This window comes from Misgurnus anguillicaudatus, chromosome 14, assembly GCF_027580225.2.
Source record: "Misgurnus anguillicaudatus chromosome 14, ASM2758022v2, whole genome shotgun sequence".
Taxonomy (NCBI): domain Eukaryota; kingdom Metazoa; phylum Chordata; class Actinopteri; order Cypriniformes; family Cobitidae; genus Misgurnus; species Misgurnus anguillicaudatus.
Window position 1 is genome coordinate 21,133,814 of NC_073350.2, and position 71,350 is coordinate 21,205,163.

The window sequence follows — 71,350 nt, forward strand, 5'->3', positions numbered from 1 at the left end:
TTACCAATTAATGAAACAGGTCTGTAATATCTCCATATTTATATAAATGTGTACAGTTGAAACATTTGAACTTTTCATTTTATTTAAAGCATTGAGGTATTTCATACACAATGACATCATATTCAGGTTTATTGTAATTTAGGTGTTTTCTGTTTCTCTTCTACTGTACTGTGCATTCCTGCTTTTATATTTAACACAAATATTATCAGTTACAACCAACCAGTGATAAGATATGAAGTAAAATAACACTGATAATCTCCTCGTGTACATTGGCTTTCTTTCAACATCTCCACCTTATGGCTTTTTTCTTATTACTAAAATTTACAAAATGATTTACCTTTTAATTTGATGATAGGATTCAATAAAGTCTGTGCATTTCTATTTGTGACTAAATAAGGATATTACTGTCACAGTGTGGCCACATCTTTGGTTTTTGAAACATGAAACATGAATGATTTGAATTAATGTATAATTTAGCATAAATTAAAGGTTCTAGATTGATCCATGTCAGCGTGTTGTACCACCAGGTCATGTGATGTTTCAATTGTACATGGGTTCTAGTTCATACATTTATCTAAAGAAATACCTCTGCGCATATCTTTGACACCATAAACGTTTCGTGCCATGCATGTATGTCTTCTATTTAGATACCAAGCTATTTATAGCAACTACATGATAATAGCTGAAAGTTAAAGTAGCCTTTGTTTAAATGTTTTTTTATTAACCCTTAAATGCATACCTCAGGTCTTTAGAGCGCTTTGTTGAGTTTTTTAAATATAGACCTCCAGCTTTTCCTAGCGGGGCACAAACTAATAGTAGCCTATATATACAGAATTTTATGGAATTATTGCTGTTTAAACAAACATTTCTAGCAGATGTTACAACATACCCTCTTTTTGTTACAATTAACCCAATCTATGGGGTAAATTGTAACATTTGCACTCCTGTTACTTTCAGTGCAATTGTACGGTAATAGTAGGTCCCAAAAACAAACTTTAAACGGGTTTATTTGTAGCAGAGAGATGTATGTGTGTAAAAGAATCTAACTTCAATATTTTTTGAACGATAGAGCCAAAGCCAAAAGTGTTAGGTTGTGCCCCGCTCTCCAATGTATTATCTACAATTTAACAAGAGAAAATCACAAAAATTTCACATTTTATAATTAATTTAAGGTAAAAAATCATATAGGGTCACTAAAGAAACAATGTTTGTAAAAGTGTAAGTTAATTAAGCAAAATGCTTTTTTGTTATGTTGACTAAATTAACACAGTGGTTGGCACTGTTGTCTCACAGCAAAAGGGTTCCTGGGTTGTGCCTGGCTAAGTCAGTGAGCCTTTCTATATGATGTTTGCATGTTGTCCCTGTGTTAGCGTGGATGTCCTTCTAGTACATCAGTTTCCACCGCAGTCTAAAAACATCCAGTTAAGGTAAATCAAAGTCATTAAATCACCCTTAGGTGTGTGGGTGTATGTATCTGCGAATACTGGAACTGACCAGCTGTAGCTTTCCTGTGATCCAATATGCTAGGCTTCAACACTCCCCTGACTATAGGATAAGTGGGTTTGGAAATGCACAAATAGAGGGATGTATTATAGACTTTTATTTGATACAAATGTTGCAGTGTTCCGACTATTATAGTGACTGAACTATTATTGTGAAATTTAACCCTGTACATTTTTTAACATCTGTTTAATGACAAAGGTCAAATGATGAAAAATAATGTTTAATGTATTATTAGGTAACAATTAAATATTGCTAATATTAATGAAATATTAGGACAATTTTGTATTATTTGGGCAGTTTAGAGATCTAATCATGTTAGATAAATATTCAATAAAAAACAGAAAATAATGATTAAACACTCATGCATTTAAGAGTTAAGAATGGGTGTATTTATGAATTATTAAAATATTGTATGCACTAAATTTGAAGAAACATTTATCACCATTTTAACTGCACTTATTTCACACTGGCTTTATTTGAATTTGAACATGAACTGTAAAAATAAGCAGCATTCTTGTAAAATCAACATATATTTTTGTTACTTTTCCTAAAAAATGTTGTTAAACAATTTCAACTTGATTTCATAAGTTATGTCAACTTTATACAGTCCAAGTTGTTTTAACTTTATGCTGCATTTTTTTTTTAGTGTAGAGAACATTAAGAAATATACATTCTTAAAAATCATTTCAACTTGTTTTTATAAGTTGTGTCAACTTATCACAGGTCTAAACTTAAAAAGAAAGAAAACAAAAACTTGTTTTAAGTTTAATTTTCTTCATTATTTTTAAACTGAAAAAAAACTTGCAAAATTTACTCGAAAAAATCCTCGAAATTTGCAAATACTTTTTAAGTAGCCTACAACTTACCTACCAAAATCAAATAAAATCTACTTAATAATAGGCTACATGATACATTTGTTAAATAGTAGATGTCACTTAATTATTTTTATTTTAGAAGTAAGATTTATTTGAATGTTTTTTGTAAATATTGAAGCATTGGTGTCCTAAAAATATTATATTTCCTTTCTATGGAAGATTGTATTTACTATTTCTTATTTTCTTTAACATAGTTATATGGACTTAGTTACTCTTAGTGTTATAAATGTTATAACAAATTCATGACTGACTATAATTCAGTCATTGAATAAACTTGATTCTCCACATAAAACTTACACAAAACTGTATTTTTGACATGCATTGTCAGTAGAGAAATACAATCATGGTCCGAGCAGGATTCATGTAAGTAAACACTGATTACCTGAACATTCATTGAATTCACAAAGTTATCATTTACAACAAAACTACATCAATAATATAAGAGCTTAAACCTTTATGATTTTTTATTAACAAATATTTAAGTAGTTAAACTTCTTATTAGTTTTGTATTCTGTGAAAAAGCTTAAATAATCAAAATAATCAGGTATAAAGGATTGTGGGTATTCTTTAAACATGTGATGATAATTTTAAGTTCATTTCACAGTTTTATACATTTTATATGCTTAAGTTAAATGAACTCATGCTTTAAATTACCTGAACCTGAACCTGAAAGCTTTAAATTACTTTTTTAATTAAAATGTACTTGTAATATGTAGTTATTTTAGGACTATGTGCAGTGACAATAAAACAGTTTAATAATACAAGAAAATATATAATACGACTTACTATTCCCACACAGTTCATTTTGTACATGAATTAATTGTGTATCTATTATCATTTTACTTTGGAGAATCTAGTTCTCAGTAAATGTTAATATTACTATGTAGAAATTATGAGGGTTAATTTAATATATTTTACAGCACCAAAAAGTTAGTTTTTTTCAGTGTACAGTGTGGCATTGCTGACGTGACTCATGATGTATATACTTTATAAAAAAATGCAGCATGTAGTTAAAACAACTTGGTTTTGAAAGTCAATTCAACCTACTTAAGTTAAAGTAGCATAAAATATATGTTAATTTGAAAAATTGCAAAACAAATGTAAAATATTTCTGCATTTTTTACAGTGTACATTTTATGACAGCTTTTTTTTCATCTTATCTGTGATTTAAGCTTTACATGCCAAAAAGTACAAAGGTTTTTTTTACACACTAATGTCTTTTAGTCCATAGTTTACATGAGATACCATATCTTAGTTGTCTCAATAAATCATCCCAACTCTGATCTAAACCTATTTAAACTCCAGAGTCATTATGCACTTTTCACTTCTATACGTGCCTGAGGAACCCCAGGTATGTCATAAACATCTGAAAACATCAGTTTTGAGGAAGAAACTTTATATATTTCTTCTATAAGCCTAAATGTAATTACAAAAATTCTTTGTTACAGTAAAGTTGTCAAAAAAATTGGAGATCAGATGGGGAAATTTACACTCTTAGCAGGTAAACATTGTTTAACTTTAATATTAATATTTAACATTTTTTATTGTATTCACGTATCTACTTTATTTTCTTGCATATTCTAGGCTTTGCCTTGGCACTTTGCCACTGTGGTAAGTCTTTTAATATTTATTGCAAAATTATTGTTCAAATAAGAAAGAATTTAACTGAATTAATTTAATAAATCTAGAGAATTGTACTCATTAGACAACCAAGTTTTTTTAAGCAGATAATCTAATCTTAAAACAATGACTTTTTCACCAATTGAACTATTGTGTATTCATGACCAGCATTCTCCATGGAAATGGGCTGCTACTTCACAAACTGGTCCCAATACAGACCTGGAATTGGAAAATATACGCCCGCAAATGTCGACCCCTTCCTGTGCACACATCTTTTTTATGCTTTTGCAATGATTAACCATGCCAATGAGCTTGTCACCTATGAGTGGAACGATGAGACCCTCTACAAGTCCTTCAATGACCTTAAAAATAGGTATGTCTTATTAAAGCCTAAGCACTGCTTTGAAGCTCCTATTGTACGTTTAAAGCTCAAGTTAAAGTTGTTGGCCTTTAAGTGTTGACAAAGGTTGACACACGGGGAACCCTGCATCACCTACTTTTACATGGGACATACCCTTGATGCATGTATTATACATATTGTATTGCTCATCAATACAACAAATCCAAAAAATAACCCAAAAATGTTTATATTTGACCCAACAATGTGTTAGAACAACCCAGCACATTGGGTTAAAACAATCCAGCATAAGTTATATTCAACCCAAGTCGTGTTAAAGTCATGAAATATTTGATTAATTTATTTTTGTTCATGGCACGAAAATCTGCATTTTTTCCTGCCACTGAGCACGAATGTCTTTTTTGTGTCACTCAGCACAAAGTTCTATAAATAGTTTTTCGTGACAATGAACAATGAGAAAACAATACATAAAATGACACGAAAAAGAAAGTCGTGCCACGGACACGAAAAAACTAGTTATAGAAATTCCTGCTGAGTGACATGAAAAAAAACATTAATGCTCAGTGGTACGGAAAAAAAATAATTTTGTGCCATGAACACGATAAAATATTTTGTGACGATAACACAACTTGCTGTGAGATAGTAACATTACAACCCAAAAGGTTATAACCACGCATTTTTTAGACTGTATAAAAAATATAAACTGTAAGTCTGACGTTTTTGTGTTCAAGTCTTTGCATTGAGTAATTTAAATCAAACTTGAGCTGTCAGTTTGGTAATGGAGTCTAATTGAGATAGATGTGTCAATTGTTAGTCATAAAGTGTTGGCTGCAGGAAATTCATGCTAACATGAATGCTAATATTTTATTAATGATGATGGCATGCTATATAAAATGACTCGCACTACTTTTTTACAGAAATCCAAGTCTTAAGACCCTTTTAGCGATTGGTGGATGGAACTTTGGTTCAACACAGTAAGTATTAGCATACATTTTTTTTCTATTCATTATCTAGATTAGAACCACATTGAAGCTTTATCTGGTGTATTGTATGTCAATTGAAATGCAAAAAGATTGTTTCCGAAATTCTTCTTAGGTTCTCCATCATGGTGTCCACTCCTGGAAACCGTCAAAAGTTTATCCAGTCTTCCATCAGCTTTCTAAGAACTCATGGATTTGATGGTATGGACTTGGATTGGGAATATCCAGGATCAAGAGGAAGTCCACCTGAAGACAAACAAAGATTCACACTGCTGTGCAAAGTAGGCAATCAAACTCCAATATTGCAGAAATGTTTTTGTTTAATGTCTTAATACGTTTAATTATTTACTTTCCTGTTTTGCAGGAACTTATTGAAGCCTATGAGGCTGAGGGCAGAGCTACTGGCAGACCAAGACTACTTCTGAGTGCTGCGGTGGCAGCTGGCAAGGGGACAATCGATGCTGGATATGAGATTGCAGAGATTGCCAAGTGAGCACAATTATTGGTTAATAATCACATTAAAAGTCGACAGAACATTGTGCTAAAAATAGGCAATACATGCAAGATGTTTAACCATCCTGATTTGTCCTTCATCGCAGATACCTGGACTTTATCAATGTGATGACATATGACTTCCATGGAACTTGGGAAAGATTCACAGGGCACAACAGCCCTCTGTATCAAGGGTCTGCGGATGATGGAGAGCTGATATATTTCAATACCGTACGTGACACTATATCAAATATTGATTTAAATCTGTTAAACTTTCTCCCTGTGATGTTGTGATGACTCCAAAATCAGATTTCAAAGACTCATTTGAAAATGTAACTACACAGTCTTAGTTTAGTCTCAAAACAACAATCCTCCTCCATCTTTAGGATTTTGCCATGAACTACTGGAAGGACCAGGGTACCCCTGTGGAGAAACTCAGAATGGGTTTCGCAACATACGGTCGTACCTTCCGTCTGACGACTTCGGAAACTGGAGTTGGAGCTCCAGCTAGTGGACCTGCTTCAGCTGGAACCTACACCCGTGAGGCTGGATTCTGGGCTTATTATGAGGTGAGAGCTTTGAAATAGCCGGGATGTATTAAGACTATAAAGCCACAAAATTTTTCCCAAAAGTATTTTCTTTCCCATCTAATGCTGTTAATAAATATCCTTCATGTCTCTATAGATCTGTGGCTTCCTACAAGGAGCAACCATTAATTGGATTAATGATCAAAAGGTGCCATATGCCACAAAGAACAGCGAGTGGGTTGGATTTGACAGCAAAGACAGCTATGAAATTAAGGTACGCTTAACACCAATGTGGATTTTTATTTTCACTATATATCAGCAAGACTGTCATCTCGTTTGCTCTCAATTCACAGGTCAGTTATCTAAAAGACAAAAAGTTTGGAGGAGCCTTCGTGTGGGCACTTGATCTGGATGATTTTGCCGGACAGTTCTGTGGACAGGGAAATCATCCTCTAATGGGCCATCTGCGCAATCTTCTGAATATTCGTAAGCATTGTTGTCAATGCAAATCTGTTTTATATTATCTAAACAAAACACACAAACAAACTAACTAATGCAAATATTTGGTCTATGTAGCAATACCACCAACGCCCTCAACCACCACCCGTGATCCCAACCAGACAACCATCACTACTAAACCAACAACCACAACTACCACTCATGCACCAGGACCAGGATTCTGTAATGGAAAGCCAGATGGACTCTATGGTAACCCTGAAAATCCAGCCCAATTTTACAACTGTGCAGGAGGTAACACATACCTGAGTCAATGTGCTTCGGGCACTGTGTTTAATGACAGCTGTAAGTGCTGTTCTTGGCCCTAACCACGAAGGGATTGTGAATGTTCAATCTTATGAAGAGATTATGACACTTAAAGAAACCTCCATGAACTATGAAATGGAAAAATGTAACTATGTCATATAAAAGAATGCTGGTGTAAAGACTCCCTCTTGAGTAGTCTATTGTGAAGGTGTTTTTGAATTCTGTGTAAGCTCCTTTTTCATTTTTTGGTAAAAATATATAAATAAAATAAAAACATAAACTGCCATCTATTAAAACTTATATGGAAATATGCAATGTATGTAAATGTAATGTATGCAAATACAATCAGCTCTAAAGCATCTCTAAAAAGCATCAATTTCCATGTTTTTTTAAATATCAAACAATCATTGTCATCAGGTGTTACAAGATCTGCCATGACTGAAAGTGAGATAAAGTTAAACCCAAGTTCAATTTATTAACTTGTTAAATAAAATAAAATAAAAAATATAGAAATACATATTTATTTAAATATATAAACAGAAACAGGTTTATTTGAAAAATGGTTGAATATATATTTGTTCTGTGTTGAGTACTATTTATTGACTGTGTTGTTGTGACAGTAATTCACATCACATTTCAACAGTCATTATTTAAACTTTTAGTGTATGCATGACAGCACTACAGTCTACAAATACCATTGCTGTCAGACGCTGTTGCCATTTCTCTTGGTACATACAGTATTGCATATTGGCTCCAGAAGAGCTATACCTTGTTCATAATATGCACTTAAACCATAATGAGAAATCTAAAAATAAATTTGAAGAGTTTCGTTGCAAAACGAGATAAATCCATGTTTTACACATTTTTGTCAAAACATTTTTATTATTATGTTATCATGTTATTATTTTGTTTTGCTACGGGTAGATTTTTTAAGTTATGAAGGTTTAAATCAAAACAAACCAACTGCAGTTGCATTGGAATGCACAACCAAAAAACAAGATTTCTGAACAATTAAAAAAACGGTGGTTATCTCGTTTTGCAACGAAACTCTTCATTTATCATTACATAAACAAATTGACTGATATGGATACTTGATACTGCATTATGTAATCTGCCTGGGGCATTATAACATGCACACTTTACATAAGATATTTCCATCTTTGGTCATATGGTTCAAAGTACTTTGACTTTGGTACTTAGACTTTGTCAGTGATATAATGAATACCACTTTGCTTGGCAGAGAGTCAAACGCAATGGCTCTCACACTGAGGAAAAGGATTCATTGAATTTAATCAAGTTTTTTGGGGTGGGCGGATGCAATCAATTTATTTAAGCTACATTTAAACAAAAAAGATTAGTAACGTAAAAAAATATAAAACTTTTGTTTGAATGTAGCTTAAATGGATTGATTGCAACCGCTCGCCTTGAGAAAATTGATTGAATTCAGTGAATAATTTTTTTCAGTGCACAAGGATGTTTCACTTATGATGACGTCCTAAAAGACTGCAGATTTTTAAACCTTACAAACAAAGAAGGGAAAACTAAACAAAAACTCTTTCTTTTTTCACAACTGATGATGTCAGAATGCACCTCATCCCCTCCTGTCATCTGTAAAATTATATGATTTGTTCTTGCCAAAAATAGTTTTTGTTGCACAAATACATTTATTTTCACATTTAAAGCTGAGAGGTTGCAATGTAAAGCATGGTAAATATAACGCTCACATTTGGATAAATTATTTGGATGGTGACTCATTTATTTCTGCCTATGTAACTTTTCAACTTGAACTTTTTCACTCTTTAATTTAACTTTTTGTTGATGTTAGTTTGTATTTTTTATGGCTTTGTTTCAAGATGAAGTTGCAGAGATGTCTTAAGGGCAGTTCATTGTGTTACACCTGCTGGCTCTACAGGCTTTCTAATGGACGTCACTAAAGGAAACCAATGCATCGCTTTTTGTATCACATTTCTGTCTTATGTGTTTTAACAAGGGCATCAAACTAAAGACCATGTCTGTCATCAAACCCATCTCTAACCCTAACGCCAGGCGACACTGTTTTAAAATGTAGAAAATATAAAAAAATAAATCAGAAAAAATATAAACCAATACTTCAAGTAACATCCTAATGCAAACACCAAATCTAACCCTAAACCGAAGCGAAAATGGTTTGAAAATAGGAAAAAGCAGGTGAGTGACCAATACGTGACAATGACACATAAACAGAGATTCGTGAATTTGTGACAGTATCACGAAAAATAATAAAAAAATTAAGTGACTATAGGTACATAATTTTGTGAGACTGGCTATAGGGGAGAGCTACATAGCTAATATTTTATTAAACTATATTGCTCAGCAATATTCGTATACATCTGTAAGAAAATAAACAAAACACTCTAATTTATATATTCACTGATTTAAAGGACTGATGTTTGTTTTTAATTACAAAGGGTTATTATGGTACTGGATATGGTACTATAAAACAATACAACAAGATAATAACCAAACTACCTCTATATCTATATTTCTGGCTACTGACCCATAGTTTATTCTTATGGCTATTGTGTATAGCATGACTTTATCTTGTGACCATCCCCACATGCCTCAAGCCACTAAAACATATTATGTTTGCGATGAGATTTGGTAAATACTGCAGTCTAGTTACAGTATAGTTTCAAGTTTCAGTTAAAAGAACAGAGCTTAAGGTGAAACTGAAACCCTTTTGACAGGTTATTTATCATTTGTATTAAATGTTAAAGTTAAAATTTTGAAATAACAGCACAACATTTTACTGTTTTCAAGATTATCAACTTTTTGTCTTTTTTCGAAATTTTGGGTGAATAAGCTGAGATTTGCATTGTATTCTTAAGCGTTTACAATAGCATTTTATTTCATTCCATTGTGAGCAACCTCAGGGGAGTTGTCATCCACACTTCTGTTTTCATCATAAAAGATATACAGACTGCTCATTGTGTCTAAGAAAAAAATCTTAAATAATAAAAAACCACATAAGGAAACACATAAATCTTGGGTTGTATATTGCCAAAACTGGCAAAATCTTTTGAAATTTTTCAAAAATTTTGATTAATCTTGATTTGTCAATAAACAAGGTAGAATTTGAAGTTTTTTGTCATGTTATTGCTATACCCCTCCCTGAGTCTTTCCCCACCCCTCACTTTACTGCAGTGTTCTCAAGACACATGAACAGAAACAAAATGAACAGGGGAATAACATATTTAACAGGTATTTAAACAATATGTCTTTTTACTTTTTAAATTTTGATTTAATTAAAAAACATCTAAAATGAATATACACTGCATCTTATTTTTAGGATTGAACTTGCTTATCCAGTTTGGTAAGATGATCATGCACTAGTAGTATATAGAAGATGATGTGATACATTTTTTAAGAAATTCCTAGAAATCCATGTAATGTATCGTTATTCATTTTTATCCTTAGTCGCTTGTTCAAAACTGGTGTGTTACTTCACAAACTGGTCTCAGTATAGACAAGGACCTGCTAAATATCTTCCTGAGAATGTGGACCCAAACTTGTGTACCCATTTAGTCTATGCGTTTGCCATTGTGAACTATGCCAATAAGATAACTGGCAGTGAGTGGAATGATGTGGCCCACTACTCAACATTCAATGCACTTAAGATGCGGTAAGTGACTTAGGCTTACAGTTAGGTCAAGTTTTAGTGTTTATTCATATTGCATACTGTGTGACAAACAGTTGATAATCATGTATGTTTAATTTCTAAAGAAATCCGCAGCTAAAAACTTTGCTCTCCGTTAGAGACCAAGACACAGGACAGTAAGTGTTCTGTTCACTTGTGCTTTTTATTGGCATGTTTTTTCTTTATAATATATATGACAGATAGTATATTTAATAATATGATTTTTATTTGGTCTCAGCAGATTTTCTATTATGTTGTCTAACTGGACAAATCGTCAGACATTCATAAAGTCTTCTATAGAATTTCTAAGGAAGAATAACTTTCATGGCCTTGATTTGGATTGGGAGGACAAAGGTACTTTAGGAACGCCGCCTGAAGATAAGCTAAAATTTACTCTACTGTGCAAGGTTAAAACCATTTATCAAAAAAAACTTGTAAAAAATCATTTAGGGGCGGTTTCCTGGACCAGGATTAGCTTAATCCAGGACTAGGCCTTAGTTTAATTAGTAAATATAACTAGTTTTAACAAACATGCCTTACTAAAAACATTACCTGTGTGCATTTTGAGGCAAAACAAAGGGCACTGATGTATTTTAAGATATGTAAGTGCAAGATGTTTTCAGTTTGGAGAGCTCTTAAAAGTGTTTAAGTCTAGGACTAGTCTAATCCCTGTCCGGGAAACCACCCCATAGTGTTCATATAACAAATTACACAAACCACTTTTAAACTTCTAGGAACTTTTGGAAGCGTTTCTAACTGAAGGCTGGCCAAGCAAAGATTCAAGACTAATTCTTACAGCAACAGTGTCAGCAAAGAAAGAAGTTATTGAAAGGAGCTACGATATACCAGAGATCTCGAAGTAAGAGCAAAATTTCCATTGCACATCAAGGTGCACATCAATTATATAAGTGTTACTATAAGACATTCTCAAATATATTTTATTTTCTGTAGATATCTGGACCTTATTAATGTCAAGACATTTGATTTTCAAACGTTTGAAAATGGAATTGTGAGACATCACAGTCCTTTGTACACCGATATCCATGATGAGGAGCATATTTACTCAAATGCTGTAAGAGGATTGACATCAGCACAGGCTTTAAATCTGTGAATAATTTTCAATTTGTTACAGACATGTTTGCATGCACTTACAATAAAATATCATTTTTATATATCACCTTTCATACAGGATTTTGCATTACGTTATTGGAGAGTTCACGGAGCTCCTCCTGAGAAGTTATTAATGGGCTTTGCCACTTATGGTCGCTCCTTCATCCTCACCTCAACTCAGACTGGTGTCGGTGCCCCAGCCAGTAACTTTGCTTCCCCCGGACCTTATACTCAAGAAATGGGCTTTTGGTCTTATTTTGAAGTAAACTTCAGGGGAATTTTTTGTGCAAAATTATTGTTTGATACTTGTGTTGTAATTCTGGCATATTTTATAGCATCAAATTAAGTGTAAAGGAATCATTTATTTTTTTTAAGGTGTGCCTTTTCTTAAACGGGGGTGAGGTCCAGTGGATAGAAGACCAAAAGGTCCCATTTTCTGTTAAAGGCAATGAATGGGTGGGTTTCGACAATCAAAGAAGCTTTGAGATTAAGGTACATTTCATGTCATTTGATACCATATTACCATTACGTCTGACTTTACAGGTAATGTAACATAAATGATAACATTTCTGACATATATTGTTAAGATAAAATATTTACTGGAGCAAAGTCTGGGAGGTGCATTTGTATGGACTCTGGACCTGGATGATTTTTCCGGACATTTCTGTGGACAAGGCAAATATCCTTTAGTCAGCTACCTGAAGAAACAGTTAATATTTGGTAAGATTAACATAAGTTAGTTTGTCATGAGTAGTCTGATATTTCATTAGGACGTTTAAATTATGAATTTCTATATTTCTTTGCAACAGGAGCAAACGAAGGTCCTTCATCACCACCAACGTGTGTGAAACCTTTCACATCTCTACTGGTACTAACAAGTCAGTTCTGTGCAGACAGACCAGATGGACTTTATCACAGAATTGATAACGTTAACTCATTTTATGAATGCAGTGGAGGCAAGACAAATATCACCTGGTGTACACCTGGTGCCATTTTGAACCATTCTGGAAAAACACAGCCATCACAGATATTTTTCATTATTTTAGGCTTTGCAAGTTTTCTAATTTAATGGCATTGCCTATTTTAGAATAAAGCAAATGATTCAAATATAAAACAAATATGAAAAGACTGGACTGGACTTCAACAAGTTTTATATATCATCTTCGCATATCACAGGATAGGTATAGCTTGCCTATAAATGCATGTGGTGATGTGATTTTCATTCTGTGACAATAAAATGTGTTAAACAATTAATTTATAATAAAAAGTGATAAAATTACCTCAACACAATTAATAAAAACACAAGAGATGTATTGTTGTTATACTGTAAAATAGTTATATAGGCCTAATAATTATTAAATTGTTGTTTAAATAATAAATGTAAAAGTAAACAAGCAAAATGTCTGTCTTTAGTTGCACTTTTGTTCAGTAAGTTGCCTAATGTAACTAATTAGTTATACTGTATCATTGAATATGTAACAGTCGACAGTCCTAGCTGTATTTGACTTCATGCGGGCCTGGGCAAACTAAAAAACCATCAAAGTACCGCGAGAGCTACGCGAAAGCAAAGATCTGAAAGTGCTCTCGCGGTATTGTGATGTCATATCGCACAATCGAACGAATCTGTTTAACGTCTACAGCTGCATTTCGCTGCCTGGTGTTGTGGCTAGAAGGGTTACAGCTACTATCAAAATCTCGTGAAATCTCGCCGGATACGCGTTGTTTTCCTCCAAATCCTACCCCAAACCTAACTCTAAACACTAGGATTTAGGCCGTAGTTGTATACTTTCTAGCCAGAACCAGTGTTTTTGATCCCAATCCTACCTCCAAACCTAACTCTAAACCCAGATCTCGCGAGATTTGTCCGTAGCTGTATCCCTTCTAGCCAGAACCGTCAAGCAGCCAGTCCAGCCGCCATTTTGTTGGCTTATGCAAAGAAGAAGAAGCGGAGAGCAGGAGCGAGCGACGTCCAGTCTCCAGTCATCAAATCGAGCATACTTTAGTCCAGTCGGTATAAACTGGTAACGTTAATTTTGAACGCTTTATTTGAACTGATTGAAATTATATACATATTGGTTAATTTATGTCAGAATAGTTATATTAATAGTCATGTTAAAGTCACGGAGTTAGCAACATGCTATCCGGACAGCCATTTAACGTTTCGGTTTCAAGTACACAACTTATAAGCTGGAAACACATAAATAATGGGTCTTTGCGCTTGTAACAATTTATGTATGTTTTATTAATCGGGCCTATATAAAACGAAAAGTGAGTACAATCAAAATTGTTGGTTAGGGTCTAACTTAGGCCTTACACTAACATTAACTGTGCTAACGTTAAGTAAGTTAGCTAATGTTATAATACAATTCTTTGAAGTTGCTATGTTGAAAAATAGATTTAAGTCATCTTTATTTGTAATTGGTTTTTGTTTGTGTGTTGGCTTTTTGTTTTGACTCGTTGATAAAAATGTCTCTTAATAATTATTTTATATTACCTCATGCCTTCAAAGATTTTGTAAATGTAACAAAATACCTTTCGGCTATCTGCGTCATACATTTACATGTGCTGACAGAAAATTGGCAAAAATTTGATTCAAAGAATACAAATTTTAAAACGTGATGGGGGGATAATTGAACCATTATTTACAAAATGGGGACTAAAATCAAAATTTAAAGTTGGCTTCAAAATATGAACAGATTTGTGTATAACCATCTATTTCTGTCAATCAAAAACTTGTCCTGTCTCCCATGAGAATACTATAATACACATTTGTTGTATTTTTTTAAATAACTTTGTGTTCAGGATATGGGGAGTGTTTTTGTTTCCCTTTGAAATGTAGGTTATGCAAGAGCTTATTCTTCATTCCAGAGGATAACCTGGATTTGGATATCCGCTGAATTAGCTTCCCCGAAGATTGCCACTTTTTTTAATCGCACCACTTTTCCCTCATTGGGCATTTTTCCCCCTAAAGTTCCGGCCCATTTTAAAAATTCAACCCAAGTACCACCTGGCTTCAGGAGACACTGAAGACTTCCTTTTCCCACAATCCTCTCCAAGATACGCAGCCCCGTTTTTTTGTCCTTTTCTCTCTTCTTTTTGACGACATCTAATTTGAGGATTTTTTTTAACTCCCCAAACCCCCACACCCCTTGCTCAGCATTACTGGAGAAAAAGAAAAAATATAAGGACATTTTCCAGCAACTACCAATTTTAACAAAGCAGTCTGATGGGAGCAGGTCTCGAAGAGAGGCAGATTAGGCCACAGCTTGCCTCTCTCACCCTGTTCAGTCTTTACTCATCAGTCAAGTGTTCCTTCAGGATCCACACAGCACGGAGTGACCCTTCAAGAGCTTGAGATCCCCAGGAAACATCTCAGCCACTGCAGGTGAACCAAGTTCTTGCAACAAATTTTCTCTCCAGTATTTAAATATCGGCCACCAATTTGCTTCATTCAGGACAGAATGTTATGAGAAAATATAAAGGGATCAACAGGAGCATGAATAGGCTTGTAACACTCTAAATAGGGAGATTCACCCGGATCCTTATTGCGTCCCGGACGAGATCCAGGCGTCACTGTGAAGATCCTGAGAATTGTGCCGGAATGACCATGCAAGGAGATGACTGCTACTTCTACTATTATTCAACTTGTACTAAGGTAAAATAAAGACTAGAAAACATAATGAAACTAGAAAGACTAGTGCTCACAAACATATAGATTGCATATGTATGCTATGCTTAGGTCTGAAATGTCTTTGTTAGTAAGTTCTTTAATATGATTAATGTATTTTCTTTACAGAGATTATGATTACACAAAGGTCATACATTCATGTTAATTTGTTCTTGTTTGCCTTTTTAAGGGAGACAGCTGCCCTTTTCGACACTGTGAGGCCGCCATGGGCAGCGAGACTACTTGCACCCTATGGAAAGAGCAAAGGTGCTTCCGCAACATCTGCAAATTTCGCCATATGGAGATAGACGTAAGGGCTCACTTGATTCATACTCCTCGTTTTTGCCATAAATTGGATCTAATCAATGATCCACTTTGTTTCTATAGAAAAACCGCAAGGAAATCCCATGCTATTGGGAGAACCAGCCTGCCGGCTGCCAGAAACCACACTGTGCTTTCCATCACAAGAAGCCACGTGTCATCGACGGCTCTTGTATCCCCCCAGACAAAGGTACAGTATTTTTACGTACACAAAATGGTTTGTATGTACATGTAGTCCTAACATCTCTACTAAACATATGCATTACAGGACATGCTTTGAAGAAGGATAAGGAAGAGCCACATGAAGACCAAGTCAACCAAGTCTCAGCCCCCACTTCAAATCACACTAACCCACAAATAAGAGGAGTCATCAGAACTGAGACCCAAGAGAATGTCCCCAGTCCCACCCATCCACCAGTGGTTATCAACCCTGTGGATGATGATGATGAGGATGGTAAAAACACGGTTCTGTGATGCAATTTTGAAGATGTGTTGGATACACTGCTTTAACTACAAATACTTATTATTCTTTTACCTTACATTTTACAGACCAATTCTCAGAGGAAGGAGATGAATCTATCGGAGGCTCACCCAGGAAATTGATCATAAGCAAAAGTAAATATTTTTTCATTTTATTACTGTGATGTTTTCTATTATGCGGTGGGAGCTTGGTTTAATCATTGGCCTGTCATGCAGATGATTCTCTAAACTTTGGTATCCAGACACTAGAGGAGATCAGGTTGAGGAAGTCACTCATGGCAAATTTAAAGAAAGCTGGTAAATTCATACTTTTGTTATAATTGACATTTGTTGTTCAGATGTTCAAAGATCATTTTTCATTTTCTGTTTTTTGTTTGTTCACAGGGCTGCCCAACATGCACGGCTCTGCTCAAAACAGCGGAAATGCTATTGAAAAAGAAAACATTCAGGCTTTCCTACAATCAGAAATTAAAAATGCCAGAAATGGTATGTACCCCAAGTGTTTGAACTTTTTAGTTATTTACTCCTCTAATACCTTATGGCAGTGTTGCCTAACTCCAGTCCTTGGGCCTCCTCCCACAACGTTTTAGATGCCTTCTAATATAAAACACCTGATTTAGCTCATCAGCTTGTTTGTGTGTTAATTAGGAAAGGTTCTGGTAGGAGGCTGATGAGTTAAATCAGGTGTTTTTATAGGTAGACATAGTAGGGTGGGGCGAGTGGAGTTGAGAAACACCATGCTTATGGTATCAAACGTGTTATTTCATTTCAAAACCTTATTAAATTCCCCGTTTCAGATTCTTCTAGTAGTGAACAAGGAAAAATAAAAATTGCAGACAGGCTTGGAAAAAGAATTTTGAAAAAAGGTAATTTTAACATTTTACAGTGGAAATGTGTTGTCATGTTTTTAAAATACTTGCCAAAAATGACACACGATTTAAATTCTTTGCTAAGATGCTGCTGTGGAGGAAGATATCCCTTTAAAGCGATGCATTGCTGAACGTCTCGGTGGATTTATTGAATCTTCCACAGACATGCCTCCACAGAAGGGTAAGAGATCATGCTTGATCAAAGATATTTGATATTTTTAATATTAAGTTATTCTTATATCTATTCATATGTATAATTTCAGCTCAAAAACCGGTGCGCGAAAGACTCGGATTGACCAATGACCTCGCTACCACTAATACGGAGCCAAAGTCCTCTGGAGACATTCGTATAAAAACTCTTGAGGAGATTCGGCAAGAAAAGGCTGCCAGGACCCTTAACGTAAGCAAAGTTGTTAAAGAAAGGCCAGTGAAGGAGCCCAGCCCATCCAAAAAAACTGGCAAACCCAGTGGTGCACCTCAAGTGAAGACATTCTCTGAAATCCTTTATGAAAAGAAAAAAATGAGGGAGGAAAAAGCTGGGGAAACAAACTCGGCTGCTGGAAGCCCAGAGAGGAATGAGGGGCACTCCACTGCTGGAGCTGCGGTCAAAGCCCCTGCCACAGCTGGAGAAGTACGAGTGAAGACACTTGAGGAGATACGCAGAGAGAAGGCTGCACGAATGCAGGCACAGCTTCAGGAGACAACAAATAAGAGCACAACCTCTTGTGAAGTGGAGTCTAGTGGAGCTCCAAAGAGGCGAATTCTGCGCATTAATAAAACTTCACGTAAGTCGCAGAAAATCATATGTTGCAGTTCTTGCTTGAACAGGTGCTTGTTTGAAAATTTTTACGAATTGTCACATGCCTTTGAGAATGTGATTACATAGCTGCTTCATTTATTTTTTGTGAACAGCAGCTACAAACACTGTGGGTCAGACAAAACAAGATACAGCTGATAAGAAACCCGAACCTGTTACGGAGGTAAGACTTGTTTTATCAAATGTAGTTTTCTAATGTTCTATATATGTAGTATAGCAGTGTTGAAAGTCACACTTTCTCTTTAACATGCTTTTAATCAGGCAAATGGAAAACCGGGTAGCTCGAGTGAGCCCATAAAAGTTAAAACGTTTGAGGAGATCATGCGAGAGAAGAGACTTCGCAAGCAACAGGAGGAGCAGGGCACCTCCGCCATCCAGAAAGAAGCCGAATCATCTGTATCTGCTGCCTCGTCACCCGCTGCCTCGTCACCCGCCTCTGAACCCTCCATTCAGCCACAGACCTCAGTGAGACAACGCATTACACTCAAACCCAAAACCCCACCGGTCCCTGCTGCAGTAGCACCCCAGAAAAAATCCCCAGAGCGGTCTGAGGACAGTGCTCCATCTTTAGATACGCCAAAGCCCTCAACCCCTCCAGTGATACCAGTCCAACTGGCTGAGGGAACTATTCACACAGTGGAGACCAAAGGTACTACCCATATCTTTATTATTCAGTTTTTTTAACTTAAGACAGTTTTCTCTAATTGCTGTTATGTTTGCTTTTCAGTGAAGCCCAAGGTAAATGTGAAACCATCAGTAGTGAAGCCAGCAGTTCAGCCTGCCCAGAAGAGGAAAGTTTCCAAAGTTCATCACTCAGCCATTGCTGAAGTAAAACCTCTTAACGCTGGCTGTCAGACACCTTCAGCGCCGGTTATGCCCAACAAGCGGCAGAAGGTGATATTTTGATTTTAATTTTTACACAAGGGGTTGGTATGTCATTGTTAGCAATAGAGTTAAAAGATTCTTGTTTTTCTTATTCAGTTGCCCACGCTACCTATAGAGACAGACACTCAGCAAGTGCCCTCCAACACAGAGGATGTTAATATGGTGCCTACAGAGGATGTTAAAATGGAGCCTATAGTTGAGCCCAGCAGTACTACGTCAAAAGTATCCGAGTCTGTCGCTGTCCTCAAAAGGTATGGGAAATATTTTTATTAAACTACAATGTTTAAGATTAGAAGGTTGGATAAATAATATCAACCGTGAAAGTGTGTCATACTTGATGTGGTGGTGGCTTTCTGTTTATTTTCTTAAATCTGTGCATTTTGTTTTGTAGCCCGGTGACCAGAACACCTAGTTTGCGTTTTCGACGGTCCAGCAGCACAACTGTTCGTTCCACAACTGTTGCCGTTACCAGTTCATCATCAATGGATGATTTTGAAGACCTGTTAGATGAGTTTACTGATGATCGACTTGAGGATGAATTAGAATTGGACTCGGGAAAGGGAGAGGACGACCTTCTTTTGGAACTATCAGAGATGATTGACAGTTAGATATTCCAAGTGCCCTCTGCTATATACAAAACACTTTTGGATAGGTTAAGGATAGAAAGGCGCTTTTTTTATTAAAATTGTTTTATTTGCAAACCCAGATACTTGTCTGTTTTAATGTTCCTTTTAATTTTTTTGTCAATGTAAATACGATTTCTTTATTGTCCAGTAGTGCTTCAGAAACACTAGTGTCTTTTTTCCCCCCGGTTCCCTTTATTTTGACTACTTATAGTCGTCAAAAAGTAAAAAAAAATCTGTTCACATATGTTTAGCAAGACAGCCTCAGGTATATTTGATTATGTTGAAAGTGATGTATAGCACTAGCACATAAATCATGTATTGCAGTGATAAAAAGTTTTCTATTGTGTACTGTGTATGCTAAAATTTGCTTTTTGTTAGAGGCACAGCAAAGCAACACTTCTTTATTCATTTATGTTCTCATGCAAAAAGATTATTTCAACAAGTGATTTCCCTCACATTTGATAGAAAAACATTTTATTCAGTTTCATTCATCTTATATCATTTTTAATGCTATGAAACCTTTTATTAATGATTAAACTTTGAAATTTGTTTTAATTTTTTTCTTTCATTTGTGCAGGAGAAATTGTACCACCAATTATTTTCATTTAAAATTTCCTTGGGGCCGTCCATAAATGTTTTCCATTTATTTTAATAGTGAATCATTCTTGGACTTTTGACTTCATTTAAAATGTGAAAATGGAAAGCCGTGTGCTCAGGGAAAATGTTTCAGCTTTGCATATCTTTGCTTACGTAAATACTTTGTTTGTTTGTCTGCTTGGAACCATTTAGCTCATTCTGTTAATTGGTTCCTTTTATTTTAGTTAAACTTGACATGGCACCCATTGCATTAGAAAATGGGACATAAAAGTCATGTTTTGTGCTGCTGACGCCTGCCTTCAGTTGTGTTGCTCCTACAAAGTCATATTTGTAAATAAAATGTTTTAGCTCAAATATGTATTAGTGTTTGAAAGACTTTTTTGTAAACCATTTGGGTGTTTGTCACATAAAGCGTTGTTTACAGTTACATCTAGGTTATAACAAATGCAACATTACAGTGTACTTTACATGAATATCTATAATATCTGAACCCCCACTAAAAATCAACCTAAACTGACTTTGTTTCTGGACTGGTCAAGTCAGTAAATGTCATTAAAGTAATATGTTTAAAAGTATGTGATGTCATATATTTGTAGTTTACATCTATATTCAAGTATATTTGTTTTTATGTGTTCCTGTTTCTCAATTGATAAAGAATTGAATAATAAAAATACATCGGTCTGATTCCCTCTGGACACACAAAGTGATAAAATACTTTCTGAATGTACTGAAAGACGTTTGGATAAACGCGTCCAACAAATACAAATGTGGTGTTTGAGTTTTAAATACACAACATACCAGTACCAAAAGCTTTTGCTTTTTTAATACTCTGGGGAAACTATGCAAGTTTGTAAAATAATAACTACAGTATAAAAATAAAGCATAAACAAATCATTTAATAATGTTTATTGCTTAATTATTGTATGGAGGTTCTGGTTTCTGGGGTTCTGGTTTAGCTACGGCCAAATCTCGCGAGATGTTAGATTTGGGGTAGGATTAGGATGAAAACAGCGGCGAGATTTCATTAGATTTTGTATCCCTTCTAGCCACAACCGTATTTTTTATTGAACAAAAGCCACAGGGGATACATTATTAAGCACACAAATTAAAAGGCAGCAAACTCAAAATAAAGCAAGGTATGGATAAGGGATAGTCCACAAAAAGCAAAGGGAAAAAGAAACAATTCACAAAACATTCATAGACACTAAGTGCAAAAAAGAATACAAATAATTAGAAATAAATAACATTGGCAATACATAAAAAATAATCTTCAGAAAGTCAGGAAGTAAATTATAATGAAACCATAATTTCTTTGAGCAACAAAGAAGTTTTAGCAGCTTTCTTATTGGCTGATAAACAAAGAGAGTCACACAATAATTCTAAATCAACACAAAAAAGTCTAAAATTGGGCTTTGAAACAGTTACTTTACATTTATGAAGATAAAACATGCCACATAAAGTAAGCAGTTTTAATCTGTCGCCACAACCGTATAGATTTTACGTTGGTGTAAACTCCACAACAGTAGGTGGCAGTAACACTGTAAATACTATGGTTTCACTGTGACGTCATAACATAAAAAACAGGAGATACAACTGCGTATTACTGCGACTGAAAACTGCAAAACAAAACGCTCATCTTCTGGTGTTGTTTTTTCTGTGAAGCCATAAATCGAAGATTAAGGCTTTTCTAAGCCTTGGGCTTCTCTTCGAGTTCTGATTCAATAGCTGGGATGCATAATTTCCCTCTAAATTTTAGCTTGTTTAATGGCAGGTATTGGAAATTTCACAGTAAAAAGGAAGAGATATTTATTAGACATAGAAGTGCATTAAGCAACCGACGAAGATTATTCACGCGATCGTAAGAAGCTGCACGAGGAGTTTGTGTTTACATTTTGAGTTCATAGAGCCGTTTGTTCTCGAAACAGAGAAGATATTTTAAAGGAGCTTTTGTTGGAGACATCGAGGTTGGTTAATGTTAAACTAGTACTGACTATCTGTTCCGTAATTGTAATTTTAGTCTACGGCTCGTATTTGCCAAACTAACGTTAGTTTGGGTTGTTTTAACGGCGTAGTAACTGCACTACTGCCCGATTGTTGTTTATCAAAAAGATTGACATCTAGCGGTAGTAAAGCGTCATTGCAGTGCTGTCCTTATACTCAGTAAACCATGAAGCTCCTGGAAAACTCAAGTTTTGAGGCTGTAAACAGTCAGCTTACAATTGAGATGGGCGACTGTAAGATTATTGGACGGTACGTTATGTGTATTTATGCACTTTTTTGTGTGTCACAGTTATTTTTACTATACACCTCTTTGTTTTATCTATCTCTGTATTGTGGTCATCATTGGATTTGTCTCCACTAGAATTGAGAGTTATTCCTGTAAGATGGCAGGTGATGACAAGCAGATGTTTAAGCAGTTTTGTCAGGAGGGACAGCCACACGTACTGGAAGCTTTGTCTCCTCCGCAGAGCTCTGGGATCAGTCCTAACAAGTAAGTATTTCACAGTTATCTGCCCCCTACTACAAACAACTTGCTGAACACTCATTGCGTCGTCTTTAAAATATGTTGCTTTCAGAATGAGTCAGAGTTTGGATGAGGGAGAAGGTCCGCTGTCAGACAAATGCAGCAGAAAGACACTGTTTTACCTGATCGCAACGCTCAATGAATCCTTCCGGCCGGACTACGACTTCAGTCGTACCAAAGGCCACGATTTCAGCAGAGAGCCCAGTGTCAACTGGGTAAGAGGACGTTTGGATTATTAAATTGACACATATTAACATATATTACTCTTTTTAATTACCATAAAAATGATAAAAACACTGATAAAAGGTTTATTTCTTTTTCCGCAGGTGTTTAACGCAGTAAACAGCAGTTTGTCTGCTGCTGCCGGGGAATCGTATAGTCACCTGCAGCCTCAGTTATGGGAGGCTATAGACAAGGAGATCATCCTTGCTGAATGTGACATATACAGGTAGATACATAGCATTTAAAACCCAATTCATTGTTTGACTAATCCAATTGCATTATCAGTCAAAATTTGATTGCATTCTGTGACAGTTACAATCCAGATCTGGATTCAGACCCGTATGGGGAAGAAGGCAACCTGTGGTCCTTCAATTACTTCTTTTATAACAAAAGACTGAAGAGGATTGTGTTCTTTACATGTCGTTCTGTCAGGTGAGGATCTGTAGGTCAGAGAAAGCAAACGCATCAGAGTATGATTCTGTGTGGAGTTCAATGAGATTGAGGCTAATGACTGTATTTTTGATACATTGTGGTGGTATTTAGTCTTTTCATGGCTCCAAGAGATTCTGGTATCGGCACTGAACTGGATCTGGAGCTGGATGAGGGCAGCTTTGAGGAAGAGGAGAACATGGATGAAGAGAGGTGAGAAATCATTGTATAGCACTATGAATAGTTCCTTTATTCACTCACTTATTTAATCATTTACTCATCGTTGTGCCATCCGAAACCCATATGACTTTCTTTCATTAAACCAAAAGAAGAATTTTTAAACAGGGTAATTTCCAATTACGACTATTGCAAGAACATATTGGAGTAATTTATGACAAATTTGTCATGTGATTTTTTTTTTTTTTTTGCTGTGCCAAAAATATGATTTCCATGTATTTGCTAGTAAAGGGCAAGCAGCCAAAAGTAACATTGCAGTGTAATTACACACAGTGTTATTTTAATATAACCAGCCTGACAAGCAGTAGCTTGTTTTATAACAAGTGTTCTTTTCAAAAGGTATGGTGCACTGTGTGCCTGATAATGGGATCTCTCAGTCCTGTCCCCCGAAACCAGCAACTTCTTGCCTAAGTTTAAATTTTTGGTATTTTCCCTCCATTCATTTTTTAATTGTGGGTCATTTTCTGAAAAAAAAGAAAGAAAAACAGAAGCGGTGTGGCAATCCAGACATTTTTTAAGTGCTACTCATAGCAATTGAACCATTACCGATACCACATGGCTATTTTGTGTACTTTCCTTTAAGACTTTCCCGATGATGTTTTCTTTACTGGCCTTCGAGGAAACAAAAGTAATGTGATATTTTTAGAGGCATCATCTTTTTAGGTTTTTACTTAGCTTGTTGGATATGCAAGTTGAACTTCACGCTTCTTTTGTGTTCAAGCTTTATAAAAGGCACAAAAAGTATTTCCACTAGATGGCATCTTCCAACTTTCCATGTCATTTGTCTCAGGTTACTCTTTGCAGATGTATTCAGTTTTTATTTTTTAAGTTAAAAGGCATTTCAGGCATTAAACAGGAATGACATTTCAAACAGATGCATGTTTTGATTTATAAAAATTTTATTCATATTCTGAAACAACACTCAGCAACACTATTTCCATACCATTTTAAATTGCCGTCATTTATAGATATTTTACCTTCTTTTTATTTCTTTAAATTGTAATAGTAAGTGTTTCACATCTCTTCCACAACCTGCAAATTTGTTTTGAAGATATATATATAAAAAAACATTTGCCTGGCTACAATGTTATTTTCTCAAAAAGAATAGAAATGTGAGTGGAACGTTAGTAGATTTATTATTATGGACATGATGGGTCTGCTTTTGTTAGCGCTTTGTACTTTGTTACTGTTTTTTCCACTATCATTGGATTTTGTAACATTTGTGAGGTGTATAACATGTGAAGTAAACATTGTAACTCGGGTTTATTTTGAAAAGACTTGCTCGTCTCACAGTTACAAGGGCAAAATTGTCCATCATTAAGAAATTGTTATTTGCGTTAAGTGACTTTGCCGCCTGTGTAACAAAGTTATTTGGAATAGTACCGGGTGTGATCGGATTAACTAGAAATAAGGTGTGAAGAATGAGTACATAGTATTACAAAACTTACCATTCGATGTTCAAATGGGACTTTCAACATCATCCTTTCACATTCAGGCCTGTAGTTGAATCTTTCTACTGAGGATTAAAATACATTGTGTCATGGTAAACGTAGTTCTTATTGTCCAATGTTATTTGATGGGATCAGTTGTTGAAATCTCTTTAAATTCCTTGTCTGTTTTAGATTTGACTGAGACCCTTCAATGTTTGTCATTTTGAGCACTGATGGTATGACAAAAATGTATTTGGATCAGTATAAGAACAGGATATTCAGATTGCTTTGAGTGTTTTTTCTTTCTTTTTTTGTACTATTGATAAACCCCAATTGATTTTAATTTTAACTTTTTTTCTGTTTTTTTAATTCTTTACGAATATACTTTTAATGAATGTTTTTATTATTTCCCCAATGCTGTTAAATAAATCTACCGACTTGAGTGTTCAATGATTGCTATTTTTATTTGGAAATACAATAAGAGCTTGCAGGGATTAAAAAGTACTCTGCATCATTTCTGCATCTCTTTTTGTTTTGTTTTTTTTCACACTTTGCAACTACTGACCCGAACGATGCATTATTGGGTATCATTGTTCAGGTTAACCATTGTCAGGGTTTCCACAGATCCTTGAAATCCTTGAAAGTTTGTGAATCTGGGGAAAAATTCAAGGCCCTGGGAATTTTTTGAAAATATACATGCATAGATACTGTTCATTGAAAGTGTTTAAATCTATTTTATTCAAGAAGTTCTGAAAAAAAATCCATATTATTCCCTGTGTAGTGTAGGATAATATCATATCAAATTCTAGACTTTTTAAGAAAACGTGCTAAACTGTTTGCTTTAAATGCTTATATCTTCTCTATGCGAATGTTGATTCATACCAAAATGCTTTTTTGCATAGTTGTGTTTGAAACATGAAAACGTCTCTGGTTACGTATGTAACTGTTGTTCCCTGAGAAGGGAACGAGACGCTGCGTCTCCCTTGCCATACTTCCTGCGTCCTTGTAACGCCGTCTTTGGCAATATCTCAGATAGCGATATACTTCCTGGCTCCTGCGTCACCCTGTCTTTGTTGTTAACCCTCACCATAGGATGAATTTGATATATACATTGACGCACTTACCACTGTAGGCGTCCCAAAGTGTCACCGCAGTGACGCAGCGCGAGTTCCCTCAAAAGGGAACTGTAACAATGTAACTTGATTTCACTTGAAATGTGTCCCCACAGTCAGTCCTTGAATTTAAGGGTATTGGACCTGGAAAGTCCTTGAAAGGTCCTAAAATTTGAAGTTGACTAAAGTGTGGGAACCCTGCATTGTGAGTCATTAATATGCATTATAGTCTTGTTGATTTTTTTATTTGTACTGGCAACAACAAAATACTTTTATTTTTTAGGTACGACAACCTTTGAACAACAAATGTAGTGTCCACTTCTCGCTAGTAACAAAAAGATATCTACAAATCGACAAGTACTTCAACAAAAAAGGGTCAAAGCATTGCATGCAGGCATCACAAACTAACGTATGTAAGCCTTTGTTTTGCTTGACAGGCACACTGCTAAACCATTATATGGACATTTCTTGTGGTGCATGTCAACATGTTCTGCACCTCCCTGTACAGCACAAATACATAGTTTAACAGATGAAGAGACATTTACAAAAGAGAAATCCAACTGGTGGAAAAACAGAACCCTTTAGAATTCTTCACATGAAAAGGAAACATGAGCACTTTTGCTAACCCGTTGCAGATCCACACAGGCAGACTGGGGAAAAACTCAAATCTTTGGTACTTCAACATGTTCGACAACAGATGTTTAACTGGAAAAGGCACTTTAAATAGTCAAATCTGTATTTTCCACTGCAAAAAAATATGTAAACAGTACATAAAGGCACAAAGTGTGCATCAAGTATCCCAGGATTCAAGTTAGAGGTATAAGAATTTAAATTACACGACAAGGGTTTACATTTACATGGGTGAAATCCATGCATCGACAATACTGTTGAATCTATGGTGTGTGCACAAGCCTTATAAGTTCTTTCTGGACCGAATCCAGTCTTGCCGTGACGAACGTCCACTGAAATGCGAGTAGCTTGTGTACAGCACAAGCCTATCATGCTTTTGTTCACTCACCGTGTGACGTTTTTGGAGCGACCACAACAAATAGAAGTGACACAAAACAGTTACTTCTGCTTAAATGACAGTTCAGCAAGGTCATTTTTCTCCTGTCCCGAACAGCTTAGCAGTTTTTGCCTGGTGAAACACAGCACTGCTATGAATCTGCCACACACTGTGGTGTCGATGCCCTTGAAGCCTGCATACCTTATGAGGCAATCTCTCGATAAAGTCCACTCCCCCGATTGGGGAGTAAGGGAGGTAAACCGAATGAAAGTCTTATTCATTCCTCCTTTTGGATTTATTAACAATCTCCATTCTCACTCGGTTCAAAATCAGGGACCACCTGATCTGTCGAGTGTCTGGTGCTCGAGTGCTGGCTAAGGGATATGTTGTTATTACAATGCAGCCAAGGGTGCAGAAGTATATCTCCAGCTTCTAGCCTCTCGGAGGGAGATTTCCTTAACATGCAGCACACCAAAGACTTAGCCCTGTGCGAAAGAGTTTCTGGGATGGTGAACGCACCCCTGCGAATTTTGCTGAACAGTGCTGTGGGTTCCACGTCCTGAAACGGGTAACGTCCCACTAACATGGTGTAGAGAACAACACCGAGGCTCCACACGTCGGCAGCCTTCCCTGAGTACGAGTGACGCGAGTTTAAGATCTCCGGACCGACGTATGCCGGGCATCCGTGTTTGTCTGTCAGTGAGTCATCATTGCCGTTGAGAAGACAGGAATCCTCCAAGTTTTGCAAGACCAGCTTTGTTCTGGGAAATCAGAGAGAACATTTATCAGTCATCGAGTTCATGTGCTTATGAATTTTAAATATTTGCTTGATGAGCAAGATCTAGTTACACCTATGAGAGTCATGCAACCTACCCAAGTGTTAAATGTACAAGTTGTTACTAACCTCTGTGAGTCGGTGAACACAAACTTGCGCAGTTTGAGGTCTCGTAAAACGACGCCGTTTTCGTGACAATGCGCGACCGCGGCTGCCATCTGGCCGAACAGCCTCACGGCTTCGTCCTCCTGCAGCCGCTTGCAACTGCGCACGTACGAGTGCATGTCACCGTAGTTTCGCTCGAAGAATATGTACACGTTGCTCTCCCCCAGAATCACCTCCGATATTTTACAGATGTTGTTGTGGGGAAGGAGGCGCGTGTAAGGTGCGATGAACTCATGGTACTTCTTCATTGAAAACACCTGTTGGGTACATACAAAAATTGTTATAATATGTAAAAAAATATTCAAGAAATTCTTTAAATCAATCATGATGCTCACCTTGCATGTGTACTCCTGTTCTGTAACCTGATGAATGGCCCTGAATGTCTGAGCTCCTTCTATGGCCTCCAGTAGTATGTAGGGTCCAATACGCGAGACGTCGTGCTTCTCTGACTCTGGTTGTTCCAGGCTTTGGGACAGGGGTCGAAGACAGGGTGCAAGACCCGGAGAGGGAGGCTGGCTAAGTCTGCGGCGCTTACATTTGAAGGTATCATGGTGAGAGTCCTCGAAGTCTACTCGCTTTAGTCGCAGTGAAGGTGTAGCAGATGACAAGTTCATACTCATCTGTGACAAAGACAGTGCAGGTGAGTTCATGTCCACCATAAATACAGATTAGGAAAGTGAATGTAACAAAGGTGAGATTGCAAATAAACTGCACTTGACAACATACTAAAATGCACCGTAACCATGGATCAATACCACGCACAAAACTAAACAAAGATGGGATGGGTTCATTGATGTTGTGTAATGAAACGAAGTAATATAAAAGTGAATGACTATATGCTTGATCAGACTGACTCAAGTTGCTGTTGGCTTTCGTAATGCAGCTCGGCGCCTGTGAGTCATACAGTGTTTAAGTTATTACACATTCAAGTGCACGTCACACAATGACGTAGCTCAGTTTCTTCCACATCACCCTCTTTTACACTCCTCAAGCGCATTTATCCCAAAAATGTATCTTATTTTCTTAAAAAAGCGCTTTCGTGGAGGTTTGGTGTGCGCTTAATAAATAGGATGCCAAGTGCGCGCTGACAAAGTTCAAACAATATTGAGGTGTACCGGGAGTTGCAACATCCCTATAAAGTTTAACCACCAAACTATTTCTCAACCATTTAAATGGGAAAGTTGATCAATAATTGATACCAATCTTTGGTCTTACGTTAATCTACCAAAACTGTGATTCCTAGAGGTTATGTGAAGGTTTGTATGAGTGCCTTACCTCGCTGCTGTAGACAAAGGACCCGCTCCTCTCCAAAACAGAACAATGAAAAGTACGAGCGCACCTAACTTCAGTTCACGTCTACTGGAAGGAGATCATTTCCATTGAAAAAAATAAATAAAACGCAAAAATGATATGAAACGATTACTAATTGTAAACTGTAGTTGAATTTTGGCAAAACAAAAAGGAAAATATGTTTTCCAAGGAATAACAGAATAAATGCGAGTCAGTTTATGAGGACGCGCGTGCAGTAGATCGCATTAAAGAGTCTTTTGCACGTATTGCATAGGCTACAATGCAGTTTTGGCTTCTATCAGTCGTAAACTTTGTCTGTTTTTTCATCCGTAGCAAAATGATCCGTGAAGTCTGGCGGCAATACCGGAGAGCGCGTTTGTTGCTTGGCACCAATGTCTTTGTTCCTTACTCCCGCTGAATGAACGCGTCCTGGGTGTACAATATTTTTCTTCTTTGCGTTTGTTTTCCACTGTGGCTACGGCGTCCTTGGATAGGCAGATAAAGTTGGTGGTCCGGAAAAAAACAAACCTTGACTGTACTGAATGCACGTTACTGTACGTTTGACGATAAGAAAGAAATAGTCCAAAGAAAGTTTAACAAGCCGAAAGTAGTCCGTTAGTTGGTCTTTTTGTTGTTGCTTAATCCTTTGAATGCAAGTAAAGGTCCCGTTATAATAAGATCACAAATCAGACGTGCCCCCTGTTCTGACCGTCCGACTGTAAAGTCTGTATTTGGCTGGGCACGTCTAATATGCTCAGTGTGTTACACCAGCCTGACTCGATGATGCTGTTCTTAGTAAGATTGCGACATCCTGACTCCGCCCCTCGGGTCTGACGACATCCAGTACGGAGCTTCGCAATAGTATGCACTACACTACTGTTATTGAAGTTTGCACGGGTGGGTTGCGAACGCGAATGTTTTCAGCAAACAGCAAACATAGTGTGCACACTGTAGTGTAAACAGTGTCCATAAAATGTCTTCATCTGCATTCGACAACAACAGGTATGTTTAATGGCGGGGAAATACATAAACAAAGCAATGTGATAGAGCGTGCGAGTGTTCACTAAAACCGTACACTATATGTACATACACACGTTAGGTTTGTGCAGTTTGTCGTTGTGAAGAGCAATGCCCCACCCCTGTGTATGACTCAATACTATGTTGGCGTTGCACATTGTATATCACGGCTACGTGCAGGTTGATGACAGATAGACTAAACATCAAGATATCAAAATAGAAGGCATGTTATATGAGCTAAGAGTATTATATTATATAGTATTGAACGCGCAAACTAATTTCTTGTACTGGCCTGTGCATAATAAAGTACAACAAAGTATGCATTAAATTGTTTTAATGCTAAAATAATACAAATTACAAAGTGATGTTAGATGAATATTATTTTATATAACTCTTCAATAAACACCTTGTATAGGTAGTAGTACTGACCCATGCATTTTGGGTTACAGAAAAATTAACCTGTTGCACTGCTTGTTTACCTAGTACAATCTAGATTGCAGTGACCTTCAGTAAGCAGGTTACAGTGACAGACATCGTAACCTGAGAGAGGGCGCACCAGTCATTCGACAGGATGCCTCCACAGCTCTCATGGTTTCAGGTTGAGTCAGAGGTTTCATGCGTGAGTGTGGGTGGAAAGAGGTTTCCTGGGCTGTTCCACCATCACAGGCCTGAGTGGGAGATCAACCACTCCTTAAAATGGAAACATTTCTGCTGCACAATGCATGTTATGTTGTTCCATACAGCAACTGTCCTTAAACACCACAGATGTGTTAAAAATACTGAATGTCAGTGCGCCAACATACTGTATATTTGGGGATTTTGTTGTTCTTGGTTCGACTGAGTCATAATATTATTAATCTAATCTATTTTTATCTAAAAGTTAAAAGTCCAATACGTGTTGACAAAAGAAAGAATTGTGAGGATGAGGCTCCATTTCCAAGAAATCTTCTTCCTGTCTGTTTCCACACATTCTGGATTGAGACATATTGTCTCCATGGGAACAAGCAATGTCCTCACAAAGGCTCTGTCTCATCTTGATGGACATTAATGGTGGTTTACCAGCACGGAAGCACTGGTCCAAAGTGATCAGGAAGTCATGAATATCCTCTCTTCTGTTTTCATCAGCCCGTGACAGCCTTTGGAAAAAAGGCACATTTGTTTCCTCAATGTATTCCAGTTAGCCTTTGATTAAAGATGTGCTAGTTTTTTGGCCTCATAACAGTCTCGCACACCAAGACTTCATGTGTCTGTGAATTAGCCTAGTTTACAAAGTGGGCAGACTATATCAATGTCTAATTGGATTAGCTGTGTGATTGAGTGGGTTATGCTATAAGCCCACTGATGTCTCTCTTGGGGAGAGGCTCCACTACTTCCGCAACTAACACAGTAATCTTGTTAGCAACAATACTATTAGCATAACACTTAAAAGGGACCTTTAAACTACTTGTAACCTCTTCTCAGTTGTACTGATATATCGTATGTATGTTGGCCAATGACAAAAACTAGTCTCATCCTTAAAGGATTTGTCAATTTTCTTAAAAAAAAAAAAAAATCCAGATAATTTACTCACCACCATGTCATCCAAAATGTTGATGTCTTTTTTTGTTCAGTAGAAAAGAAATTATGTTTTTTGAGCAAAACATTCCAGGATTTTTCTCATTTTAATGGACCCCAGAACTTGACAGTTTTGGTTCCGTTTAGAATTGCGGTTTCAAAGGACTCTACATGATCCCAAACGAGGCATAAGGGTCTTATCTAGCGAAAAGATTGTCATTTTTGGCAGGAAAGGTACAGAATGTGCACTTTTGGACCACGGCTTCTCGTCTTCCTCCAGCTGTGTGGCGGGCCGGCGCGACCTCACGTAATTGCGTAATGAAAGGTCACGTGTTACATAAATGAAACCCACATTTGCAGACCATTTTAAACAATAAACGGACACAAAGACATTAATTGGGATCATTCCACATACAACAACGTCGGAACTGGGGCATAGTTTCGCATACGTCATCCGTGACCTCTTGACGTGATGACGTATTACGTGAGGTCGCCCTGGCGCATCACAGGACTGGAAGAAGACGAGAAGTTGTGGTTTAAAAGTGCATATTTTTTATCTTTTTTGCCAAAAATTATAATACTTTCGCTAGATAAGACCCTTGTCCCTGGTTAGGGATCGTTTAGATTCCTTTGAAACTGCCATTTTTAACTGCCTTAAAACTGTTGAGTGTTGGGGTCCATTGAAGTCCATTTAAATGGGGAAGATCCTGGAATGTTGTCCTCAGGAGGACGTGGTTTCTTCTCGACTGAGCAGGGAAGGACATCGGTATTTTGGATGACATGGTGGTGAGTAAATTATCTGGATTTTTTTTAAGGAGAATTGACTAATCCTTTAAAGTAGTTTAGGCAATAATAATAATACAATTATGTATTTGATCATATAAACATGTTTTAAAGGGATAGTTCACCCAAAAACAAAATTTATGTCATTCTTTACTCACTCTCATGTTGTTAAGTCAATATATTTCTTTGTTCTGATAAACATGAAGGAAGATATTTTAGGGAATGTTTATAACCAAACCGATCGGGGGCCCCTTTTTTCCTACTATGGTAGTCATTCCAAATATACATTTTTTATCTTTAAATTTTTTTAATGCGTGAGAATTTTAAATTTGAATGGATTTTGATTGGCTGTCAACGTTTGATCGTTCATCAGCTGGAAACGCTCTGCAAGTGATCCCAACAATTTCATTCCTCATTTCTTTATTGCTATAGTAGTGATAGACTTTGCTATTCTCTTAACCGTTTTGAAAAACTAGTTATCATCACCCACAATGTGAATAGCCCTTTCATTCAATAATGGGCCTTTCATATGTCTGCTGTAAATAATTCTAAACACATCTTATTGTAATCAAGGTTTGTTTTTAAGATGAATAAATGCATAGCCGAAAGTCACACCTGAATCTCTCTAAAGGATACTGTAACAATAAACAAAGGCTGTGTCGTTAATAGTTCACAGCATTAAAGAACGGCTTGAGAATTGACATGGGTGGGTGAGATTACTCTCGTTGTACCTCTCGCCAAAACCACCAAAGTAGCCTACTCCCCACTTACAACACAGAGAGGAGTACCGGACAACCTTGACCTAATGTACCTAATGTGAACTAGACATCAGTATTATTGTTTGCGTAATGGTAAAAAGGCCTTTCTGGAAGATTTTGTCAAACAAAATTATCGTCACGTGTACAGCGCAGAGAGAAAGAGAGAGTGAGAGTAGTCAGCGCTGCAGGTTATTTCCTTTTTTAAGCCTTTTACTCTGGATCCTCCGCAGTGTTTTTGAAAGATTGTGAAAGTCTGAATTCCACAGCCGTGAGAGGTCTTTTACATAAACAACTTACTCAGAGCCTTTAATGGCACATAGAATGACTTTGCGCTCCTGTCCGGAGTCTTTAAAATGTTTAATGTGGCTTTGGACAGTATAAAGGGATGTATGGTTACATAAAGAACCTTTAAAGGATTAGAACATTTTTTTTTAAATAAAATCCAGATAATTTACTCACCACCATGCCATCCAAAATGTCGATATCTGTCTTTGTTCAGTTGAGCAGAGATTATGTTTTTTGAGGAAAACATTCCAGGAGTTTTCTCTGTTTAATGGACCCCAACACTTAGCAGTGGTGGTGCGGTTTGGAAGTGCAGTTTCAAAGCAGCTTTAAAGGACTCTAAACGATCCCAACCGAGGCACAAAGATACTATCCAGCGAAACGACTGTCACCCTTGGCAAGAAAAAAACACTCCTAAACCAACCTCTCATCCTCCTCCGGTCCTGTGACGCGCCAGCGCAACCCCACGTCAATACGCCATCACATCAAGAGGTCACGGATGACGAATGCGAAACTACGGCCCAGTGTTTACAAGTGTGGAGAAAGAGGACTGTCCGACTTTGTTGTATGTGGAATGATACTAATTAATGTTTTGTGTCAGTTTATTGTTTAAAATGTTCCGCAAATGTGCGTTTCATATATGTAACACGTGACCTTTCGGCGTCATTACACAATTGCGTGAGGTCGCGCTGGCGCGTCGAGGGACCGGAGGAGGAAGAGAAGTTGTGGTTTAAAAGTGCATATTCTTTATTTTTCTTGCAGAGACTGACAGTCGTTTCGCTGGATAAGTATGCCTCGTTTGAGGTCGTGTAGGGTCGTTTGAAATTGCAATTTTGAGCTGCATTGGAGCTGTTGAGTGTTGGGGTCCATTAAAGTCCATTAAAATGAGAAAAATCTTGGAATGTTTTCCTCAAAAAACATAATTTCTTCTCGACTGAACAAAGAAAGACATCGACGTTTTGGATGACATGGTGGTGAGTAAATTATCTGGATTATTTTAAGAAAATTGACTTATCCTAAACGTCCACCGAACCTTTCTGTGCACAAAACAGGATCAGAGCTGGAACCACAATGCTATTGCTATTAATGCAATGATATTTTTAATAAACATACATATACCCCTAAATGCTTTGGTCCCTTGAAATGTTCAAGATGTGGTTCCGGCATTGTTTTACAAGGGTAAAAAAGAAATGGTTCTTTTGGACACCAAAAATTATCATCTATGGCACCTTTATTTTTAAGAATGTGGGAGAAAGAAAATCTCAAATTGTTCAGAAACATATTAATATTAATATCAAGTCTTGCAGTGAAAAAAATGAATTAATTCGTTGTGGGATAAAGAAAGTTTTTAAAGTCTTTTAAACTCTTTAATTGCCTTGCTATGTGTATTTGGAGATCAGATGAATTCCCCTTAAATACATTTCCAAAGGGGTCCTCTGTAAACAGCTCCACCCTGTCTTTAGTGTCTATGCTTGTAAATCTTTTCATTTCCAGCAGTTAAGCATTCTCTGTGTAGTCGGGCCCAATAGGCCTATCTGATTTCAAAGCCCAAATGTGTATTGTGTGTGTATTTAACTCTTAATGGGTCATTAATGGTGTAGCAAAATGTAATTGTGGGTACATTCTCACTCTCATTCCCTTGCTTTTTATAAAGAGCCTTATTTTATAATGCTATTGATATCCAAATTTCTATCTCATGAGTAACTTTTAAAGATAAGACGTGTCAACTGGCATGACTGTGGTTTCATAATGTATATTTAATGATTGTTTAAGTTCCAGGAATATCTAAAAATCTTGTGAAACACCAAGATAACATTGACCAAGCCGAACAATCCAACACAGGTTTATTAATATTGACATTATCAGTATTTATATTGCTTGTTCTGTTCAGTCTGTTGACTGTAAGCAGCAGGTCTTGCAACTGATAATATAGCACTGGAAGATTTTGTCCTTTGGTCTCTTAATCACTATAAGCTATTTTGACAACAGCTGTTTTGGGACCTGAGTGAATTGAATACTTCCGTCTGGTCTGGGCTTTATGTGTCTCTCATGTGCTTCAACACCCCCCTTCATTCTTTTAAGATCCAAGCTTTATTTGCTTAGTAAAAAGTGTAGGCTTTACACAATCAATCATATAACATTAAGTAATAAACGTATTGGCACACAAAACACATGTTCAATAAAAAATGTGACATTAAAAACAACTTGAGTAATAATAAAACTGCAGGCCTAGACAATAAAGCAGCTTATGTTTGCCATTTCATGCATGTTGCACAATATTTTGGTTGTTCTTTGGTCGTGGTTGTGTGTTTCACAGTTTGACCTTCTGTCAGTCAGCTTTTAACTTGCTGGAGCTTCTCCAAGAAGCTATAGAAGTTTGTTCTTTGTTGTTTTTTTTATTATTATTTGTGGTGGTGCACACATGTTTTCCCAATGCAAGTCTTATTAAAAAGTGCAATTCTGTTTCCGTTTGTGTACAGTGGTCTTCTTTTGCTAACTAGGTCTGTCTGTATAAGTTCACAGAGTCTATTTAACCTCTCCCTCTTTGTCTCTAAGCACTTGCTGTTGACGATACAGTCATGCCCTGTAATCCAAGCTGGCTGACACAGTGATAGATCAGACACATAAGTGTCAGATCTAAACATAGATGCCCACGGCCTGCAAGTCACTACAGCACCTAATAGTGTATTTGCATAATGTGAGCAGTTGCTTGTATGCAACATGCTGAAGAGTCATCAATGCACGTGAAGATCAAATAAACCAACAAAATCATCAATTCACATATACAGTTCACATGTTCCGGGTCTTTTTTCTCACAGGGGATCACACTGAGATGTTGTGGTTTGGGGGTGATTCTTGCTTTCAATGTGAGAGGTCAAGTTCAAAGCTGTTTGTCAGTGGAGGTCTATCAGGGCCCTGCTGGAAAAACCAGCAGTACCAGCATATGTTGTGTTTTGGTGCTGGTTTGCTAGTGAACACCAGCTAAACCAGCACCAGCTAAACCAGCACCAAACCAGCATTAGCACCAGCTATACCAGCACCAAACCAGCATTACCACCAGCATCCCATGCTGGTCATATCAGCAAGACCAGCGTATGTTGTGTTTTGGTGCTGGTATGCTTAGGGTGACCATACGTGCCATTCTTCCCGGACGCATTCCGTCCAGGATTTTGTGTTCGTCTCCCGGAAGTCGTATTTGTCGACCGCATACGTCATAGAGGATTATTATATTAGGGTGATTCTCACGAAAACTTGGTTTTAAAAATGTCAAGCATGAAAATGTAAAAATTGCTTAAATATACTTTTTTCCCACCAGATATTGAAAAACAAAGTCTGGAGTAAATGGGAACATTAATTTAAAAACTTTTACTTATCATTTAACACTTTTTGTAACATAATTTAAAAAATAAGTCCTAAAAAATCTCATTACCACAACAGTCAGAAAACATCAACACTGACATATTTTCAAAATGACATGACAAACATGAAAGAACATAATTTGGAGATTCTGCACATGCATTTAAAATCAAAGTATTATGCTTCTATTAATTAAATTAACATTTAATAAGCATCTGTTGCGGTAATGATAATCAAAATGTCGTGTAAGCATTCTGACAAGACAATATTTCAAATTAACTGTAAAAAAAAGATCTTACCTGGTAGTCATCTTGAAGTAACTGGTCCATGTGCTTGGTCACTCAAAATCAAACTTTATTAAAATTCTGTATTTGTGCTTAAACTGTTCTCAAAAAGTGTTGCGGAGGATGAGAACATCAGGCATGGACACATAATTTTCCTAATTTTTCTTCATTATTATTATACATGAATATTCAGTAAATATTTTTTCTGTCATCTAAAGTAGTCTAGCAAAACATCCATTTATTTTTTTCTTAATATTTTTGTGTTAATTTGATTAAATTACAACATAACGCATGTTCAAACACAGCCGGACACATTGCGGTAATGAGAATTTCAGCAGAAAATGAGATAAAATTTTCAATTATAAATTCTTATGTTGAAATCACACATTGTGCAAGGTAGAACACAGTATTGTGTTAATTCTGATGCTTTTTAATGTTACTATATTACACATTTTAAAGCTAAAATCATTAGTGCCGTGGTGTTTCAATGGTTTCGTGAGAATCACCCATTATTACAGAAAAGCAACCGTTAGATTTTAAGGTAAGAATGAAACTACGATTGTATATCTTATGTTTTTAACTGAATGGCGTATGCGGTCAACAAATACGACTTCCGGAAGACGCACCGAAATCCTGGACGGGATGCCTCCGGGATGAATGGCACGTATGGTCTGGTTGCATTTTATTTTTTCGTTTTACTGTAATGTACAATACGTTTCTATATTGTAGCTTTCTTGCTTTTGCGTCTTAACAATGTTTTCTGAGTAAACACAGCTGGTGTCATTTGCACAGTAGTCTTGTGAGTGGGTTGAAGCTTGTGTTTAACATGTGGTGAGTGGGTGTGTGTAATGAAGCAAACGCAATTTATTTTTGATGGGCCTGTTTGTTATCTCTTCTGTTTAACTATAGACTGGCATATACACTTTGGTGCATGTTATTTGCATATGTCAAGACACTAAGCAAGGTAAAGATCAGCAGATCTCAATCATTTATTGCGCATACGATAGCTGGATTGTGATCACACACGCATGGTTTGTATTGCAGCCCAGACTCCTGACTACCAGCACAATATTTATTCAAAGCTACTTTCATGGAAGATCAAATACAGCTATTTGCTAAGAAGTGCCTCTTTTGCAAGAAACTCGCTGCTTAGTATGTATCACGCATAAGAAATGTGTCACATCATTACCTAATTGATTTACTTCTCATTTCGCTGCATAGAAAGTCTCTGTTTAGAAGAAATCTTCGCCGGACGATTACTTAATATTCTAGCAGACGAAACAGCGCTTACCTCAGCAGTTTTCTCAACCTTTCTCAACGCAACGTTGAGACTTTTCCACTTGAATTCCACTGCAGCATATCTGAAATAACTGTAAGTCTCACCAGAGACAAACAGGGGTTTTGAACTTTATTTAGCATATCAGACAGGGGGCGAAAAACTGTGGAAAGTCATATCCGTGCATGCTGAGTCATTTTAATAGTGTCATGCATTTTCTGTGGTATGACCTATTTTTGTAAGGTTTTGCATGATAACTTTTTTTTAAAGCATTTTGCATAAATGAATAAATATTTATAGTTAAGGCACTGACCTCTTTATTAAGCTCATTTTTTTCCTTTTAAATGGGCACAACATGAGGTACATACAGTAAATGTTGAGATTCTTCTTGAAGCACTTCTAGCCAGAGGCATCTTCGTGTTACACTCAGGACCTGTTTGTTGCATAATGTGTGACTCAAATTCAAATGCCTGAGTTTTGAATTTTGAAAGGCTTTATTAAACTTTATGACGATCTGTGTATTTGTAATGGTGCATGCTCATTGTGTGTTATCCTGTTAGGTTCAGTGCAGTTTAATTTGTTGCAATATACTCTTAAAGGGGACATTTCCCAAGACTTTTTTAAGAAGCCAAATAAGTCTTTGGTGTCCCCAGAGTGTGTGTGTGTGAGAAGTTTTAGCTCAAAATACCACGTGGATAATTTATTATAAAATTGCCACTTTGAGCAAAAATGTGCCAGTTTTTGGATATGTCCTTTTAAATGCAAATGAGCTGATCTGAAAAACTAAATGGCAGTGCCGTGGTTGGATAGTGCAGATTAAGGAGTGATATTATCCCCTTCTGACATCACAAGGGGAGCCAAATTTCAATGACCTATTTTTTCACGTGCTTGCAGAGAATGGTTAACTAAAACTAAGTTACTGCTTGTTGTATTTTTCACATTTTCTAGGTTGATGGAAGCAACGGGGACCCAATTATAGCACTTAAAGGTCCAGTGTGTAGATTTTAGCGGAATCTACTGGTGAGGTTGTGAATTGCACCCCTCCCTTTTGAAGCACAAAGAGAAGCTACGGTAGCTGTCATAGGACAAACATGTCATTGTCTGAGACAACATAGTGACAAATGCGCTCTGTAGAGAAGTTTTTTATCAGTATCAGGGCTACTGTAAAAACATGATGCTGCAAAATGGCGGCCTCCATGTAAGGGGATCCACTGTGCATGTAGATAAAAATGGCTCATTCTAAGGTAATAAAAACAATACTTTTGTAAAGTCTTTGCATTGCTGTCAAAAGATCTTTCTAAAATCTACACACTGCACCTTTAAACATGGAAAAAGTCAGATTTTCGTGATATGTCCCCTTTAATATAAAAATGTAATTAAGAAATGCATAAACAGTAAACGTGTCAAAGAAAAAATTGTTCAAGTATGTTAAACCAAGCAGATTTTCGGTGGCATTAAAACTTCAGTGGCCCCAGTTGATTCCTGACCCTGATTTTTCCAGTGTCCTATTTAAAAGGAAAGAATGAGCGCATGATTGTAAATAAATGGGCTTTGCTTCTTCACACAGCACAGGAGTAGATTATTGCCTTGTTCAGGCTCTTGTATGCATCAGCCACTTTACATCTTTTATGAGGCAATTAAAATTACCCAATACTTTTCTTTATTACTTTTTTGTTTCAATACATAACAAGTACCTCATGAATGTGTTTATAAAGCTAAAGGCCTTGTGAAAGTATGATCAATGTCGTTTCATTGTGATCCAAGTGTAATATTTCCAACTTCATGTGCAATAAAGATGATTAGTTTCTTTAACTGAGATTATAGCAGCTTTTCGACCTCAAAAATTCAATAACACCCGCAAACACCGGTCTTGTATTTATCTTGTTCTGTTGTTTTATTGGTACGTTGCTGTAAGTCTATATTGAGCGAGACGCATTGCAAATTTCATCCCACTCTCGAACACGTAAGTAGCTTTTTTGAATCAGCTTCATTTCTCTCTGAATCACATTGCCTTTCATAATAAATGTGATGAAACCAGAGGCCAAAAAGTGGAATGAGTCAAACATTGCCTGCCATTAGCGGTTAGAGACAGGAGGCTAAGAGAGAGAAAACAAAAAGGAAAGCACATTAATGCACATTAACTGGAGAAGCTATGCAGAGGCCATTGTTGTCACGGTTACAACCCTGCTTAACCCCGCATTGAGATCAAGCGCCCGAGACTGTTTCTCAAGCAATCCTATTCTCATTAATTGCCGTTTTCTCTTGAGAGTTTCACTTAGCGTTCTCTTCCCTGTCTTTTCTTTTGCTTCCTTTCACAGCTGGGCTGCAGAAGAAAGCGCAATCTCGCCCTCATCTCAAAACGAATATCGAAGTTAATTATTTCAAAGGATTCAAACATTAACTCATTTCCCACTAAATGGTATTTAGCTCAAACTGCTGTAGGCTGAGAACAGCACCAAGCGTGTCTGTCCGACTGAACTTTGCTGTAAATTCCAGCCCGTGAGACCACAAAGACTTAGCATAACATTGCTCATGTGATTGTCCTTAAATGAGGGAGACACATAGGGAAATGCGGACTAGTGGTTACTGTCATAAGGACAAAAAACGAAGTGCCTTGTCAACAAACTGCACTTCAAATGTTTTTTTTTTGTACCTTCTAAATGTGTGCCTTTCAAGGAAATCAAAAATGTTTGCATTGCTTTCCAGTGAAACTTCTTTAAAACAGGGGTTTATCTGTAAACGTTCATGATAAACTTTCAACAAGATAAGACTTTTATTGGACCATATCTTAAATACAGTAATGATATTTAACTTCACAATTTTTTTTACAAACTACACATTTGCACTCACCTCCCAGCAAGCAAAAACCGAGACTAACCATGAACCCAATATAGTCCAGCTATGAGTAACCCACTTCTACCCTAAATAACTTAAAAATTTGGTTACATGCCGTTTTTGCCAAAAATAACTTGGAGAAGTAGGCTACTATATTTCATCATGTAAGCAAGTCAACAGGTCTTCAAGGTGTTTGCTTTCATTCATAAGAAAAGTATATGCATCGTCTATTCTTGGGCTATAGACGTTTCAGCAGTAACAACATAAGCAAGCGGCTGTCGCGGTCCGTACGTAACTTCCGGTAATCTCTGCTAAGAATAAATAACAACAAAGTTCTTTAAACGTAGTTAATTTATATAACAAGCAAAAAAACAACACATAGATTACCTAGGAAACAAAACATGTGTTATTTTCGACGAGGCATTTGTTCAAGAGATCAGTTTAGCAACTAGTCAGACCATTAAAAAAAAAACGAAACCGGAAGTAGAGTTCGGATCCAGACGTGTATCACGTGCGTCCGATGAAACTGTCTATATGGTTAGACTTTTATTGACAGTCCAAATTTTGCCTATTTTTAGCCAAAATTGCTTACTGGGATATTAGTACCTCAAGGTACATATTGACAAATGTATACATATTTTTACCCAAATGGTACATGTAAGGACCTTTTTAAATGGTACTGACTTTTTGTAACAGTTAGTTTACACAATTTATTATTCATTTTCATTTAAACATTTTCTCTAAATGTAAGATATATTCTGACATTAAATTTGTTCCTGTAGGCCAATTATAGAGAGTTGCATTACCCACACAAAATCATGGGTTTAAAGGAAAACACCACCGCTTTTCAATATTTTCCTATGTTCTTACCTTAACTTAGATGAATTAATAAATACCTTTTCTCAATGCATGCACTCAATCCCTGCACAGCGCGTCGTAAACGTGTCAGCACTCAGCCTAGCCCCATTCATTCCCCAGGATCCAAACAAGGATGAATCCAGAAGCCACCAAACACTTCTACTTTGCTGCCTTAAAATTTTTTGTTGAATCAACTTGGATTTACAAGTCATTTCAACTTACTTTATCTTGACTAGAGACGAGTTGTTATAACTACAGATGAGTTGTTATAACTTAAAAAAGTAAATTGACTTTTCTCAACTATATTTTATAAGTTGTGACAACTTATCTTTGTTGAAATGACTTGTAAATCTGAGTTGATTTGACAAAAAAAATTTAAGGCAGCAAAGTTTTTTTTACCGTGCATGTTTTCTCTATTTAAAGACTGTTACATGAGTAGTTACATGAGTAAGTATGGTGGCACAAAATAAAACTTTAGTTTGGAGCCATAGGAATGAATGGGGCTAGGCTAAATGCTAACACATTCAAGAAGCGCTTTACAAAGATTAAAAGTGCACATATTGAAAAAAGATAGGTATGTATTAAGTCATCTAAGTTGAGGTAAGAACATAGTAAAATATAGAAAAACGGTGGTGTTTTCCTTTAAGGATTGCACATACTGATAAAATGTATTCAAGCTTGAATGCACTGTAAGTTACGTTGGAGCGTTTTTATTACAGAAATACTGATTCGAAAAAAAATGGTTCTTTGCAGCGTACAGAGATTTCAACTCTTTTTGCTTGCCAAACAATTCTCATTACCATCATTAAACTTCATAACCGGCAGTTCGGGGAAATTAGAGGAGAAGTGTTAAAACAAGGAACAGGCTTTGCAGCACTGTCGTTTTTTTTTCTTTGTTTGTGGGTGGTTCGGTTTATCAGAATGTAGGGAAACCACCTCTTCCGCTATGTGTGTATTTAAACATCTGACGCCGACACGCTCTTGACAGGGATTTTTTCTGGTTATTTATATTCTGTTTCGGGCATATATTGGATTTGTAATATTGCAAAAGAGTTTCATGTGTATTGTTAAAGTGAAAATGTTTAATCTGAAGTATCTGTTTCTCGTGTTACTGATTACACTCATTCGGAGATTCCCCCCCGAGCTTGCATATTCATTTTATTAGTAGAAATATACGATCTGTTGCCCTTTACTACAGAACATATACTGCATTACAGCAGAGGAATTTTTGGGAAGTGACCAGATCTTGTCAGTGGGAACCCAGGAGACTGGGCAGGGACAAGCAGCCAGGACTCAGGATACAATTATCAGGCTTTCCAGCTCAGACAGGCCCATCCTAGAGTACAAGGATTTCCTCTAGTGCTGCTCTTTCATAGACTTTAGTGGGAAACAGGAAATCAGGAGCCACAGAGTCCTCCAGGCCTTTGGATCATAATATTTTTGCACTGGGTTTGATTAATATAACTATTTTTTAATAAATCAATTTGAAAAATATGTACATGCTATTAAATTTAGCCACAACAATACAGTATAATACTGGTGTTTTTTTTAAACTTGGAAAAAGAAGTAAAAGAAAAAAATCAAAACAAGCCTGCATGCACCCCAAAGTTACACCATGTAACCTTGTAACAAAAATTTAAGCTAACTTACACAAGTTTTGTCCCTAAGTTTGATGGCACCATATTCAATAATTTATACATATCAACAACAACAAAAAATACTAAATTGAAAGTTACAGTTTCTGTGCACGCAATCGCTTGTAATTTGTTTAACTTCTTATTGCAAATCAAACTCAAATGAGTTTCAGAAAAAAGAAACAATTTAGCGTGTAGGTTTGTATGTTCGTGTGTGACTCTCTTCCTATATGACAGGATGTGTATGTAAGCAGTAGCGCTTTTGTGGAATGTCTTCCTGTCATGTCATTTCAGCCCGATCCTGTCGGCCAATCGGGAGGAAGAAGAGGAAGGATGTTGCTTGTCCTTATATCTGTATGTCAGATTGGACAATGATACACAACTCAGATAAGCCAGACAACAGTAGATTATCTTAGTGTACATCCTACCAGCACACCCAAAAGTCTGGACATCAATGTGCCAAGCTGGTTTGCTGATCTTAGCTGTTTAAGGTGGCCAGGATGTTCGACTCTCTTACGCTGCGTTTACACCAGCCGCGGTAGAGGCGACAAGTGCGAGTGATTTCAATGTTAAGTCAATGTGAAGACGCGTTGATGCGCGTCTGGAGGTCTAGCGGGGCGAATGAGGCTTTTAGCACGGTAGACGCGATTCCGCCTCATTCGCGCGTCTAGTTTGCGAGAATTAGAGCTGAAGATCTTTGCCCGAACCCGACAAGACCCGTCTGGACCCGACAGGTTCGGGCGGGTTCGGGCTTCATTTCTAACATTTTACACGGGCTCGGGCCGGGCTCGGGCTTGCGCTCCGGCTTTGTGCAGTAAATGAGCGGTCAAGTTCAATGCTGCTGTAAGCGCAAGACCGCACTGAAGCCATTTACAGTGGATTTAATAATTTTTCTCAACAAAAACATGTAGCCTAATCTTGGTTAGTAAAGGTTTTTCAATGTATAACTAAATATTAATTGAGTCTTAAATACGTAATTTAGACAGAGGTTGTAGACTAACGTTGGCATTAATGGAGAGAAGTGGCGAAGCAAATCCTGCGGAGCCTTTATCTTAATTTCATTATTGCCAAATACCCATCTTAATTCAGAAAGTATTATCTTTATTTAATTAGTTAAGAAATAATAATTTTTATTGGCATGTTGGCCTTTATAGTGTATTGCATAGGCCTATTCAGAGTGAAATGTTACGATGTTACAAATTACTCATTTTATTTCTTTGTTTTAACTTCCAAGTTGCATAGCCTAGTTAGTCATAAATAAATAATGTTAAAACCTGTGTAAATTACTCATTCTTGACAAATGCTGTGTACGTGCGCACATTTAAATAATGTCGGGCTGTAAACGGGTTCGGGCTTTTAAAAAGCTTAGTCAAAATGTACTTTCGGGTTCAGGACGAATTCTGTCGGGCTTCGGTCATTTCGGGCCTAACTTTTAAGGCCCGATTACAGCTCTAGCCAGAATTGCGCGAATTGAGCGTTGCCCCAAACTGCAAAGGCACAAGTTTAAAAATTGAAACTTTGGTGGAAATACACGCCGCGTTAACCAATTAGGAGCTTGCTCTAGTAGTAACATGATTACAGGAAGTGAGCGGAGTCGCAGAAGCCTATGGAAGGCCCTCCCATGATGCGAATTTCCGCGTGAATGTCTCGAAGCCTAGAATTTCATGCACGGCTTTCATGCGCGAATGAAGCGAGTAAACTCAAAATGTTCAAGCGGCAAACTAGACGCGGTAGAAGTGAATTTGATGCCTCAAACGTGTGAAATTCTAGTCATCGAGACATTCACGTGGAAATTTGCGTCATGGGAGGGGCTTCTGTGACTCCGTTCGCTTCCTGTAATCACGTCACTACTAGAGCAAGCTCCTGATTGGTTAACACGGTGCGTTTTTCCGCCAAAGGTCAATTTTTTCAATTCGCGCCCTTCGTGGGAACTAGACGTGCAAATGAGGCGGAATCGTGTCTGCCGTGCTAAATTTCGGCGTGAGGCCTCCAGACGCGCGTCAACGCGTCTTCCCATTGACTTAACATTGAAATCACTCGCGCTTGACACCTCTACCGCGGCTGGTGTGAACGCAACATTACACTTTTATATGTGCCCAAAAAGGCAGCAAACCAGAAGGCCAGGCTATGAGACCAGTGAAGGCTGGTTTAAGTTTTTTTGCAGTATAGGCCAGAGGTAAAAATCGATAGATATACTCCAGAAAAAGACCCGGCGTAAATAGACTTCAGTAGCTCAGAAACTAAGTTGTTTACTATAAATAAGTGTGCCAGTGAGGCTATGATGAAGATGCGATTTATGTTATTTTCCATCACCTCTATTCCCTATTGTAGCATTACAGATGACTTTTATCATTGTTTCTCCAGATTCTCAGCAGTGTCCAAAAACAACTTGTTAGCTTAGGGTTGTGGCAGCAGGGTACAACATATCTGTCTCTGATGAAACTCTCTGTAATGCTTCGTGGTGATATTTTTAATACTGAAGGCTTTACTTTCTCGTCTTACCGTGCTCATCTCTCTCTCTCTCTTTCTAATCTGTCTTTTCTAAACTCTCTTTCTAACTTTCTTACATTCCCTGTCACCCACTGAATGATTCTGCTTTTCCCATTGCAGCTCATCAAAACTGCATGCCTGTGACATCTGAATGGGTTCATGCTCTCATACTTTTTCCAGCGCAGCGTTCCAGCTGGGAAAAGAGAGAGCACAACTTGTATGATGCAATCCACATATCATCGTGTCTCCGCGATTAAAATGATAGTGACAGAGACTATCAACACAACATGAAAGGATTTGCATATCTTTGCCTTAAGCAGGGAAAGACAGATGCCAAGAAACGTGATGCGTGCTCCCAATTATTTTACATTTAAGAATATTTTGTGAAATCTTGTGAAATACCACACGTATCCTGCAATCGTTTCACTGCGTGGAATCCTTTTTCCAGGATGTCATCTTCCTGGTAATTTCCTCATTTTAACCAGAGCAGTTTCACAATGAGCTGTCAATACACAGGCCGAAGTGGATGTGAAGGTCTAACGTGTCCATAACAAACCTGGCGCAAATGTCTCGTTCAACTTTTGACCCAGAGAACATTTACCTAAGGCTGACCGGCAGCTGACTCAACACCTTTTACTACCACGGCACCAGCGGTTACCAAATAACTCATTAAGCTATAAAAAAGGCATGATGCATGATGAGCCCTTAAAGGGACAGCGTACCAAAAAAAATCTGTTGTAGTTGTCCAACACCTGTATGACGTTTTCTGAGAAACACAGATGGACAAAATCTTTCCATGCAATTTGAATGAATGGGGATTTCTTACTATTACAATGGTTTTGCATTCCTTCGAAAGCTCCTGTTTCCATTCATCGCAATTGCACAGAAAAGAGAAGCCAGTACATTCTAAAATTCCAAAACAACTGTAAAAGATGAGACTATTTTTACTATTTAAATGTAATTTTTACCACCAATTACGTCACGACACCCATTGCCGTTATGTAAAGAATGGGTGCTGGGTGGCGTGACCTGAATATTTGATCACAGGTTTGTGTACCGATAGTCACCATGGTCACCTCTCTCCTGTGCTTTGTTTTTCCCAGCCTGATGTGTCGACACAGTTCCTGAAGGCAGTGAGAGGGATATGGTTGAGCAATCCCAGGGCCATTGCGTAACCCTACCCTTCTTCTCTCAGGTGCGATCTCCCTCCCTCCCTCCCTCTTTCAGTTCATGCCTGTAAGTCAAGCTTTTCTTGACATGCGAGACATTCGGCTAGCGGAGGTGAGGTAATGCTGTGTACATACGGTGCCTCGAACCCCCGGGGGCTACGGAGAGGAGGGGCAAAGGTTGCGCAATCAACAGTCTGGAGCTCTTCTTTGAATTTCAGATGCTTCTGATGGGGTGGTGGGGGAGTAATGCCTTTACTGTAGATGGTAGGGCAACAGGGTGTAAACCAATAAGAAGTAATGAGCACTTGGTTGTGTTACCAAGTTGAGAGAAAGTGATTAGAGAGGAAACCTTCGGGATAAAAGAGAACAAAGAAAGGATTAATGATGCAATTAGATATAAGTTATTATTTGCTAGTTGTTGAAAAAGACGTCGGACATCCTGTACTGTTTTGAATGCAGATTGCCTAAATGCCCTACTTTTCGTGTGACAATTTAAAATTACTGTACAGTATGTCAAACTAAAAAGACCGCAGAGTGCTTTGGGTAGGAAAGTGTGCGTATATTAAATCTGTCTGATGACACAACAGGCAGATATCACTGTACAATATGTGATCATATGCAATTCCAAGCAATAGCACTGTCTCTTGTTGCAATAAAAGCGGGCCTGTCTTTACTCATGCCGTAATGATCTGCAATCACTGTGCAACGATGACCAACGGTGAAACGCTCACCTCTCGCTCATTCACGTAAAGTAAGCCAACTTTGATAAACGGAGGAGGGTCAGTCATGTGATAAACGCAACAACAGGGGGTTTTCTCATAGTGAAAGAGCTTTCTAAGTGATTGCAGTGGAGTTGCAGGATGTGAGTCAGGTAAGAGTGCTGTTGACACGCTGCTCTGAAGTCAGAGTGGGTGTGTGGCCCTTGAGAGCGGTCGCTGTGGTAAGGGATCAAATAGCTGATCCTAGATCTGTGATTGCACTGTAAGAAGTCTCGACTGGAGAATTGTCTACACTCTTAAAACACGATACAGTTTTCTTGAGAAGCATCAAGTGTTATTTATTTCGAATTGCATTGATTTTTCTACCATTACACATTTATTCGTGCATTTTCGTATCCAAAGAAACATACCCTTATGAAAATTAACCATGGTTTTACTACATTTAAAACCCAAAAAACATGGTTACTGTAGTAAAACCATGGTAACCACAAAATGACTGATTTTGACAACCATGGTTTTCAAAAACCATAGTTAAACCATTGTTTTGCTGATAGTAATCAATACACACACACAAAATACACTTTTACCACAATAAAACCATGGTTAATTATCATAGCCTACATTACATTTTGTGTTGGGTAAGAACCAACTGTTGGATTAAAAATAAACTTATAATTGGTTGTTGTTACCCAACCAAGGGTTGAAATAGCCCAGCATTTGGGATTAAACAACTCAGCATAGGTTTATTTATAACCCAACTGCTTGTTCTGTCCAATATTTACTCAACTGTGGGCAGTGTTGTGTTAAGTAATTAATTACTAGTTACCAATTACATCTTAAATCATGTAATTAGATTATACTGTACAAATTACTCTCTCCAAAAAGTACTTCCTATTTAGTAAATTATACAAAGATAGGCTTGACTAAATCATATAAAAGTAGGCTACATAAATTATTCTGGTCACACTTTTAAGGTCCAATTCTCACTATTAACTAACTATTAACTACTTTTGCCTCAATATAGTCCTCATTATGACTTATTAATACTCTGTAAAGTAGTTGTTAAGTTTAAGTATTGGTAGGAATTGGGTAGGATTAAGAATGTAAAATAAGGTTTTGCAGAATCAGGCATTAATATGTGCTTTTTAAGTATTAAAGGAACAGTATGTAAGAAATTTATATCAATTAATCATAAAATGTCCCTGATATGTCACTAAACATTAAGAAATAATTTTCATTTCAAATACTTATATCACTGATAACAGTGGTTTGGCCAGGATATTGTCATTTAAAAAGTGGAGTTGCATCCCTCAACTGATGTTTATGTTGTCATTTTGTGTATTGCCCACCAGTTGTATGATTGCAGTACCAGTTTTAGCCACTAGTTTTGTTATTGCAATACCAGTTTTGGCCACAATCCTACATACTGTTCCTTTAATAAAAGCCAAATTCTCAGTAATATTAATGTTAATAACCAACCAGTTAATCATGAAAATTGGAAAGTACACTAGAGTGTTACCATTATTCTTATTAACTCACTCAAATAATTAAGGTTAGAAGGATACATAAAAAATATTTTAACGTTAGACTTTACATTTTGATGTTAAATCCACTATTGTATTATACAGTACTGTTCAAAAGTCTAAGGCCACCATGCTACCATTAGATTTGTTGTTTTTGCAACAAATTGTTATGTTATGTTGTTATGTTATAGTTAGTCTCAGCCTCAGACGTCACGCCCACAAACGGTTGGCTGAACGTCTGATGTTTTTCGTACACTTTTCTGGAAACCCTGTGAGAATGTTAAAGTCGTCTTTGATTGGTTGGAAAAAACGGATTTCCAGGAGACGTGAGTGTCGCGATTAGTTTCAGTCCCTGGAAAACAAAGCTCTGACGTTCCATTGAGGAAGAGAATCAGTCGTGTTCACGTGGATAATAATGAGCAGTTATCATGATCAGCTAAACATTGGATTCTCAAAAATATGCATAGTTCGCGGCATCGACTCTCTAAAAGACGTCCAAGAGTTTTCTTTAAAGCAGTTAGTGGAGTTTAAAAGTTTGGTTCTCCTGAATTGCTTGTATGTGTTAAAAAGTGGAGAGATATGCTTCAAACAGACGTTTAACAGGATCGTCTCATTGGTGTGGCTGTTGATGAAGTGCTCAACGTTGTCCTATGGTGAGTAATGTGGTTTATTTAGATACTATTTGGTTGCGGCTGGTTATTTCAATAACTGACTTGTTGCCAGCCGGCTCTTTATTGTGGGGAGTCCGAAACGTGACGCTAGATGAAACAAACTGTGATTGGTTGTTTGACATGTCGGTCAAACAGCTCGTGGGCGGGCTTTGTCCAGAAAAAGCAGCAAAAAACACCAGACCTTCAGTATTGAAGGTCTGGCTACGCGAGACTATGTTATAGTGATCATATATAATTATTTCTCAGTCTCTTTATTAGAATACAACCAGAAAATACAGGAAATGTGTATGTAGTATTAAAAATATATATAAAAGTATAAGCTGAAGTGTCAAGTATTTAGGGTAAACTCCCCTTCCACTTGAGCAAAAGCAGGCAGCTGCAGGATCTCTTAAACCTAAATGAAATTAAATCCTAATTTCTAATTCTAATCAAATGACTTCAGGACTTCAGTCTCCTCAGAAAAGCTCAAGATGTGTTTCGTGCCACAAGATACGTCACACTAAATACTGACTGATTCCTGAAGAAAACATTTAGTTCTGAAAATCGTTTTGTTTTTAACTTTGTGAACATATTTCCTGTATTTTCTGTTTGTATCTTAGAAAAGAGTGAAAAATAAATATGGATGGACATTAAAACTTTGCTAAAACAACAACGCTGGTGATGGTGGCCTAATGCTACATTTACACCAAACACGGGGCATCGCGATATGGGGCATAGATACCAAACGCGAGTTCAACAATTTGCGTGAGTAGATTACATACAAAGTCAATGCAATGATAGATTAGACGCGTCCTTGCGCTGGGCCATGCGAATGACGCGAATTGGGCGGCGCGATTGCCGCGAAAACACGTGCTATTTGCCTCAAACTATAATAAAAAAAATTGCATGACACAAAGTTAAGTCCCGTGGGTACGCGTTTGGTGTGTACGTAGCATTACTCGCTCTAGATTACTCGCGGGATTTAACTTCATGTCATGTGAATTTTTCGCTTGAGTTCAATATTTTCCACTTGGGCGAAGACGCATTTGAAGCGAATACTTTGTGTTTTTGCGGCAAACGCGGCACCCATATCATGTCATTTGCATCGCCCCATGTGAGGACATGTCTGATCGCGTATGTAATCTAATCACGAAAAACGTAGAACTCACGTCTGGTGTGAACCCACAGTAAGACTTTTGCAGAGTACTGTATATACTTGTTCTAGAGTCCATTCACAGTGTTTAGTTCAATTACATCAGAAGTAACAGTAATTGCTGGAAAATAAGAGTAATCCCTTACTTTACTTTTTCAAGAAAAGTAATTAAATTACAGTAATTAATTACTTAGTAACTAGTTACACCCAACACTGATTCCATGGGTTAATCCAACCCAAAATAATTTAGAGTAAATGTTTATATTTGTTTTATTAGTACATGCATCAGTCCTTTGACCTTAAAATTAGTTGCGCAAGGCTGTTGGCACATAGCTTTTTATGTTTAAACCATGAACTTTATTATATGTAATGAAATGAAATGAGATCACAATATTATCTCATAAGTTTACATTAGTGCTCATGTAAATGTACATTGTTTAATTTATTACATTTACTTCAATGCATTTGTCAGATGCTTATCCAAAGTGACTTATGGTGGATTACAAGGTATACATTTTTTTTGTATCAGTACTGTGTTCCCTGGCTTTACATCCACATATACAGTAGATATTTTCCTGGAAAACCACAAAAAATATATACTTTTTTCCCCAGTGCATAAGGTGTCTATAATGCTGTAAAATGATTTATATCATAACATTGCTTACTGGAGGAGGCACCGGTGATTTTTGAAATAATGTTCAGTTTTTGATTACTGCACACTTTCTGCCTTTACTGACATTGTTTGTTTTGCATTTGTGGCAAAGTGAAGCAATACCAGGAGGTAATTTAGACAGTCATTCACACAGCACAAGGTACATAGGAAGTTCACCTCCGGCTAAAAGTGGTGGAAGTCTCTTTCTGTTTTCACGGGCCTTTCCGTTGCCTGTGTGGTTGTCAGAAAGAGGAAATATGAAGAAAGATTCAGGGTTTCCCTGCTTCTCATGAACAAAGTCTGAACAAGCTTTATTTAATGAGAACTGGTCCGCACAAGAAATGGTATTCCCCTATCAATACGGACATGTCTAAATCTGGCTGGCTTAGTTTTTGTGGTCACATTCACTGGAAAATGTTGCAAAGGAGTTTATGTAGGCTGTTATCTAACCGTGTCAGAAAGCATTAGTCATTCCGTGAATTGCATTGTCATATTAGTTCATGAATAATTATACCTTTGGCTTCCTCTTTGGTTTTTTAATGACTATAGCTGACCTTATTGCAATTTGTGGCGACTTCATTGACTTTTATTTCCTGAATAATTTCTAAACTGAATAGATTTTTTGCCTACAAATGAAAACTCAAATCACACTTGCATTTTACATGTGTCTCACGCTTTGATTTATTGCATTGTTTTGCTTCTTAGATTGTGATTTCCTTCCTGAAGATGGCAGCTTGTGATTTGTGCAGACAAAATGAATGAGTCATTTAAAGCTGCCTGTCTTTATATAACAAACTTAGCCTTTTGAATGTTAAATGTTTCATTGAATTGTATTAGTTTAGCACTTTGTTTGCAGACACCCAGGCTTTCCATTGAAGCTCTCAGTACACACACCACCCATAGAGTTTGTTTTGTCACAAGGTGCATGCACGCACATACACACACACAAACACACACAGTGTGAGTCAAAGCGAAACTGACATAGGAGACTTTTGCAAAGATACAGAAACAAACAGATTCAATCACTTTATCTCAGTTGTACAACATTCAGTTCCATGAAGGGAAATACGTCTGTTGATGAATGGTGACATTTTTGATAAGACAAACTTGTTAGATCTTGTATATAAGACGAAAATGTTATCGAGCATGATCTACTTTGTTCTTTATGTCCATTAGCGTAAAGATCTATTTACTTTATAATGGTTTATGAACTTAACCTTTACCACAAAAATGTTTTAACCCAGTGGTTCTCAAACTTTTCTGTGGGCATAAAACTGGGGCCCCCTCCCTGGCACCATCTCACACCCCCAGTTTGAGAACCACAGTTTAAACCCATGTTTGGGTAATAACATAGTTTAACTCTTTCGCCGCCATTGACGAGATATCTCGTCAATCAAGAGAAAATGCTTCCCTGCCAATGACGAGTACTTCCGGCTTTTCATAATACCGCTATTATCCACTAGGTGGCGCCTTTCCGCAACTTTTTAAACCAGGAAGTATTGCCCAATGGCAAGCGGCTGCATGTCCGTGTCTGCTTTAAAGATCGCTCTGAATGGGATCTCTATGAAAAGACCATCACAAAAATTGAATTATTTTTGCAGAAACCTACCCATATTTAAAGGCTGATTACAAAAGAACTACTCAAGGTAGAATGAAACGTTTTTTTTTTGTTTGAAAGCTGAGGGTCTGTTCTTTCATTTGGTATATTGCAGGGGCGTAGCCAGTAATGGGCCAGGGCGGCACTGGCCCGCCCACATAACTCACTGGCCCGCCCAGGCAGGTTTAATCAAAACACATTTTTTGTTTATTTTTATTATTCAAATGTATTTAAGAAAATATATGAATATAATCCTGATTTATTGTTGACCGATGTGTGTATAATTTGCTTTCTAAATAAAATGGAGTTGTTAAAGCAAGTAGGAATTCGCCTCCGGAACGTAATTGGTTGCTAGGGGTTCTGACAGGTAGACTCTGTGGGGAGCGACGGGTTCTGGCAGCCAGCCAGCTAACTTTGCTAACTGCTTTTTTAGCTAATATTAAAATTGCCACAATAATGGCTAAAGTTTCTTTAATGTGTTATATAAAAAAGCAAGAGTTGAGGAAGACGCCGCTGCCTCCATCTGCCGAGTCCTACCAGCCCAGTTCTTCAGACTCATCAACCCACAAGGCGGCTAGTCAGGCGCGCTTGTGGCGCCGGTTGCCGCTTGCTCCCTGGCGGCAGTTCCAGTGCGCTCTCCGGTCAGACTGACACAGGTTGACCCGCCGATCTAACGGCATGAACCACGTATAACCCAATTTGAATCCACGAGTACTACTCGCCTCAAAAACCTGTGCCTTTTGTTTTTTGAAAAATAACTCTGTGACTCTTTGGACTATAATGATATCATTTCTGTTTTCAACATTAAACCCAGGCGTTTGCGTCTTGTTTTGTAGAATGAGAACAACAAAGGTAAGCCTGTTGTTTAACTCATTTCCTTAATTTTTGCTCGAGAAGTTTAACTAAGTGGTGTGTTGTGTATAGATGTATTATAGCCTTATAGGTTAAGTTACATTGTTTAATTTAAACGAGTTGCTATTTTTTGGCACAAAAGCTTAATTTCCACCAGGCTGATTGCACTGTATATGGTTGATTTAATATAAATTAGGCAGTGTGTTGTTATTTATTTCAAACCGTGCTCTGCTGAGAGTTTTCATTATTTCAATTTCCTGTTACTTTTAGCCTACTTTATTTCAGGTGAACTGTTTTTGCACTACTGACTAGCCTAAATAAGACTGCCTTGTCCAGCCTTTATTGAGCTATCTGTGTTGGTTGAACATGTTTAAACAGTGTTTTATTATTGCCTTCGCCGAAAATTGCAAAGGAAAGATGTCACTGTTTTTGCAGATTGTCTATTCTTTTTTCTACTCTAATTATTTAAGTCATTTTATTCTAGGATAAACTATTGGCCCACTCACTTTTGCCACGGCCCGCCCAAAATACAATTTCTGCCTACGCCCCTGGTATATTGTATGTTTATATATCTGAAGAAGAACATTTTCTGAAAGGCATTAAACTTTGGTGAAAATCATGAAAAACGCTGGCGCTGGCTGGCAACTTTTTTTTAAAATGCTGGCGGTGAAAGAGTTAATATGGCAAAAGGGGAGACTATGCCTTTAACTGTAATTTCTACAGCTACTTACCACAAAATGCCCAGTAAAATACCATCATTTTCTTTTCCAGTTTATTACTGTATTATGCATTGCATTATGGGTATTAACATTTAATTTACAGTGATTTACTGTATGTTTTGAATTTGCGGTAGACTGCTGTAAAACAACAGCAGTAGTGCTACTGTAGTTAAATAAAACAGTGTTATAAAAGCATATAAAATGTAAAAATAAAATATATCTATGAAATGAAATACGTGTTATTTGTTATGCTTTTAGCAGTGAAGCAAATTTCAAAATGTGAATTGTTTTTCAGCAGTGTAAATAACTTATTGAGAATTGTATAGAAACAAGAAAGGGATTATGGATAAATGCTTGACCGTCAAATTTGAATTTGACCTTAAGACTTCAAAACACTAGTGACGCCAAGATTTCACTCCTCAAAGTGTCGGGAGAGTGACAGAATAGGCTACTTGGGGAGAGTAGCGAGTAACTTTATGGGACTGTGGTAGTGTTATCGACCTACGACACGGGCTACCTGGGTTCGATTCCCCTTTAAGGCAATATATTTTTTTAAACTAGGTTACAGTAAGGGTATTATACTGTAAAATGGAACTGCGGTAAAGGCATCATACTGTAAAAAACATGTACAGTTATGGTACTGTAATGCGGCAGTTACAACACGTTGCCAGTGAGTTACCACATATATACAATAAAAAGTCTAACAGTGAATGGTTGGGTTTATCTATATTGAAACCAAACATGGTTAAAACAACCAGGCATTCTTTAGTTTCCCCTTCTTGTAATAACCTGTGCAAATGATAATTTTTGCAATGTAAATTATGCTATTATGTATTAATTGCATTTTTTGCCATGTCACCCGTGTTTTTCCCAAAAAAAAGACATTATTTTCAGCCTTAAGGTGTATGCAAGCATAAAGGTCAATACTTTTGTGTTTTTGTGGAGTCCAGGCTATTTATACAGTAAGTATCTAAGAACCTGTCGCAGTCTTGGTTCTAAATGCGTCTTGCTGTGTCACTACGGCTCATTTTTCAAAGATTGGGTTTCTAAGAGGAAGTGTCAAGTCTTGACAGACCGTATGTTTTATGAAACGTCAGGTTTACTTGATCCTTGTGTGCGATATCGTAACTGTAGACGTACGTCTTTCCTTCAGAATGAGATACAGAGTGAATCTGAAATCATTCTGCTTCACTTAATCCGTTTTCCCAAAGGCTAATTTGTCAATAAAGCACTGATCCATTTCCAGGAAGGATTCTTTTCCTTTTCGTGACCTTGAAGGACCTCCAGTAAATGGAGTTGTGCATTGATATCTCATTGACTGCACGGCCCGTCGAGGGTAATGGATCTTTATGGATGTCTGTCCATTTAAGGGATTGAATTTCCTGAGCCGTCATGATGACCGATGTAATCCTACACTATGTCAGCTAATTCAGAGCTGTACGTATTATGTGATGTTAACCGTGTCCACCAGGATGCAGGTGACTGTGAGGACCAAATGTTTCAGACGTGTCCGTGTACACGCGCATAGCGTGAAGACGGCCAATGTTTACGCATTCTTCTCCGGGCTATTAATAAAGAAGCTTTGTGTTTCCCATACTGGGAAGCTGTGCGGTCTACACTCTCACTGTGTCATAGAAGGTCGACTGTGTGCAGTACGTCGATCTTTGACCCCGTGGATCTGTTGGACTTCCTAGTTCCCAGATCACGACGAAGACTTACCCAATCCATTGAAACTTTGTAAACATCACACACAGAAAAGTGCAGACAAAGGTAGCTGACCTGAATAATTTTACCGTCGGGTTGCAACAACACGCCAGATCGTCTGCAATCCCCGGCGTGTTTTAAAATTCTTTGATTGTGTTAAAAAGGCATTTCGTGGTTGTGGGAATACTGCAATCTCTATGGCAATGTGATGACAGTGTTGCGACAGCTCAAGCATGTGACCTGTCATTAGACAAGAGAGTCATTTGCTAATGTCTGTCTGCTATATCACATACCCATCTGTGGGCTAACTATATTCACCGTGCTTTTCTTATCCATCAGTATTATCACTGAAACAGGGCACCTGTTTCCTGAGTCAATGCATATTTTGCTTTTTGCGAATGTCTGCTTGTCCTCCCACATTATGATTAGCAGTAAGACTTCATGTACCCTGCGTTGAGTTATTATCTCAATTAGCGCACACAGAGCGTTCTTCACAGAATGTTCCCTTTGAAGGACTATCTTTAGGTTGCTGTTTGTTCTGAGGTAAAATGGTTTATTTTCTCCTTCATCCGGCCGAAAGCGAGAGAAAGGGCGGGTATCATTGGACCTATTGTTGATGTACAAAGGAGTGGGGAATTGTGGAAAAACGTGACAGGACGATGGGGTTTTGGATTTTGGTTTGGGGGGGTTGATGCTATATTTTCTATCATGTCCCCTGTAACCTGACCAGCACCTCATTTTTATTTTGGACCACACAACACTCTGCTATATCACACAATACGCGAGTGTCCGGCCTGCTTACAAAGCCATCTTTGTCATGGCCCATTGAGTCAGGATTGAGACTCCCTGCTGGAGTTTGTGTCCCGTGGGGTTAACGCCACACAATAGCTGACTGTTTAAACATGTCACATTTCCCTGTCGCTGTCATGCTGTTGTATCTTTTCATTTGATCTTCTTCCTTCCAAGTTCGGTGTTTTTATATCCGTGCATCTGATCAGATGGATCCAGGAAGGATTGTCTGCGATTTAAACCCATTCACCTCTCTCACGTGATGTGTAGGAAGTAGATCTCAATTTACTGCCACAAAGCGGTGCATTTTGATTGGCATTTTGAAAGGCAAAACAACATTGTTATAGCTTGTGAATGTATGCCGAATAGTTGGCGAATGAGGTCATGATACTTCCTTCTTCAGTGTGGGATCGTGCCAAAAGTGTTAAGTCTCTAACTGAGAAACAATCAGCACAGCTATTTGTGGTCAACCGAAACACATAGGCCCTTGGCCTGCATGTTGGAAATTTCCACATGCACAAACACTAGATTGTGTAATGTGCACATACTGCTGCTTTGTAGACGGGCTTGTATTTATTCCGTGTGACATAAACATCCCCTAAAAGGGCTGCAGGTAATCTTATCTGATCTGTAATCATGAGACGTTTCTGTTTAATTCCGATTTCAAAAGAGCTCGGAGAGATTACGGAATGCAGAAATGCTGCTCGTTCTGTAGTTGTTTAACAGAGCTGACGAGGGAGCAAATAACAAGTCCATGTACTTCTTCGGCATTTCGACAAAACTGTTTGATAAATGTGTTTGTGTAAAGTCCCCCTGTGAAAGTGCTTCTGTTTTGCTTTTTTTAAAGTGTAATATTGCATCAAATAATATTAGCTTAACCATTTCAGTGGAATGTTGAATGGAAATATTTTCTTAGTATTTGGTATGTTCCCTCTTTTGTTTTTATGACAGCATGCACTTGAGTTACCACAGACTCCATGTAAATTTAAGAAATAAAAGGTAATTTCTTATTTTTCCAGTTCCTAAAACTTCTACATTGTTTCTACCCAAAGTGCTTGGTTGTTTTAACCCATTGTTGGGTCAAATATAAACATTCTCTGGATTAATTTGACCCAAAGGTTGAGTTTGTCTCTTTTTGAACTAATCCTGAGTTGAAAATAACCCAGTGTATTTTTCAGTTCATTTGAACTAGCAAATTTATTTTTAATGTAGATTCGGACATTTGAAACTTGCTGTGTAAGTGTATTTTTAGGTGAATTTCTTGTACAATTTCAAAATTTTTAACCTTTAGCCTTTTTGCCATCTAATTGAAATTAAGTTGTGACCCATAATATAATATAATATAATATAATATAATATAATATAATATAATATAATATAATATAATATAATATAATATAATATAATATAATATAATATAATATAATATAATATAAGCATTAAGGTTTGATTTTAATCATCGATTTTATTGTTAACCTCATTCACACAGCACTTTGGTCCCAGAAAATTTCCGTAAAATTGTCAGAGAGGTTTCTGTGTTGTTGTTATGAAAATACAGAATACATTAACATACATGAACAAATGTAAATGTTTATTTACATGTTCAATAACCCAGTAATTGTATTGATATGGCACCATAGTAGATCCTTCTATAAAACATTCAAAATATGCTATTATTACTGAAAATATAATCTACTGTAAAAAGACACCATGATAGCTGCAGGTTATTTTGTATGAGGCTTTGATTGGCTCTTACAGAAATTACAGTTTTACTTGCAGCTGGTTGCCGGTTACTTACCGTAAATTTAAATGTATGTTTTTTACTGGCAAGAGTTTGTTCAAAGTTAAATAAATTTTAAATATTAACAAGTCTTTATCTTTACAGGAGAAAACTAAAATAACAGCCTCATGCAAAGCATTCTGGGACCAGAAATCATCATCAACCCTTTTTTGTTTTTTGCTTCAGATTTTATTTCCCAGAATGCTCTGCTTGATGCTGTTATTTTAGTTTTATTCTGTAAAGACAAAGACTTGTAAATGTTTCTTGTTCATTTAACTTTGAACAAAATATTGCAAGTAAAAACATCAATTAAAATTTACGGTAAGTTACCGGCAACCAGCTGCAAGTAACACTGTAATTTCTACAGAATTTTTTTTACAGTTCTGGGATCGCTCCCGTAAAGAGGACCTAGTAACATAAACGGAAAGCATTTTGTGTAAACAGGCACAGTAACAATGCCGTAAGCCTTAGTAAGGAAGCTCGTGTCAACGCAAATAGAAGTAAAGGGCTCGTTACAGTTGTTTGTAGGTCCTACGGCGTAGCCGCGAGGGCATAGGTTCCGCATCGGTTTTCATTTATACTTTTGGGTCGCTGTCTGCCTCAACGTGCAAACACACGCGCAGACCGCTGGTAGGCAGTATCCACGTATGTAACCACAGTAGCAGCACGACCATCAAAGAAGAAGAAGCTTGGCAAGTTAACCCACAAACGAAGAAGAAACAGCAGCTTGTTGTGTATGATTTGAGAAGATAAGCAATGATGGAAGTAAATAAACAGCGACTTTTTATTGCAGTTTGAGTTAAATCACTCCTCAACATGGCTCCTTATGATAAAGTAAAATGTATACCAAGACTTGTAAATGTTTAATGTTCATTTAACTTTGAACAAAATGTTGCAAGTAAATAACATAAATTTAAATTTACGGTAAGTTACCGGCAACCAGCTGCATGTAACACTGTAATTTCTACGGATTTTTTTTTAAGTTTTGGGATCGCTCCCGTAAAGAGGACCTAGTAACATAAACGGAAAGCATTCTTTGTAAACAAGACGCAGAAACAATGCCGTAAGGGGCGGGCCGTAGTAAGGATGCTTGTGTCAACGCAACCAGAAGTTATGGTTCAGCTCTTTGGCACAGGGATTTAAACACAGATCAACATTAATGACAAGCTGAAAAATCATTCACTAGCATAACAGAACAGCGCATCACACGCTCCTTATGATGAAGTAAAATGTATATGCGTGGTTTCTAGAGAAAGAGAGAAATCACAGATAGTTAGTTTACGGATAATTTAACTTCAGCCACTGTGGAAAAAATATGGCACGTGTCTTTAAGGGATCTTTACGGTATGTTGGTGAATACAGGCACAGATTCCAGAAAATCATTGGCAGTGTGAATGAATCAAAAATCTAACGATTCCGGACAAATCCCGGACGCATGTTCCGTGTATTTTCCGTAATCTTTATGTGAGACTTTTTATGTGAGACCTTACTCAATCAATATTCAAGTTATCAAGGTTATATTTTTACAGAATGTTCTTCACATTATGTACCAAACAGTAAATCACAATATTGACCTTAACTGTGTTTTTACAAACTGGCTCACATTTAGAAATTAGTTTAAAATAGTTTTAAGGACGTCACTGCTTTCAATTTTATATCAATTACGCACTTGCTAAGTTATGCAGTAAGTGGATCAGCATAAATACTGTGTGCGTGTGTGACAGGATGCCTTTATCTGGGAGTGCTGCCAGGTTTGGTGTTCATGGAAAATTGTCCAGGAAGGTGTGTATTTCAAGGAATGTCTAAATGTTTTTCTTTTTTTACAAACAGTGTGGATGTGGCGGCGCTATAGCAGACATGCATGTGTCCATATGGTGTTCGCCTACATGTGTGTATCATATGTGCTTTGATGGGGTGAATGTGAACATGTGGATATTTATACTGTACCTCTGCAGGGCCTGTTGATTGCTCAACATCCTCTCAGGTCATGTGAATTGTGAGCGGAACAGAGCACAGGATGTGCAGCTCTGGGCCACAGCGTGCAGTCAGAGCACGATCACTCTCTCACTTATATTCTCGCTCGCTCATTTGTGTTCCCCCCTTTTCCGGCTCTCTCCTGCCTGCACCGCTTCACTGCTACACATGACATAATGGCCCTATTATTGTGCCCTTTTTGTTTGAGTGTGGCAATAGCACATTCCTAATTCCCTGGTATTTTGTGTTGGGCCAACATTTTGCAATTCCGTCTATACACACACCTATATAAGGAGAGTGTGTTTCTGAGTAACTATGAGTGACCACTCTCCAAATATGTTCGAGGACTGAGGCAACAGAATTACAGCATGGTGAATTTCATACCAGTGGAAACAAACTCATCGTGGTTACAGGGTAATGATCCACTAAAGCTCAGCAGAAACACAATAGCTTCCCTTCTCCACCCAAGAGAGAGTTTGCGCTCATCCACAGGACTTTTTAATGCTTATTAGCGAGCTACTTCCTGACAGGAGCGGGCGGTCTTTAGCAGGATGCAGGATGTGGTGGGGGCTGTGTGGTGAGGGGTGTGTGGTCATGTGTTTAGTGTGTGTGAGTGTGTATGTTATTATAAGAAGCAGCTCTGAGGCTTGGCTATTCACATGGGAAGCCGGTTGGGAAAATGGGCATCCAAAGTTCAACTCAATACTGACCCCATCAAATGAATCACTGTCATTTCCTCCTCGTTACACAAGGCATCACCAGACCTTCTGGCAGAGTGCAGAGCAGACACTTTAAATGTTTTGGAAGGAGGGCTTGGTGGTAGGTGAATCAGTGCTTGTCTTTCGAGAAATTGAAAGCAAAAGTATACCTGTTATCAAATACTTAAAATGGTCTAAAATATTCTGGCATATCATGGGTTTCGATTAACCCGCTGGTGTGGCCCACAGGACCTCAAACCTTTTGCATTATGTGATTTGATTACCAAAACTGGTAAGGAATTGACATCTGGGTCAAGATTTAATTTTATTGTTTATAATGTTGTATTTACTGCCATCTAGTGGTGGATAGATAACGGTGCAGTCTGCTTGCTCCAGTCTTTAAAAGGATAGTTCACTTTAAAATGAAAATTCTGTCATCATTTTCTTTATCCTTATGTTGTTCTAAACCTGTATGAATTTCTTTTTTTCTGGTGAACACAAAAGAAGATATTTTGAGAAATTATGTTTTTTACAGCATTTAGTGTCCATTGACTTCCATAGTAGGAATTTAATGGGTACCGCCAACTGTGTGCTTATCATCATTTATCAAAATACTTCCAAAATATTATTTTCCTACTATGGAAGTCAATGGTCACTATCTTCTGTGTGTTTACCATCCTTTTTCAAAATATCTTCTTTTGTGTTTATCAGATAAAAGAAATTCATACAGGTTTAGAACAACATGAGGATGAGTAAAATGATGACAGAATTATCATTTAAAAGTGAACTATCCCTTTAAAGGGAGTTCTGCATCCTTTGCATGTTGAGAAAATTGCGTGTTTATTTTTTAAATATTTTTTTATTCCCTTACAATTTTGGAATTATTAGGACTACTACTTATAATTGAATAATAATAATAATAATAATAATAATTATTATTATTATTATTATTATTATTATTATTATTATTATTATTGTACCTTTTTAAAAACCCCTGGCATTGCAACACTTGATAAACACTTTACACACAATAATTTAAACGTAATTTATTTAACTTTTTATATACACTGTAAAAACAGAGTGAAGAACAACTTGGTTTCGCAAGTCATTCAACTAACTATTTTAAAAGTTGACTTAAACTTATGAGTTGAAATTGTTACGCTTATTTTTTTATTAAAGTAACATAAAAATACGTTGATTTAACAAAAAATGCTGCGTATTTTTTACAGTGTAACTTTTGTTTTTATGTTTATATTTTAGAACAGTTTAGAGATAATAATTGTTAATATATTTTTGGAAATATATTTAACTGACCAAAGGTCTCACATGGGGTGTGACTCGTTTCTTCATCCTATTCACTAGCCGGATGTTCATTAGGAAGTCCTCATGATGGCACTATTTCCACAGTAACAAAGGACACGAGCATGCATGAATTTGGCCAAATTCATCTCAATCTACGTAATTTACACTTCCTACCTGAAATCTACGAAATTACAGGCAAGTATCTTATATCAGATTTGTTATGTCAGGAAAGTACCACGGGGGCAACCGTGATAACACATTTTTATGTAACCAGTTCAGTTGTGTGACCAAAAAAGCAATATTATGACTTTTTATATGATTAACTCGATGTCTCGATTGACTAGATTTTTGTTTTGGTCGTTTATTCAATTTAAAGATCTATATACATTAAAATACCTCCATAAATCCGTATATAAATATGTTTTTGCAACTAAAAAAGAGCGAAGTTACTATTAAAGAACATGACAAGGTCATCTGTGAGGACACCAGTGCTGTTTTCTGTAGGTTATAATGTGTTTGCTTCAGTAATTTTAGCTGGGTTGTCATAAAGGTGTTACTGAAATACCAGTTCTAGTATTAAAATAATTATTAAGGTAGACGTTTACCTTAAGTTTAAACACAGGGTTTTGCTTGCAAGACCCATTGTAATGGATGAGGTTACTGATCACAGATGACCCACCAATTGGATTTGAGATTAAAGAGCACATATTTCCTTGTAAAAAAACAACGTTATTTTGTGTATTTGGTATTGTGTTCGCGAGGTTAAAAACACATTATTTTCCACATACTGTACATACCGTCTTTGTCCCTGATTGTCCAGCTAATCTGTACCAGTGGCGGCGTTTCACGAAAACCTAGGGTATGGCAAAATTTCATCGTACAAGAAGGCCATTCTCAAATAACGAATCTATGAAACCACATTATGTGTGTACATACTCCACCAACCTGTACAAAATCATACTAAGATTGCATGGATGTACACTTACTGACAACAATACCGAAACAATACAAGTGAAAATAAAAATAGAAACTGAAAATCATGGTAGTTTAATAATGCTTTTCAGATGTTGTAATTCTTAAAGGTCACGTTCTTCCTGATACCTTTTTTTAAACCCTAGTTAGTGTGTAATGTTGCTATAATAGAATAAATAATACCTGTAAAATGATAAAGCTCAAAGTTCACTGCCAGGCAATATATTTTCTTCAATAGAATTCCTCTTTAAAAGCCCACAACGAACGGCCGGTTTGGACTACAGCCCTCTATTTCCTGCTTTAATGACGTCAGTAAAACAGTTCGTTGACTAAACTCCGCCCACAGGAATACGTCAGTCACCAGCTTTGGCTCAAACGGCTCTGCTAAGCTAAGCTGCTATCGAATCACAGAACACTAAAAACAAACTACACAATCAGAACTCGTTACGTATTTCTGAAGAGGGACTTCACACATAAAAAGGAAGACAACAGCCTGTTTTGAGGACAGTGAAAACAGCGCTATACAGATAAGTAAATTGTGTGAAAAATACTGCGTTTTTTTACACGTGACACATGAACACATGTTATATTGCCCACTATAAACACAATCAAAGCTTCAAAATCACAGACAGAATGGGAGCTTTAACTAAGTGCAACTCCAGCAACAGATAAACTAAAACAAGATAATATCAAAACAAAACATACAGTACTGTGACATCCCTTCAGAAATCTTGTCATGACAACTGCCAATAAAAACCATAATAAACACACAATAAAGACTTTTAAATGATGTGATAGAGCACACGAGTTAATGCAACACCAAAGAGTTTTTTTACCTTAAAATAACGTTTCCAAAAAAGTCGTTCATCCACTCGAAACAGGGTGAACGGCACTTTTACATTCGCTTTGCAGCCCTCTACCAAAACCGCACTAAAGAAGTTTCCAACCGTCGGGTCGCGATCCTGTAGTTCGAGTGAAAACTACAAAAATTTGCTTTACGGCAGACCTACAAAACAATCAGAGCCAACTATGCTGCAGTATTTATGACAGTGTTAATGGACAATTACGTTTCTAACCTGTAGGGGGAGCAAAGAGCAAAAACTCTTTAGTGTTGCTTTAACCGACTAAGACTAAAACACTAAATAAAACTTTTAGTAAACAAGGCTAAATGCAAAACAAATCTTACCTTTTGTCGTTGTGACGTTTTTATTGCACAAGTGGCCATATTTTAAAATGCGCGCAAATAATTAATATAATTTACTTTGACTGCGCTACAACTTTCCAGTGGAAAAGAACATGTTTATTTTTTCACAGAGAAAAATCATTACTTCTTGAATAATGTATGCAATATGCATAGCTCGAGTGTGGGCAAGAACGGTGAGTCTGCTTGAATGTAAAAACCAAACAGGATTTTACTTGCGAAAATAAAGATTAAAATAAACAGCAGCGGTCATCATGAGACGTCCTGTAGCGGGAACCCCACTATTATAGATTGTGTTTGACTTAAAGCTTCGCTGCAAGAACGACAGGCTGATGACATCAAAGTACTGTGAGGGTGAGTTGAGAAATCATCGGAAGAGTTTGATCGATTCCTGTGTTATAGCATGAAGTCGAACACACGTGTAAATTATCCCTATTAGTGATATGTTCAGATATTTTCTACTAAAAATTTTAAAATTATCTTTAATGAGCATCATTATAGCCTGTTGATTTCTGGTGTTTTGTCTGAATTTAGTTGCCATACGGAAACGCCGCCCCTGATCTGTACGTTGTGATTTGCCTTAATACCTCTGACGTCAGCCGGAAACGTGACACTTCTTACCATGTTTAAAAGATTCAGTTGCTAACAGGAGTTAACTTTTACAGGCTGTGAGTCTGAAGCGGGAGGAATTATGATAATGTCGGTCTTGTCCACATCATCAATCCCATGAAGTAAAATGTTGCCTATAATCTGTGTGTTTGTTATAGTCCAAGAAAAGAGATTTACGTTGGAGACGATAACTCGCGTCATCGTTTACTTTTGGGTTTGTACTTTTTGCATATCATTAACGTACTAATACACACTTACACACCAAAGGAAATTTAAAAACGTGAATTGGACAATGGGTGCTCTTTAATCCTAAAAAGTACCTCTGTTGAGGTGGTCTCTGAAATCCCGCAGGAAAATAGCTTATTTTTGCAGTCCTAAGCAGGTCGTAATGGTCTGTGATATAATATGTCGTATAATGTTTTTTGTTGGCTGTGATAGACATCAATGAGAAAGCCAAGATCAAGTGCAAGTTACTGTTAACAGTCAGAATAGGATAAGATTTGTGTTTTCTGATGAAAGATGTTTGTGCAGTACATAAATCGCAAACATTTCATCATATTACAGTGGATGTTTCACCATTATCCTGTGTCAGGAGAGTTCTCAGTGGTGTGAAATATAATTATAACTATCACTAAATTAAGATTATGTACGACCATTATCAGATGAGGTCACCAGCTAGCTCAATGATGGGTTATTGAAGTCTCTGATGGGATAATAAATGAGGTTATTGTAAGGTGACATCATGAGGTCATCATAAATAAAATAATAATGTATCAGATGATAATTTTAGGGATAGAAAAAACGACTCCATCCATATCATATTAACTTTCTATTTCACTAGTCCTTCTATTTACTAGCAAGTCTATTTAAATGTATTTCCAAGTACAATCCATTTAATACTTGAAGCTAAAGAGAGATCTTGAGCCTTGCTGCCTAGATCACCCTTGCAAATGACAGCTAATGTCATTACCACAAGGGCGCTGTGCTTCCACTTTACAGTCATTTGGACCATGCACACTTTTTAAGTACATTGCAGAGTATATCTGTCACTTTACATTTTACAGTGGCAGATGATATAGTGTTAATATCTGTCAGCAGACTATGTATCAAATGACTTGAGAGAGTTGCTGTTGGCTTAATAGCTTGTTTTGTTGGATCCAACTCTCGCCCGTCTTTCCAGACCTGTATTCATTTAAACGAGTGCTTCAGACGTGAAGTAATAGCTTTAAATAATAGAGCATGCCGTTCACGAATGGGAGGGAATGCAGCTCAGGCTCATTAAAACTTAAAGTCCCCATGAAATCAAAACTGAAAATTCTTATTTTTTATGGAATATTGCAGTTTTTATTATAAACGATTTATTTATGTAAGTCATTATTATTATTTATATAAATATACAAATTCATGTTCCCTCATAATCTTTAATTTTTGAATCTTGTGGCGTCAGCTAGACTGATTGGGTGGGAGCATCTGTTAACCCCGCCTCTGCCAAATGTCAGTCTGCTGCGAGTTCCTTTTAATTTAGAAATGTACTTTTCTGTATCAAATCAATACACAGTGGAAAACACAAGCCACATCTGCAATTTCCTTGTGTGATATATTACGTTTCGCTCGGAAATATGTCATTACATCAGAGTAAAGTCGATCACGATTTCTGGTTCACGATAAATTAATTCTGAAATCCACTCAGCCTTTAGAGATGTGTGGGAGCGATCAAACCCAGCAGGTCCCCGATGGCTCTGCTGGAAAATTTAGAGTGAAACCACAAACACTGGTGTGACAAAATCTGGATATTTATTTAGTCAAATGCTTTGCATGTGTGCACTGTGTATCATCTGTGTGCTGTGTTCTTTCTCATAAACGTCCCTTTTAGTGAAAACATGATGGAAAGAGTTGCCACAAAAAGGTCTAGAAGTCTAAGACCACTAGAGCAAAAATATGTTTTGTATAAAATTTTCTTATTTAAAAAATATGAAATGTACATATCTTTTTATTACGAGCTTTATTTTTAGCATTTCAGACTGTATTGTTTTTTGCATTAATTACTATTTTAATCAGTTATGTCATAATTATGTGACACTTTTCTCAGTTTAATTTAGATTTTGACTCTATTGAGTTTTTAATGTGGACTCTGTTAACATTCACATGTTTTCTTTTACAGCATAAGGCTATTGGCAAGTCATCTCTGTTTTAATGACAGATATATAACTTTAATACTGACATGTGTGTCCTTGTTTCAGTTTTCTTTAGTTATTTGTGTTCAGTGGTTGTTAAGTTTAAGTGACAGATGTTGTGTTTGTGTATAGTGAATGGCGTTGTATCAGTCAGTCTCTCTGACAGTCTCAATTCAGATTAGCTCCATATATCACATCAAACTGACACGGGCATCTGATCTAATCTGACGCTTCACTGGTAGTCAAGAATAGACACACACACAGAAAACTCACATACACAGCAGTGTATTTACTAGAAAGCTGTCTACCATTAAAATATCACTACATGGTTTTTAAATGTAAAAACGCTTATATATTGTTTTTTTGTATAGATACACACATTGCAAGCTAAGCCTTTTATAGATGAGAAATGGGAGGAGATTGTTTGAAGCCTTCCAGCTTGCGTGTCTGGTTGTCATGGTAACATCAAATAACCTCGTCCAATTCTTTCTGTCAGTATGCACATTTGGGAGACGGGGGACCTAATCAGGGGGTATATGGGGGAATGCATGGCTCTGAGACGACCTAGTCTGTCTGATGCCTGGTGACACTAGATAAAGCCCTGAGGAACATTTAGACACATGACAGCACACACACATGTGAGTTTATGATGAACACTAGGAACAGGATGCAGGGTTTAACATTAAGAATAGGAAAAAAGCATTTAGTAGATGCTTTTCTTCAAAGCAACTTACTGTGCATAAAAGCTAAATTTTTTGTTAGTATGTGTTCACTCACTATGGGTTTTAATTATATTATAATAACCCAAAAGTTGGGTTGAAACAACCCAGCATTGGAATTTTGAGGATTTTGAGGAATGTTGTTTTGTATACAACGGCATTAAATGAAGACTTATGCTACATACACACCAAACGCGGGGCATCGCGTTACTCGCTCTAGACTACTCGTGGGATTTAACTTCGTGTCATGCAAATTTTTAGCTCGAGTTGAATATTTTCAACTTGGGTGAAGACGCGTTTAAGGCGAATAGCGCGTGTTTTCGCGGCAAACGCGCCACCCGTATTGCATCATTCGCATCACCCCACGGGAGGACGCATCTGATCGCGTCTTTGCATTGACTTTGTATGTAATCTACTTGTGCAAATTGTTGAACTCAGGTAGAGGGATGCTTGAAGATTATGAGTTTACTCGCTTCATTCGCACGAAATTCTAGTCATTTGAGACATTCACGCGGAAATTCATGAAAATGGAGGGGCTTCTGTGACTCTGCTCGCTTCCTGTAATCACGTCACTACTAGAGTAAGCTCCTGATTGGTTAACGTGGCACGATTTTCCGCAAAAGTTCAGATTTTTCAACTTGTTACCCACGGCAACGCTCAATTCGTGCATACACGCATCATTCTTGAGGATTTGCGTCTACCGCAAAGCCCTAAACGCCTCATTCGCGCCGCGAGACCTCCAGACGCACACAAACGCGTATTTACATTGACTTAACATTGAAATAATTTGCGCCAGATGCTCTATTCGTGTTTGGTGTGAACGCAGCATTAAAGGAATAGTCTACTCATTTTCAACACCAAAATATGTCATTACCTCAACCAAGAACTGCTAACACATCCCTCCACCATCTGTGCGCGTGCACGCAAGCGCTGGAGCGTGCTGCGACGCTTCGATAGCATTTAGCTTAGCCCCATTCATTCAATGGTACTAATCAGAGATAAAGTTAGAAGTGACCAAACACATCAACGTTTTTCCTATTTAAGACGAGTAGTTATACGAGCAAGTTTGGTGGTACAAAATAAAACGTAGCGCTTTTCTAAGGGGATTTAAAAGTGGAACTATATTTTATGGCGTAATTGCACTTTTGGGAGTACTTCGACTCGCCTGAAAAGTCCGCTCCCCTTCTCACTCTCATAATGGGAGAGGGAGGGTGTTACTGCACCGAGTCGAAGTACACCCAAAAGTGCTATTACGCCATAAAATATAGTTACTCTTTTAAATCCACTTAGAAAAGCTCTACGTTTTATTTTGTACCACCAAACTTGCTCGTATAACTACTCGTCTTAAATAAGAAAAACGTTGATGTGTTTGGTCACTTCTAACTTTATCTCTAAATGGTACCATTGAATGAATGGGGCTAAGCTAAATGCTATCGAAGCGTGGCAGCGCGCTCCAGCGCTTACGTGCACGCACACAGATGATAGAGGGATGTATCAACAATTCTTAGTTAAGGTAATAACATATTTTAATATTGAAAATGAGTAGACTATTCCTTTAAGTGTCGCCGTACCGAATACGGGACACCTAAGTTTACTTTAATATTGTTGATGTAAATTTTTATCCATCACTACAAACTATATATTGTTAGAAAGGTCTAAACCTCTAGAATAGACATTTCAACAGTGTTTCATAAAATAAATTATGTAGGGAGACTAGTAATTGATTAATTTATGAAGAGAGTGTGCCTCAAAACATTTATATCCTGCTAAATGTCACTGTCTCGCCAGTGGGACCCCAACGTTTACTTCAGTGTTTTGCATGTGAATTCTTATATAATCATGACAAACTATAACTAGTTTGAAAGCTCCAAGAGTGTAGATTTCACTCAACAGGGTGGGGTGACATTCCAG

General features: G+C 37.2%; 5 protein-coding genes across 6 annotated transcripts; 4 read left to right on the forward strand and 1 right to left on the reverse strand.

Annotated features, from left to right (window-relative positions):
* Positions 1-3,650: 3,650 nt before the first annotated feature.
* On the forward strand, positions 3,651-7,301 carry chia.2 (chitinase, acidic.2). The gene is made up of 12 exons (XM_055184157.2): positions 3,651-3,729; positions 3,827-3,879; positions 3,963-3,989; positions 4,167-4,371; positions 5,274-5,330; positions 5,452-5,617; positions 5,701-5,825; positions 5,936-6,059; positions 6,215-6,397; positions 6,513-6,629; positions 6,709-6,841; positions 6,932-7,301. The coding sequence occupies exons 2-12, from the start codon at positions 3,855-3,857 to the stop codon at positions 7,177-7,179; spliced, it is 1,410 nt and encodes a 469-aa protein (XP_055040132.1). The 5' UTR covers positions 3,651-3,729; positions 3,827-3,854; the 3' UTR covers positions 7,180-7,301.
* Positions 7,302-10,356: 3,055 nt separating this feature from the next.
* ovgp1 (oviductal glycoprotein 1) lies at positions 10,357-13,245 on the forward strand. The gene is made up of 9 exons (XM_055184159.2): positions 10,357-10,778; positions 10,880-10,914; positions 11,013-11,200; positions 11,528-11,652; positions 11,745-11,865; positions 11,983-12,165; positions 12,279-12,395; positions 12,491-12,623; positions 12,713-13,245. The coding sequence occupies exons 1-9, from the start codon at positions 10,546-10,548 to the stop codon at positions 12,970-12,972; spliced, it is 1,395 nt and encodes a 464-aa protein (XP_055040134.2). The 5' UTR covers positions 10,357-10,545; the 3' UTR covers positions 12,973-13,245.
* A 575-nt stretch (positions 13,246-13,820) lies between these two features.
* On the forward strand, positions 13,821-20,523 carry zc3h11a (zinc finger CCCH-type containing 11A). 2 transcript variants are annotated; one of them, XM_055184156.2, is made up of 17 exons: positions 13,821-13,924; positions 15,222-15,288; positions 15,428-15,558; positions 15,761-15,880; positions 15,958-16,081; positions 16,160-16,345; positions 16,441-16,506; positions 16,588-16,668; positions 16,756-16,857; positions 17,169-17,237; positions 17,326-17,421; positions 17,504-18,025; positions 18,153-18,220; positions 18,319-18,706; positions 18,785-18,951; positions 19,039-19,193; positions 19,334-20,523. In XM_055184156.2, exons 3-17 carry the CDS (start codon positions 15,505-15,507, stop codon positions 19,548-19,550), a joined length of 2,415 nt encoding a protein of 804 aa, XP_055040131.2. In that variant the 5' UTR covers positions 13,821-13,924; positions 15,222-15,288; positions 15,428-15,504; the 3' UTR covers positions 19,551-20,523. The 2 variants fall into 2 exon arrangements, with proteins under 2 accessions (XP_055040131.2, XP_055040130.2); XM_055184155.2 differs by having other exon boundaries at positions 13,838-13,924; positions 14,772-15,288.
* Positions 20,524-21,727: 1,204 nt separating this feature from the next.
* On the forward strand, positions 21,728-25,521 carry maf1a (MAF1 homolog, negative regulator of RNA polymerase III a). The gene is made up of 7 exons (XM_055184162.2): positions 21,728-22,415; positions 22,528-22,656; positions 22,742-22,904; positions 23,016-23,137; positions 23,224-23,343; positions 23,455-23,553; positions 23,917-25,521. Exons 1-7 carry the CDS (start codon positions 22,333-22,335, stop codon positions 23,936-23,938), a joined length of 738 nt encoding a protein of 245 aa, XP_055040137.2. The 5' UTR covers positions 21,728-22,332; the 3' UTR covers positions 23,939-25,521.
* Positions 25,522-26,348: 827 nt separating this feature from the next.
* trib3 (tribbles pseudokinase 3) lies at positions 26,349-30,165 on the reverse strand. Its single transcript, XM_055184160.2, has 4 exons — positions 29,341-30,165; positions 28,401-28,685; positions 28,030-28,322; positions 26,349-27,886 (listed from the first exon to the last, which is right to left on the reverse strand). The coding sequence occupies exons 2-4, from the start codon at positions 28,683-28,685 to the stop codon at positions 27,424-27,426; spliced, it is 1,041 nt and encodes a 346-aa protein (XP_055040135.1). The 5' UTR covers positions 29,341-30,165; the 3' UTR covers positions 26,349-27,423.
* Between the last annotated feature and the right edge of the window lie 41,185 nt (positions 30,166-71,350).

What these genes read in the sequence shown, in the direction of transcription:
- chia.2 (XM_055184157.2), top strand. Translation starts at nt 3,855, where the DNA reads ATGGGGAAATTTACACTCTTAGCAG. An exon ending in GAAATTTACACTCTTAGCAG is followed by an intron (nt 3,880 to 3,962) that starts GTAAACATTGTT and finishes TGCATATTCTAG; the next exon opens with GCTTTGCCTTGGCACTTTGC. An exon ending in AAGACAGCTATGAAATTAAG is followed by an intron (nt 6,630 to 6,708) that starts GTACGCTTAACA and finishes CTCAATTCACAG; the next exon opens with GTCAGTTATCTAAAAGACAA.
- ovgp1 (XM_055184159.2), top strand. Translation starts at nt 10,546, where the DNA reads ATGTATCGTTATTCATTTTTATCCTTAGTCGCTTGTTCAAAACTGGTG. An exon ending in TTCAATGCACTTAAGATGCG is followed by an intron (nt 10,779 to 10,879) that starts GTAAGTGACTTA and finishes TAATTTCTAAAG; the next exon opens with AAATCCGCAGCTAAAAACTT. An exon ending in AAAGAAGCTTTGAGATTAAG is followed by an intron (nt 12,396 to 12,490) that starts GTACATTTCATG and finishes TATATTGTTAAG; the next exon opens with ATAAAATATTTACTGGAGCA.
- zc3h11a (XM_055184156.2), top strand. Translation starts at nt 15,505, where the DNA reads ATGACCATGCAAGGAGATGACTGCTACTTCTACTATTATTCAACTTGT. An exon ending in TTGTATCCCCCCAGACAAAG is followed by an intron (nt 16,082 to 16,159) that starts GTACAGTATTTT and finishes TATGCATTACAG; the next exon opens with GACATGCTTTGAAGAAGGAT. An exon ending in AGACATGCCTCCACAGAAGG is followed by an intron (nt 17,422 to 17,503) that starts GTAAGAGATCAT and finishes GTATAATTTCAG; the next exon opens with CTCAAAAACCGGTGCGCGAA.
- maf1a (XM_055184162.2), top strand. Translation starts at nt 22,333, where the DNA reads ATGAAGCTCCTGGAAAACTCAAGTTTTGAGGCTGTAAACAGTCAGCTT. An exon ending in GCTGAATGTGACATATACAG is followed by an intron (nt 23,138 to 23,223) that starts GTAGATACATAG and finishes ATTCTGTGACAG; the next exon opens with TTACAATCCAGATCTGGATT. An exon ending in GAGAACATGGATGAAGAGAG is followed by an intron (nt 23,554 to 23,916) that starts GTGAGAAATCAT and finishes TCTTTTCAAAAG; the next exon opens with GTATGGTGCACTGTGTGCCT.
- trib3 (XM_055184160.2), bottom strand. Translation starts at nt 28,685, where the DNA reads ATGAGTATGAACTTGTCATCTGCTACACCTTCACTGCGACTAAAGCGA. An exon ending in AACAGGAGTACACATGCAAG is followed by an intron (nt 28,323 to 28,400) that starts GTGAGCATCATG and finishes TGTACCCAACAG; the next exon opens with GTGTTTTCAATGAAGAAGTA. An exon ending in GTGTTCACCGACTCACAGAG is followed by an intron (nt 27,887 to 28,029) that starts GTTAGTAACAAC and finishes CTGATTTCCCAG; the next exon opens with AACAAAGCTGGTCTTGCAAA.